General features: G+C 42.0%; 1 protein-coding gene and 1 pseudogene across 1 annotated transcript; one reads left to right on the top strand and one right to left on the bottom strand.

Moving 5' to 3' along the window:
- Nucleotides 1-14,048: 14,048 nt before the first annotated feature.
- Ezhip (EZH inhibitory protein) lies at nucleotides 14,049-28,443 on the bottom strand. Its single transcript, XM_090327092.1, has 2 exons — nucleotides 28,239-28,443; nucleotides 14,049-16,517 (listed from the first exon to the last, which is right to left on the bottom strand). The coding sequence occupies exon 2, from the start codon at nucleotides 16,446-16,448 to the stop codon at nucleotides 14,049-14,051; it is 2,400 nt and encodes a 799-aa protein (XP_090183218.1). The 5' UTR covers nucleotides 16,449-16,517; nucleotides 28,239-28,443.
- A 28,220-nt stretch (nucleotides 28,444-56,663) lies between these two features.
- Nucleotides 56,664-57,145, top strand: LOC150040757 (coiled-coil-helix-coiled-coil-helix domain-containing protein 2 pseudogene; annotated as a pseudogene).
- The last annotated feature ends 14,944 nt before the right edge of the window (nucleotides 57,146-72,089 follow it).

Below are 72,089 nucleotides of genomic sequence, written 5' to 3'. Positions count from 1 at the left end.
GTACTCAAGGCTCATACTAGCTATCCAGATAGGCAGGAGACCAAGATAAGAAACATCAATCTGGACAGTAAAGTCACACAGAGTATATATCTTAAATAATAAGTAAAAAGCCAAGTTGGAAGCATAGATCAAGATCACATAGTGTTAGCTCAGTGAGCAAGTAAGTAAGAATGGGCACTTAAGGTCAGATATCATTACACTGGAAAATGTTCAAAAGAAATGATTAGGGGCCGGGAGTTTGGCCTAGTGGTAGAGTGCTTGCCTAGCATGCACGAAGGCCCAGGTTGATTCCTCGGTACCACATACATAGAAAAACGCTGGAAGTGGTGCTGAAGCTCAAGTGGTAGAGCTCTAGCCTTGAGAAAGTCCAAGGACAGTGCTCCAGCCCTGAGCCCAACCCCAGGACTGGCAAAAAAAAAAGAAAAGAAATGATTAAAACAGAAGCAACACTGACACAGAAGTGATAGCCCAAATATGTGAAAAGAGATTTGCTGGGGATTTGAGGGCATGCTGGCCTACGTTGCAAGGCACACTCTCAGAAAACAATATATAAATGCATTATATTAAGTAGATATATACATTTGAATACATATGTTGAAAACAAACCTATAAATAAAAGATAAAAGCCACAGTGGAACTGCCACCACTAGCTGATAATTGAAATTTTCACTGGTAGTCAGGAAAATCATATGTACTCCTTGGGTCCTGAAAGGAAATTCCAGGACACTTCTCATCCAACGATGAGGAACCAGCAAAAAGCAAATGTGAAGTCTTGCCATAAGTAGTAGAGTGCCAGTTGAGTGAACAAGGCAAGAGAGCAGGACAATTTTTCTGTGACTTTGAGTTAAAGGCTGGTGGGTAGAACACTTCCACCTTCGAAATCAAAACTAGAAAATCAAATCACCAGTAAATAGTTGGCCAAGTATGCATATTGGCAAGTGAGGCCACACTAAGCACTAAGTGTTATTCACACCTAGGGAAATGCAAATGCTAAACCACAGGAAGCCTGGAGTGGAGGGCCAGATCTGTAACCCAGGTACTGGAGAGGTAAAGGGAAGAAGATGGAGGGTTCCTGTGTAGGTGTCACAGGCTCAGGCCTATAATCCTTGCCACTCAGGAAACTGAGATCTGAGGATTGCAGGTGAAAGCCAGCCTGGGTAGGAAATTCCATGAGATTCTTGTCTTCAACAAACTTCCAAAATCTGGGAAACGAACTGTCTCTAAGTGGGAGAGCCCTAGTCTTGAGCAAAAAACCTCTGGGACAGCATCCAGGCTCTGAGTTCAAGCCCCAGGAATAACACTCCCACACACCCACAAACAAACCAAAGACAAAACACATATGTAACTAATAAATACATAAACATATACATAAAAAACAATAGATGATAAATGGATAGATGGTCAGATAGACAAATAGAAATAACTTAATAATTAATATATAAAGAAATATAAATAAATAATGAATGATTAACTGAATATATGTGGTAAATGAAGTCATAAGTAAAAGACAAACTTAAAATTAATATATTGGGGCCGGGAGTTTGGCCTAGTGGTAGAGTGCTTGCCTAGCAGGCACGAAGACCTGGGTTCAATTCCTTGGTAGCACATACATAGAAAAAAGCCGGACGTGGTGCTGTGACTCAAGTGGTAGAGCTCCAGCCTTGAGAAAGTCCAAGGACGGTGCTCAGGCCCTGAGCTCAAGCCCGGACTGGCAAAAAAATCAAACATATATATATATATATATATATATATATATATATATATATATACACACACATATATATATATATATATATATGGAGAGAGACAGAGAGACAGAGACCAACAATATAATCCACAGTAAAACAGGACATCGTGGACTCTCAGCAGTTAGACAAGCACTCTTGAAGGCTGTGATCAGGTGAATGAACCTGGGCAACCAAGGGCACGACACTCCTTGACAAAAACCACATGAAGGGGGCGGGAGTTTGGCCTAGTGGTAGAGTGCTTGCCTAGCATGCACAAAGACAAGGGTTCGATTCCTTGATACCACATTTATAGAAAAAAAAAGCCGGAAGTGGTGCTGTGGCTCAAGTGGTACAGTTCTAGCCTTGAGAAAGCCCAAGGACAGTGCTCAGGCCCTGTGTTCAAGGCCCAGGACTGGCAAAACAAAAAAAATTGCACAAAAGAAGAAAAATCAAGCTTGGAAGAAGCTTGATTCAAGTCCCAGAGTGCCAGCTGAGGCAGCGAGCACACAAGTTTGAGCCCTTGAGATCAATTCACAGACAAAAAATATAAATGATTACCAGAAAAACACAACAGTATGACAGACATGGAAAACCACATATGTAATCCAGCTACTGGCAGGCAGATTGGGAAATCTGGAGATATGAAGGCATCCCTGACCTAGGTTGTCTTACCTGACTTAGAAAAAAATATACATATGTATTTATATATGCATAAAAATGTTTATATATGTATACATATATAAATATATAAAATATATGTGCATATATAAATTATATGTGTATATATAAAATATATGTATGTGCACATGTATTTATAAAATATATGTGTATATAAATATATGTGTATGAATATATAAATATGTTTATATACTATACATAAATCAGTAAACAAAAAGACTAGTAAGTAAATATATTTATTTTAATAGATGACGAGAATATATATAATAAAAATTAAAGCCATAATCAGTGTGGGTACCACATTCACCTTTAATCACACAGAAACTCAAGAGAAAGGTATGCAAAGTGTTCTTGCAGAAACTATGAGTCTCCTTCTCCAAATAAACAGCAAAAAGGGTAAGATGAATGCCTGACCATCTAATGTTAGCTGAACAGGAAACTCAGAGAGAAAAGAAATCACTGTAACCTGGAATTAAAGGAAGACTTTAGGGTCGGGAGTTTGGCCTAGTAGTAGAGTGCTTGCCTAGCATGCAGGAAGACCACTCGGTACAACATACATAGAAAAAAGCCAGAAGTTGAGAAATATAACTCTCAAACTATAATCCTTAAAATTAAAAAAAGAATGGAAAATAAGATTTCACTAAAATTGAGATACTCTCCTTTTCAAAACATCAGGATCACAAGCACAATACAAACAAAAAATAAATAAAAAGTTTTAAACCACATACCTGGTAAACTTGTTCCTCATGTCTTAATAGCAGATTGTATTCCATGCCAGAAAGAAAATCAGTAGTAAATAGTTGCTGAAGTATGAAAAAAACATCGAATGAGACAACACTGAATATTATTTTCTTGTTGGGAAATTCATAAGATAAACCATAGTGAGCAGCTAGGATGTAGCTCAGTGGCAAAATGCTTGCCTAGCAAGTGCAACATCCTTGGTTCAACCCCCAGTACCAAAAAAGAAAAGACAAAAAAAGACATAGAGAGCCTGGAGTGCGGGGACCAACATCAGTAATCCAGGTGTGGAAGAGCTGGATGGACGCTTACAGGTCAGCCTGTGTTAAGGCATGCAACTCTGCCTCTGAAGAAAAGATAAAATAGAGTCAGGCGCGGTGGATAGCTACTCACGAGGCTGAGAACTGAGGATCACGGTTCAAAGCCAGCCCAGAGCACAAAAGGACCTGAGACTCTTATCTCCAATTAACCTCCAGAAAATGGAAAGTGGGGTTTGGCTCAAGGGTAGGGCGGTAGCCTTGAGCTGAAGAGCTCAGGGACAGCACCCAGGCTCAGAGTTCAAGCCTCATGACCCACAAAAAAAAGATAAAAGTTATGTAAGTAATAAATACATTAAAAATCTAAGTGAATAAATAGGCAATAAACTTAAAAATAACCATATATGTGAAAGTAATATAAAAATTAACATTATAGCCCCAATTAAACCAGAAACCTGAATCACAGCTGTCCAAGTGGTCAAGAGAGTATGGTCAGAGCACCCTGGGCAGGATACTCAGAAGACTCCATGTCTAAAATAGCAAGAAAACAAAAAAGCGTAGAAGCATGGATTAAGTCCAACAATACCAGCTTTGTGAGTAAGCAAGCAAGCTTGAGTCCTAGAGATTTACTAAAAATGAAACATCAGCTGGGTTTTGGCAGCTCATGCCCTTCATCCTAGCTACTCAGGAAGCGGAAATCTGAGGATCACAGCTCAAAGCCAGCCTGGGCAGGAAATTTTGTGAGATTCTTTGTGGGGGTTTTTTTTGTGGGTCATGGGGCTTGAACTCTGGGCCTGGGCACTGTCCCTGAGCTCTTCAGCTCAAGGCTACCAACGTACCCTTGAGCCAAACCCCACTTCCCATTTTCTGGAGGTTAATTGGAAATAAGATTCTCAGGTCCAGGCTGGCTTTGAACCTTGTTCCTCAGATTTCAGCCTCCTGAGTAGGTAGGATTACAGGCAAGAGCCAATGCACCCCCCCCCCCCGTGAGATTATCTCCAATTAACTACCTAAAAATAAGAAACGCAGCTGTGCTTCTAAATGATACAACAGTGCTCAGGCCCTGAGTCCAAGCCCCTTAACTGACTGGAGTGGGAAAAATACACCACAGTTATCCCCCGATTACAGACAGATGCCTACAATGTAGATATAAAAACCATATGGAATAAGCTCTGTGAGATGAATTCTAGCCTGTGGAATTTAGCAAAACTGACTCAGAAAACAACCATTAAATAAATAAATAAATAATCAAAAAATAATGAAAGATGGGCAGTTTAGACGGATAGACTAATTGATGATTTGTGGAAACAAAGAAAATATAAAAACAATAAACCTGGGCCACAGTAGCTCATACTGTAATCCTGGCACATTCCTCAGAATCATGGTCAGAATAACCATCCCTTACTTTATGTCAGGTAGTGTTGATTGGAAGTAACTAATCTGACTGTTTCAATCCTTATACTTACCAATGTGGAAGGCATGTACTCCTACTATTCTGTTTAATTATTAAATGAGGGCACATGTTATCTCAGATTAAAGAACATGTCTAGAAACATGTATTGGAGCAATATGAAAACGTAATTCAAACTGATAAGATTTTGAAACTCACCACATTGCCGTAAGCTTTCCTTTCCATATTTGTAAAATAGAGGACCTCTGGAATGAGGATGTTGTAAAATTTTATTGAAATTGTGTTTTTCTTGAGGTGGGTTTATGATGCAATCATATGGTGGTTTGCTTGCCTACCATGTTTCCTAGATTTGAGTCCCAGCAACAAATACACACACACACACACACACACACACACACACACGCACGCACGCACGCACGCACGCACGCACGCACACACAAATCACGATACACATATATACATAAGTAACTAAATAGTCTTGATTTTAGACTTGGGATATTTGTAGAATCATTTAATAATAAATATGACAGTGGGCAATTTTTGTGATGGTATACTGGGGTTTGAACTCACAACTTCACACTTACTTCATAGGCTCTCTATCAATTAGGACACAGCTCCAAGCCCTTTTTGCCCTGTTTATTTTTAAGTTAGGGTCTTGCTCTTTGCCTAGTTGCCTGGATGGCAAGCCTTCTAATTACACTTCCAGCTGTAGGTAGGATGACAGGTATTTGTCATTACACCTCGCATTTTCTGTTGAATTGCAGGTTCTGTGAATTTTTGGCCAGGGATGAGCTGAAATTTCAGGTTTCTAATCTCAGCCTCCTGAGCTGGGAGTCACCAGCTTGTAGTTAACAGTAAGAACATTTTTTGTTTTTCAGTCCTGGGGCTTGAATTCAGGGCCTGAGTACTGTCCTTGGGCTTTTTCCTGAAAGCTAGCACTCTGCCACTTGAGCCACTCCCAGCTCACAAACTTTATTGCCTGGGCTGAGTGTGAACTGTGAGCCTCAGATCTCATCCTTCTGAGAAGTTAGGATTACAGGCATGAGCCTCCAATGCCCAGCTTACATTTTTTTCTATTTTATACCAGAAGTGCAAATGACACATCCCCCTGTGTTCTTCGCAGAGTGATGAATGGTCTGACTGAAATATATCCTAATTATTCTCAGATATTGGGAAGCTATTTAAGAAGAGGTGGAGCATGCATGATGCTATTTCAAGATACCTAGGCTATGACAAAGGTATCATCTTAGGCATAGAACAAAGTAGTCCAGTGAGCCCTCTCTAGCTGTGGGTTCTACATTCACAATAGTGTACACCCACAGATTTAACTAACCACAGGTTAAAAATGGTCAGAAAAGTCAACTGCCAGTGGCTTTTGCCTATAAGCCTAGCTAATCAGTTGGCTGAGATTTGACAATCAAATTTCAGTGCTCGCCTGAGCAGGTAAATTCAGGACACTCCTATCTCCAATTGACTGGGGGAAAAAAAAACCCTGAAAATGGGAAGTGGTGCTGTGGCTCAAAGGGTGGGGCGGTAGCCTTGAACTGAAGAGCTCAGGGACAGTGACCAGGCCCAGAGTTCAAGTCCCACAGCAGACAAGAAAAAAGAAAAAAAACCTGAAAGTAGATTTGCAGCTCAATTGATATAACACCAGCCATGACAAAAAAAGAGTTTGAAGCCTTGAGTTCAAGTCCCAGTACTAAGCTCCTCAAAAATATTTTTTCCTCAGGAAAAATTGCATTATTACTGAATACATACTAGTATTTTTTTCTTTCTTGTCATTATTTCCTAAACAACATAGCAGCTATTTAGCACTTACATTGAATAGGATATTAAGGTATGTGGGGGAAATGTATAGAAGTTTATAAGCAATTACCTCCATCCGTTTCAGATACAGTCTTGCTCTGTTCCTCTTAAGCCTCCTGAACTACTGAGAATAAGAGGTCTGGCTACCCCCTTGTTTTATATGAGGAACTAAAGTACCTGCAGATTTAGATCTAGACACTGTGTTCCAAGAACCCTGTGGGTGATTATGACTCAATGCCTAGCTAGGTAACAGTAGAACCATAAAGTAGCCAAGTCCCTGGAAAAACCCACTTTATAAAATATGGCAAATTTACCCCTTCCAATTCCAGGCAAGAACCATTCAATGGGGCCAGAGGCTAGCCTAGTGGTTGAGTACTCATCTAGCATGCATGAAGCCTTGCTTTCAATTCCTCAGTACCACATACACAAAAAAGCCAGAAGTGAGGGCTGGGAGTTTGGCCTAGTGGTAGAGTTTGGTTTGCCTAGCATGCACAAAGACCCAGGTTCGATTCCTTAGTACCACATACATAGAAAAAGCCAGAAGTGGTGTTATGGCACAAGTGGTAGAGCTTAAGCCTTGAGGAAAGCCCAAGGACTGTGCTCAGGCCCTGAGTTCAAGCGCCAGGACTGGCAAAAAAAAATTAAAAAGAAAAAGAAAAGAAAAAGCCAGAAGTGGTGTCATGGCTCAAGTGGTAGAGCACTATCCTTGAGCAAAACATGTCCAAGGACAGAGCCCAGGCCCCGAGTTCAAGTTCCAGGACTGTCAAAGAAAAGAACCCCTAAAAGTTCTGAAGCAGCATAGCCCATATGAACTCACAAAATTGACCTTTCAGGGATCCTGTCATAGGACAGGAGATACAACTGGTAGAGAGAGAATCACAACTCAAGAAGTAAAGCTGGACACGGTGGCTCACCCCTGTAATCCTAGCTACTCAGGAGGATGGGATCTGAGGATCAACGTTCAAAGCCAGCCTGGGCACTAAAGAATCTGAGACTCTTATCTCCAATTAATCACTAGAAAATTGGAAGTGGGGCTGTGGCCCAGCGGTAGGGCAGTAGCCTTGGGCTGAAGAGCTCAGGGACAGTACCCAGGCCCAGAGTTCAAGACACATTACTCACTATGAGGAGGAGGAGGATGAGGAGGAGGAGGATGAGGAGGAGGAGAAGGAGGAGGAGGATGAGGAGGAGGAGAAGGAGGAGGAGGAAGAGGATGAGGATGAGGAGGAGGAGGAGAAGGAAGAGGAGGAGGAGGAGGAAGAAGAAGAAGAGGTGAGAAATTCAAGAGTAGCATGACCCAGGCCACGAGTTTGTCCTAGTGGTAGAGTGCTTGCCTAGCATACACAAAGACCTGGGTTTGATTCCTTGTTACCACATACACAGAAAAAGCTAGAAGTGGTGCTTTAGCTCATTTGGTAGAGCCCTAGCCTTGAGAAATACCAGGATGGTGCACAGGCCCTAAGTTCAAGTCCCAGGACTGACAAAAAAATAGGATGTCCTAAGCCTGTGTTGTCCCCATGTGATCCTGAATGCTTGAAATACTGAGAGGCAGCAAAAGCATGCTCTAAGTATAAAAAGATACACTAGATTTTGAAGACTTAGTAGAAAAATACATGTCATTCATAATTTCAAGTGATTACATGTTAAAATGATACATAAATAGGGCGAAAGTAATTTAAAAATAATTATAGCTGGTTGCTGGTAATTCACACGTGTAATCCTAGCTGAGATCTGAGGATCATGTTTCAAAGCCAACCTGGTCATGAAAGTCTGTGACACTCTTGCCTCCAATTAACTACCATGATAGCAGGAAGTAGAGCTGTGGCTCAAGTCGTAAAGCTAGCCCTGAGCAAAAGAAGCTCAGGAACAATACCCAAATCTAGAGTTCACTAGGCCCTAATAGTGCACTCGTGTACACACACACACACACACACACACACACACACACACACACACTTGAGAAGTATTGGTTCAAAGATAATGTAGTGGAAGTGAATTTGATCAGTATATGTTATATGCATGTTTAAAAATATCACAATGAGGGCCGGGAGTTTGGCCTAGTGGTAGAGTGCTTGCCTAGCATACACAAAGATTCAAGTTTGATTCCTCAGTACCACATACGTAGAAAAAATCCGGAAGTGGTGCTGAGGCTCAAGTGGTAGAGCTTTAGCCTTGAGAAAGTCCAAGGACAGTGCTCAGGCCCTGAGCTCAAGCTCAGGACTAGCAAAAAAAAATCACACCGAAACCTTTATATAATCAATTTATACAAAAAAAAATGAAAAACAGGGCCGGGAGTGTGGCCTAGTAATAGAGTGCTTGCCTAGCATGCACATAGACTCAGGTTCGATTCCTCCTTATCATATACATAGAAAAAGCTGGAAGTGTTGTGGCTCAAGTGGCAGAGCTCTAGCCTGGGGAAAACCCAAGGACAGTACTCAGGCCCTGAGTTCAAGCCCCAGGACTGGCAAAAAAAGTGAAACACAAAAATTCTATAAATTGTACTTATGGCTAGCAGTACTTTTGTTAGTGTTCCTCATTCCCAAAATAGGAAATGAGTTTTAGACATCTTAAGTGGAGATCACTTAGGTAGTTGGATATACATGACTGCAGTACGAGGAAACAGAGAGTACATATACAACAGTTTGAGTAACCAGATTTTAAAGATACTTACGTGGATACTTAGATGGGATTTGAGGAGGGGAAGTATTTTCAGAAAGAAAGGGGAAAATTGAGAGAGTGAATAAGGATGAATATATTGTAGTTTGCAAGTATAAAAATAGCAGCCTGGCACGGATGTCTCACACCTATAATCCTACTTACTCAGGAGACTGGGATCATCAAGATTATAATTCAAAGCCAGTCCAGAGAGGAAAGTCCTGGAGATTCATATTAAATACCAAAAAAGCTCAAGTAGAAGAGCACCAACACTGAGTGGAAAAATAAAAGGACAGAGCCCAAGCCCTGAGTTCAAGCCCCAGTACCAGCACACGCACACACACACACACACACACACACACACACACACACACACACACACACACACACACACACAGAAAAGGAAAAGAGGGCCAGGAGTGCAGCCTAGTGGTAGAGTTCTTGCCTAGCGTGCAAGAAGACCCGGATTCCACTCCTCAGTATCACATACAGAGAAAAAGCCCGAAGTGGTACTGTGGCTCAAGTGGTAGAGCCGTAGCCTTGAGAAAGCTCAAGGACAGTGCCCAGGCCCAAGTTCAAGCTCCATGACTTTCACAAAAAAGTAAAAACAAACCAGCACAGTGAAATCTGTTGGACTTGTTTTAAAAGTGGGGAAGAGAAGAGGGACAGAGGGGGTAAGGGGTGAGGTTGATGGAGGTCTCCTTAAGTATGTATGCCTGGCAATGCCACAATGAATTGGATGCTCACAGAAAGGAGAGACAGATAGCCTTGTTTATGTTTGTCTTCATCAGGTCAGCAGGCTCAGAAAACAAAGTTCCCACCATTTGCTAGAGAAACAACACAGGGAATTAGATGAGGGTAATGGTGCCCTGTGCTTTTCTACACTAACTGAAGAGCCCCAAAACTAGCTGGGTAAGTGCCCAGAGAGACCCTCAAAGAACTGTTGGAAAAGTTCCGTATTCAGCATAAACAATGGTGGAAATACTCAGACCATAAAAAATACGACCAGAGGCTGGGGTCCTAGTAAGGACACACCAGGCCAATAAGTTAAGCCTAGGAGCATCCCAGGCTCCTAGCAGTGTGAACATCTGCCCTGATCAAGAGTCTGCAATCTGTCCAGGTGTGTTTCCCAGTCATATACTGAGCAACTTAGCCCAGAGCATGAGAAGCAAGATCAGTTGTAAAGCAGAATAGTGCCGAACTGCACATCCTGTCTTCTCAAGGCTCCGCACTGCCTCTGCACTGATATGGCTCAACCCTCAGATTACATCAGCTCTTTCCTCCTTTCCAGTGCCAAGACCCCAAGGCCCACCATCATAGGGGTTTATGTGAGGCACTAGGAGCTACTGCAAACCTTGTGCCTTTCTATATTTCAGCTTTTCTGCTTTTATTGAATGTTTTACTTTGCTAGGCAAGAAGAAAAATTTTTAAGCCAGGTGATGGTTGCTCATACCAGCAAGTCTAGTTATTTAGAGAGCAAAGATCTGAAGATCAAAGTTTCTGCCCAGGCAAGAAAGTCCATGAGACTTTCTCCCAATTAACCCCCAAAAAGCCAGAAGTGGAGCTATGGATCAGTTGTAGAACACTAACTTTGAACAGACAAGGCTAAGCAAGAGCATGGGGCCCTGAGTTGAAGCCTGACTACCATCTCTCTCTCTCTCTCTCACACACACACACACACACACACACAGACCCTGAAGCATGGAAGAATTGTGTGATCAGAACTATTTTTAGAAACAAGGTATGGCTTCCCAAATTTATGTACTTGGATGTCTCTAAACCTCTGGGACTGGGGCTAGGCACCAAACTTCTGCATCTGATACAAAAGCACAAAAATTACTCCCGATAGGCTATGTCCTCCATGTCCTCTGCCAGTTTTGTCCTATACTACAAGGTGTCTCTCACCTCATCCTAAGAAGCCTGTATATTGAACTTTTGATGACTCTTTGCTGCCACAAACAACTGGCATTTGGTTCTCCTTCTGAATCTTAGTGTATAAGATACTCTCGGATTTCTCTTCCTTAGGAAAGACCATGCAAACAGGACTGTGCAGGACCTAGACTGAGCCTTAGGGGAGTGGATCTGAAATACTGTGTACAAAAGGAATGTGGTAAGGGGAGCCAGTGGGCCCACCCCCTTGTCCTGGTGGATTCTGCTCTAGGGTATAAAAACAGAAGGAACAGTGCTTATGTAGTGGCTTCTAAAATGTGAGGCCCAAGACTAGAATAAAAATGTAATGCCATCCGTGACTAGACACATACCAGAAAAGCTGAAAGAAGCAATAGAAGAGAAAATTTCTTTTACTGGCCTTCTTGGTGTGTGTATTATATCCCCCCACCCCAGCCCCCAGCTGTAGCACTTTACATCATAGTTACCTGCCATGTTTGTTGCTTGTTTTTTATTTAATTTTGTTTTTGTGTCCATTCTGGGGCTTGAACTCTGGGCACTGTCCCTGAGCTTTTTTGCTTCAGGCTAGCACTCTACCACTTGAGCCACAGTTGTACTTCTGGTGGGTTTTTTTCTTTTTTAGGTAGTTTATTAGAGATAATAGTTTCACAGACTTTGCTACCCATCTTGGCTTCAAACCATAATCCTCAGATTTCAGCTGGCTGAATAGCTAAAAGTATACCAGTGCCCAACTATCCTGCTAAGTTTTTTGAAAACCAGCTAAGCTTCATTACAGAAGTAGCTACATCCTTAAAGTGGAAAGGGTAGAACATAGAAGGCTATACATTATCAATTATTATTTTCTTAATCTATAAATGTAGCTTGGTAGGTGGCTCATGACTGTAATCCTAGCTACTCTGGAAGCTGAGTTCAGAGTATCATGGTTTAAAGTTAGCCTGGGCAGCAAAATCTGTGAGATCCTTATTTTTCACCTAACCACAAAACAGCTGGAAATGATTTCATGGCTTGAAGTGATTAATCTTGAGCACAAAAATTCAGGGACTCCAGGACCTCAACCCCCTCCAAAAAAATCTATGGGTATACACACATACCCCCTTTGTTCAAGCTTCTTTTGTGTGGTTGTAGTGGGTCTTGAACTGATGGCCTACACTTGCTGGGTCCACCACAGAGAAGATCATCAGCCCTTTGTCCTCTTTGCTTCTTTTCAAGGTCCCTGCTCTTTTGCTGTTGGCATTTATTTTCTTACAAATAGCCCAACCTCGGTCCCTACCACCTGAGTAAATTTGATTTCAGGCCCCCCTGCAGGGCTTTTTTTCATGCATTTCTCCCCAACATGTCCTTTCTTTTCTTTTCCCTGCCAGCATCACATATTTGCTCTTGCTCTCAATTAAATTTTTTTTTGCCAGTCCTGCAGCTTGAACTCAGAGCCTGAGCACTGTCATTGGGCTTTTTCCTCAAGGCTAGCACAGGACCACTTCTATGTATGTGGTACTGAGGAATAGAACCGCCGTCTTTGTGCATGTTAGGTAAGCACTCTACCACTAGGCCAAACTCCTGGCCCAATCAAAATTTTTTTGCAATGAGATTTTTTATAAACAATTTCTCATTTTTTGCACCATCTTCCTACTAGATAAAGTTTAAATCATCCTCCTAAATCCTCCCCTCACCTCAGACTTCAGAAACTTTTTGCATACATTTCCTTCCAATAGAAATTGAGCCCTCTGATCTCAGACTCTTGACTCTGGCTGTTCCTTCTGTGTCTGCCTCCAGGCCTCCCTACTCCCCCTAGTTCCCTTTGTCTCCTTTAGGTTTGCCTCTAGATCACCCTTCTCCCCTTTGTTCCCTTTATTTCACCCCTCCCTCTGCCTCCAGAAACCCCTAACCCCCCCTGCCCTTTATCCCATTCCCTGGGTCTGCCTCCAGGCTTCCCTCCTCCCTCTAGGCCCCCCCTTCCTTTATCCTCTGCCTAGGTCTGCCTCCAGGCTTTACTAATCTCCATGGGCTTTTATCCCTTTATCCCCTCCCCCAGTTGATCATACCCTAACTTTTCTTGTCAGTCCTGGAGCTTGAACTCAGGGCCTGAGCACCGTCCATGGACTTTCTCAAAGCTAGAGCTCCACCACTTGAGCCTCAGCACCACTTCTGAGTTTTTGTAAGCATATGTTACAGAGGAATCGAACCCGGGTCTTCTTGCCTAGAGTGCTAGGCTACCACTAGTCCAATCTCCCCAACCCACCCTAACTTCTTATACTTGGTAGCTCCCCTGCTCCTTTTTTGGAGCCACTGGTGGGTTCATTTCTGCCTCCTTTTATTTTCCCAAGTTGCAAATCACCTGTACTGAGGGCATAATATACAAATCCATTAACTTTCTGGGCTCTAGTCCAGTTCAGATAGTGGAAATAAATGACTACTGGACAGTATTTTATTCTTCTCCCTATCAAAGCATTACCTAGTATGCTAAAACCTTTCTTTAATCCTTATGAAATAAGTTTTGGTGATCACAATAAGAAAACACTTTTTGTAGATGCATGCAACATTTTTATTAGGATTTTTAACTGCGTAAAAGTAACTTGGAAAACAGAACTCTCAACTGAGGGGCAAAGGTACTCTCTTTTGAGAGGGGAGAGAGAAGGGCAGGGGCGGGGCAGGGGTGGAGGCAGGGGCAGTGGCAGGGGCAGGGGCAGGGGCAGGGGCAGACAGTATGCAAACCAAAGCCAGCAGCAGGTTAAGTGCTAGTGGTAGCATTAGGGAAATATAGGGGCTCAAAACTTTTTAGCATATAACTGCATATAACCGGGAAGCAAGCATAGAGTAACTATAAAACGCAGGGGAGGGGTGCAGATTTATTCTGGGAAGATCTCAGGAAAAGGGTTACAGCACAGGTGGTGTAGGAGAACGAGACGCAGCCTCCATTTCTTCCTGCTTTACTGGATGGAGAAATTCTAGGACGTCAAGTTCAGGCAGAAAGGCACGCCTAAGACTTCTAGGACTAGGAGTGGGGATAGACCTCAGGCCCTGAAATGGTGGAGGACTCCCACCATCAGCAACGTTATTGGGAGAAGAGGAAGGGCTGTGGTTAAGAGGATTAGTGGACGAGGAGGAAGAGGAGGAAGAAGAGGAGGAGGACCACGAACCCTCTTCCCGCAGCATAGAACGGAATCTGCCCGGCGAGGGGGAGGAAGCACGCATACGAACTGCATGCCAAACAGGCTTTGGAGATTCGCTTTCTGCATCATCATCTGAAGAGCTGGAGCTGTCCTGAAATGCACGACCTCCACGGGCGGCATTAGGGGCAGGACTTCCGCCAGCTGGCCCAGGCAGAGGGGGGCTGTGAGAAGCCAACCTTCCCTGGGTGGAGCGGCTCCCGGAAACAAAGCCTGGCATCATGGCGCTGCTGCGAGCGGTAGGGCGGGCCCCAGCTGTAGAGCTACGTGGGTTGGTGCGGCTTCGGCGGGTACTGCCTGAAGCAGATGCATGACTGCGTTGGCTCGAGCCTGCCCTGGTGGTGCTGCTGAGGCTGCGGCGAACCGGGCCACCCTGGGTGGCACGGCTGCGGCGATCGGGGCCAGCCCGGGTGGCAGAGCCGCGGCGGCAGCCATGTGAACCAACCCTGGAGATGGGGCTGCGACTGCGGCCACCCGGGCCAGCCCGGTTGGTGGAACTGCGGCTGCGACCCCGGTCAGCCCGGGTGGCGGAACTGCGACTGCGACCCCGATCCGCGCGGGTGGCAGGGGTGCGGCGGCGGCGGCGACCCCGGTCAGCTCCAGTGGCGGGGCTGCGGTGGCGGCGGCGACCACGTTCAGCTCCAGTGGTGGGGCTACGGCTGCGGCTCTCTCTGCCCTGCCCGGTGCTGCGGCTGCGGCTGCGGCGATCTCGGCCAGCCTCGGCGGGGTCACTACGGATATGGACATCAGAGCCCAAGTTGGTTGTGGGACTGAGATAAGGGAAAGACCGCGTGGCAAAGCGCTGGCGATCAGAGCCATACCTGAACACAGTGGTGCGGAGAGCACGGCCTGGAGAAATGTCCTGTCCCTGCAGATCAGGGGCGGACCTGGAAACTCTTCTGCGGAGAAATGGGCCTGGCGGACTGACCTGGTTCTGAAGATCTGTCTCGGCTCCAGAAGCACAGCTGCGGAGAACCTGGTGAGACGAACTACCTAGGCCACCGAGTTCGGTGTCCGACCCAGGTGAGGTGTCCTGGGGAGCCAGGCCCGGCACACTGGACCTACCGCTGACATCGCTTTCGGACCTGAACACGGTGCCGCTTCGGAGAGCCAGCTTTATTGGTGAAAGGAAGCTGCCGAGATCTTGGTTTGCCTCAGTGGGGCTGCAGCGCCACAGAGGGCTGAAATCGAAAGAGCTGCTGCAGAAAACTGGACAGGGCTCTGAAGGCGGGCTATGGAGCTCCAGACCAGGTTCAGACGTGCAGCGTCGGCGGACTGGACTGCAATCTGGACGTGGCGCGTTTGCGCGAATTTCTAGTGGAAGAACAGGCTCGGAGGCGTGACGTCGGCGAACGCAACCCGGAGGGGCCGGAACGCCAAGAAACGACGCAAGATGGCGGAGGTTACTCGGCAGAAAAATCAGCGAAGATGGCGGCAGAGGAGCAAACACTCCAGGAACCAGAAAATCCTTTACTGGTTTTGCAGCCTGGCCACTATCACGCTGCTCCCCCAAATCAGTGTTTTCGGGGCTACCTCTCTGTTCCTGGTACTTGATAGGCGAGCTACTTGCAACCGGAAGTAGCCCTACGTATCTAAGGTCTGCGTGGTGTCCCGGGCTGCTCTGACCGACACCGACGCTAGTGTCTGGGCCACCTTCCCACGCTCGGGGACATGGGCCCGGAAGTGGATGTGAGCTGCCTTCCCTTGGACGTGGACGCCGCGGGCTGCCTTCCTGAGGAAGTAGCCACGGAGGCCGGGTGCGTTCCCGGGGACGTGGACGCCCGCTGCCTTCTCTGGTATGCTGACCCGGGCTACTTTGATCCGTGTCCGAAGTCCACTTCCCACGCTCACAAGTCACAGAGCACAGTGTCAGGTCTTTAAAAGCCACAGAAGTGGCAGCTAAGTCCCCAGTACCAGTGACACTGCTTCCCAGTGCGCTGCCCAAGAGAGAAGCCTCGCTTGAGGCAGCAGGGACCAAGGCAACAGAACGTTGGTTGCTGGTCCCACAGGCATCAGCTAGGGTGACAGATGCCTCGACTGGCAGCCCTCCTGGTACTTCACCCAGGCAGACTTTCCGCCTCTTCTCCTGAGGTGACTCACTAGCCATAACAGCAAACTCTTCAAAGCTGCCGAACTCTGCCAATGCTGGCTCCAACCCGGCTCGCTAGCCAAGTGCCTGGGGGGGGGGGAATTATTGGATAAAAAATCGAACGTGAGAAGGAGGTGGATGGGTAAATCTACCCTAGAGACCCCTTTGATTGGTGAGATGGAGATCACATGACAGTTGCCAAGACTCCCCAGAAAGTTACGATGCTTCACCCTCTAGCTGGCTCCCTGTCTCTCAAACAGTAACCCCTCCCCCCATACCTGGATACAACTGACCTAGTCTGCATTTGTCTAGCTAACTCCACCAGTCTAGGTTCTCAGGCCTAAACAAATGTGAGCAAACTGTATCCTTCAGCCTTGCCCAAGACAGTAATTCAGAGGAAAGTTTTGGGGTGTAGAAACCTGTGTGAACAAATTAAGGCACCCCTAAATGGCTTCTCCAGTGTCACTCTAGTGCCTCAGACTCAAGCAATAGATCTGTTACTTCAAAGGTATATGAACACAATAAATATGCTATAAGGCTAACTGATTCACAGCTCATTTGAAAGTGTACCCCAACTCCTAAGTATCTAGGTTACTCCACATGGTGCCTGGTAGTTTTAGGGATGGGCACAAGGGACAGAATGCCCACTGTCTTGAATGTCAACCACAGGAGGAGCTGTCTCCCTCAAATCCCACCCCATAGACTAAACAGAATCTTCAGCAAAAATTTCTCCCTGCTATCCCTGAGGCAAAGGTGGATTACTCAACATTAGGGTTAGCCTGGGCTTCCTCGGCTCATCAGCTTTTCTGGAGGCTGCATAGAAAAGCACTCATCAATGTATGTTCTTTTTTTCTCTCTATATATGGTACTGAGGAATCTAACCTGGGCCTTTGTGAATGCTAGGCAAGCACTTCACCTCTAGGCCAAACTCCCAGCCCCTGTATGTTACTTTATTTGTATGAGTCTCTGCTAACTGCTGGGAGACACATTTGATGTTTAATATTTATATGTATTTTTAATTATAATTTTACAAAAAGATTACCTTTACCAGTACCCAATATGGAGAAGCAAGCAAGAAATCCTGCTCCAAATTCTTACTTTTATGAAAAAAGAATCATTTATGCATAGTTTTTAACTTCTCTGAGTGGATCAGAAAATATATTTTCTGTGTCAATAAACTTCCATGAAGCCATTTTGCAACTAAAAACATTGCCTTCAAGGAGGAAGTTTGTATTTTCAGACATCGCTGTATTAACCAACAGCTACTATATATGCTTTCCAACTTTTTACACCAATATAGTAGAAGCTTCCTACTAAAACTTATTTATATCCTCAGGAGTGTCCTTGGGAATACAATCTGTGAAGAAAAAAATTGACACAAGGCTGTGTACATTTGTAGCTCTCAGGTTAATGTATCCACGAACTATTCTCCTGAAAGTTGCTGCTATAAAAATGTTAGCAGAAATGAATGGAATATTCACTGAAATAGAAGAGCAACTAGACTGAAAGACAGCTTAAAATAAAATAGAATGTTATTTGGATTGTTATTGTGGAATGGAAAATGGATTTCAAGTGGCATGCAGGATAAAAAAGACTATGAGCAAATGAAGGAAATATAATCTTGGAACAAGTTATGGAGTGAAAAACTGAATAGGCTTCACACTAAGCAGAGGATAAGACAACAGAGTAAAAGTGAAGATGGAAGTAAATAATTTATATGGATTAAAATGAAGCATTTATAAAAGGAATGGAATATAGTATTGTATCAAATGAAACAATTTGGAACAGAATTACAATAGCCTGTAAACAATAAACTTTGAAATATGCACTTTCGATTTTTTAAACACTTTACATATGCACATACATAGACACATATATTACACATTCTTCTCCCATTTATCTGATGAGCACAGATGAGACTTCAATCCAGGTCTTGTTCTCTCAACTAGCTTCAGGCCTTGTTCTCACAAAAAGCTGTTTTCACTCAAAGCTGATGCTCTATCTCTTGAGTCACACCTCCACTTTCAGCTTTTTCCTCCTTAACTGGAGTTAGTTTCCAGAATTTGGCTAACAGCACTACCTTTGAATCCAGATCCTCAAATCTCAGGTCCTGAGTACCTAGGATTTTTGGCCTACGTGAGTAGAACTGACTCTAATACTAGCCATTGTAAAAAGAATGAAAATGTGTCTCATCCTAGTTGTTTTTTAAATTTCTGTTGCTCTGATTAGTAGTTTAGGACATTCTAGCCATATGCATGTCTTCTTTACATAAATGTGTAATCCATATCAGAATATCAAAGATAATTCATATAGAAAAAAATACTAAACATCAGATGGAACCAAAAAGGAATATGAACTAACCAATCACATTCTAAGTAAAAAAGACCATAAGCTAGAGACATTTTTATAGCCTGATTTAATAATGTGCTTCCTATAAAGTCATAGTAACCAAACTAGCCTGCCACCCACATTAAAATGGATTTACAAACTAAAAGAACTGAGTAGAAGATCCAGAAAAAAATGTTGTGTTTACATCCAACTGACTTTAAACAAATGTATCAAGACCCTGTGTTCGAAAAAAAGGACAGTATTTTTCAAGAAATGGTTCTGGAAACTCACACCAAGTGAAATTAGATCCTATCTCATGATACTAAGAGCAGAAAACTGCCTGTCTAGGCGACCTGAACAAAAGCTCCCCATTCTAGTTGTTCTTTCTTGTTTTTCAGGTTTTTTTTCTTGGAATCCTATAATAGGGCTTGAAAACTCTTGGCTTGGGCACTGCTCTACCACTTAAGCTAACACTATAATTCTTGCTTTTTGGTGGTTAATTGGAGATAAAAATCTTACAGACTCTCCAACCAGAGTTGGCTTTAGACTGTAATCCTCAAATCTCACCTGCTGAATAGCTAGGATTACAGGACCGAGGTCATAGAAATTCTCATGCTGACCTTGAGCAGAGCAGTTTATGGGTCTCTAGGATTCACATCACCATGACCTTGAGGATTTGCAATCCTGGGCATCAAGTCACAGCCCTTTGCTGTTTGAAGATCTGCACATAAACAACAGTGAATAATGAGCAAACTGGACTACAGAAGTGGAGGCACAAATAGGCATCCAGTCAGGAGGTTAAAGGATGTAAAGAGAATTCAAGCAAGCTGGAGCCTCTGGTTGGATCTGAGGAAGTGTTATGGACTCATGTAATTCTCTTAGAGACAGCTTTTTAATAATCCTTCCACGATGAGCCCAAGGTGGTTCTATCCCTTAAGATTCCTCTGTCTAGCAGGAGTTCTGTTTGTCTTTCTCTTCAATAAATCTTTGTCATTTTGCTTCTCCCTCTGAGTCAGTGGATGCATTCTTTGAGACCATAGACATGAAAAAATGACCTAGGTGTGGCAGTTTTTCAGTATCAATATGAAAATTATTTCCAAAGGAATTGAACACTCAAATGTGAAGTCCCGTAAATATGAAATACAAAGAAGATGCTTTATCCGATCGGGCAAATATTTTGGGGTCTGCTAAAGCTAAGGTAACAGACAAATCTAGAAAAAGGAAATCCTAAACCAAATACCACTGGCTGTCACACCAGTAATCTTAATAACTCAGGAGGCTGAGATCTGAGGATCATGTTTCGAAGCTAGCCCAGGCAGGAAAAATGATTGTCAATAAACTATTTAGGAAAAGCCAGAAGTGAGAGTACAGCTCAAGTGGTAGAGTCTAGCCTTGAGCAAAAGAAACTCAGGGATAGTGCCCAGAGGCAGAATTCAAGATCCATGACTGGAAAATAAATCAAAGGTTTCCTACCAAAAAAAAAAAGAAAGAAATGATCAACAGAGTTCAGATATAAACTATGGAATAAAAGAAACCATTTACAAAATATACATCCAACCAGAAATAAAAATCCAAGCTATACTAAACAATCAATAGCATAAATGAAAATTAAAAAATGAAACAATCCAATCCAAATTATCTTGTTAAAAAATATGCAAAAGTGACCAAGAGTTTTGCCTAGTAGTTAGAGTGCTTGCCTAGCATGCATGAAGACCTGGGTTCAATTCCACATACATAAAAAAGCTGGCAGTAGTGCTGTGGCTCAAGTGGTAGAGCTCTAGCCTTGAGAAAGTCCAACGACAGTGGTCAGGCCCTGAGTTCAAGCCTTTATTTTTTTTTCCAAAAAAATTACGAAAAATCTCTGTATAGCTTTATTTATTTACTTATTTATTTTGTGCAGGTACTAGAGCTTGAAGTCAGACACTGGCCACCATCCCTTAGCATTTTTTGCTGAAAACTGTCACTCTCCCACTTGAGCCAAAGACACACTTCCAGCTTTTTGGTGGTTAATTGTAGATAAGAGTCTCTCAGACTGAGAGACTGGGTTGTCTTCAAACTGCAATCCTTAATCTCAGCCTTCTGAGTAGTTAGGATTACAGGTGAGAAACCCCTAGTACCCCGTCCATGAATGCATATATATATATGCATATACGTATTATTTTTTTGTTTTGTACCAGTCCTCGGGCTTGAACTCAAAGCCTGAGCACTATCCCTGAGCTTTTTGTGCTTAAGGCTCATGATCTACCTCTTGAACGACTGCTCTACATCCGGCTTTTTACTGATAACTGAAAACAAGAGTCTCACGTATTTTCATGCCTGGACTGACTTCAAACCATGATCCTTAGAACTCAGCCTCCAGAGTAGCCAGGATTTCAGGCATGAAGTATTGTCACCTAGTCCATTTGTTTTTAATGCTGTAACACAGCTTCCATTTCCAATAGGATACTGATGCCAATAGATTCAACTTACATAGCTTTTCAAGGAGGCATGCAAAAAAACCTTCTTTGCCATGGACAAATGGTATGGATATTATACCAAACTCCTCATATTATCTGTATCTACCAATCAATTCTGATATCCATGTACATTTCCACATAAAAGGAAATTTCATCCATTCTAGGACAGCTGCTCTCAATAAGGGGCATTTTTCAAAAGTAAACAATTAATGTAGACGGTGCTGACTGGGGGAATGGAGGAGTAGCAGTGGTTTTTAGTGTGTAGCCATAGGTTCTCAGAACTCTCACATACTTCAATGCACACAAGAACTACCAATGATAGAGTCCTCTAGCCAAGAGGCTCACCACTCGGCTTAATGGTTTGTCACTTGTCCAGCCAGCCCAAGGACCTGAGTTAAAACTCCAGCACTACTAAAAAAGGGGGGAAACTAGCCTACTGTCATCTAGTCCCAAATGCCAATAATTTTATGTATGAGAAATCTATTTTTGCATGTAGATAATACAGAAAATAATAATATATATTAACATATTAAGCCAAGAGCTGGTGGCTCCCACCTATAATCCTAGCACTATTCAGGAGGCAGAGATCTGAGGTTAACAGTTCAAAGCCACCCCAGCCAGGGCAGGAAAGTCTATGAGACTCCTCTCCAATTAACCACCAAAAACCAGAAATGGTACTGTGGCTCATGAAAATTTGAGTTCATTTATATGTATTAGTTTTTCTGTTATCATTTTATATTTTATTTTCAGAAAAAAATAAATGAAACAATTCATATTTCTTGGTGCTAAAGCACAACAGTAAAGCTTTGAATATACTAACTAAGGGGTCTATGACCGAGCTAATTCACCCAACCATATATGGTTCATGTAGGTAATTTTTTCTCAAGATAAACAAGTGTTGGGCAGGGAGCATGGCCTAGTGGTAGAGGGTTTGCCTAGCATGCACAAAGACCCAGGCATGATTCTTCAGTACCATATACACAGAAAAAGCCAGAAGTGGTGCTGTGGCTCAAAAGTAGAGTGCTAGCTTTGAGAAAGCACAAGGACAGTGCCCAGGACCGGCAAAAAAAAATAAAGTAGGGTTTTTCACTACTTAAGATGGTGTGAAATTTATGAATCGCTGTGCTGGGGCCAGGAGTGTGGCCTAGTGTTATAGTGCTTGCCTAGCATGCATGAAGCCCTGGGTTCCATTCCTTGGTACCACATACAAAGAAAAGCCAGGAGTGGTGCTGTGGTTCAAGTGGTAGAGTGTTAGTCTTGAGGAAGCTCAAGGACAGTTTCCAGGCCCTCAGTTCAAGTTCTACGACTGGGGGAAAAAACAAAAACAAAAACATGTTGCTACCTTTAGTGGAATATGTGTGAAAAATTGAATGATATAAAGAAAAACTAGCATGAGCCAAGCAAGGTGGCTCACGCCTGTAAATCCTAGCTACTCAGGAGGCTGAGATAGGAAGATCAAGCTTCAAAGCCAGCCCAGGCACAAAAGAACCTGAGATTCTTATCCTCAATTAACCTCTAGAAAACGGGAAGTGGGGCTTGGCTCAAGGGTAGGGCGATAGCCTTGAGCTGAATAGCCCAGGGACAGCACCCAGGATGAGTTCAAGCCCCATGACCCACAAAAAAGAAAAATAAAAGAAAACTAGCATTGTCTTTGCTCAAGTATGATATACAAATTTAGGAAGAATTCTATACTTTTTTCTTTGTTATTGTTGCCAGTACTAGAACTGAAACTTGTGGCCTGGGTGCTGTACATTACTTAGATTTTTCACTAAAAACTGGAAAGCTGGCACTTAAGCCTCAGCTCCACTTCTGGCTTTTTAATGCTGATTGAAGATAGGAGTCTTACAGACTTTCCTGCCCAGGGTTACTTTGAAGCACAACCCTCAAATCTCAGCATCCTGATTAGCTATGAGCAACTAGCTTCTTTACATCAGAGAAAACAATCTCCAAAATAAAGTGACAACTTACAGAACCAGAGAAAATCTCTTTAAGTACTCACTCTACAAAGTATTAGCATCTAGAACTCCAAATAACTCCAAAACTCAAGTGCCAGAAGAATAAACAAATTACTAAAAGAGCAAACAAATTAAACAGATCTAAGACATACAAATGGTTAAAGATATACATGAAACACTATTGGAAGTCTTTAGGCATCAAAGAGATAGATTTTTCAAAATCACACAAAAGTTCCATCAGTTCCCATTCAGAATGGCTGTGGTGTTACCATCATGAAACAAAAACCCAAGTGCTGATAGCTCTCATCTATAATCCTAGCTACTGGAGGATCAAGTTCTAAAGCCAGTCTGGACATAAAAGTCCAGAGACTCTTCTGATTATCCAACAAAGAGCAGCTGAACTGGGAACACTGTTAAGACGTAAAGATCAGCCAAGTCAGCAAGCCCAAGGCTCTGCGTTAGTGTCTTATACCAGAAAATAAATCTAATTAAAAAAATCCTTACAAGGGACCAGGAGCATGCCTAGTGATAGTGTGCTTGCCTAACATGCATGAAGCACCAGGTTCGATTCCTCGGTACCACGTACATAGAAAAAGCTAGAAGTGGTGTTGTGGCCCAAGGGGTAGAGTGCTAGCCCTGAGTTCAAGATCTAGGACTGGTAAAAAAAAAAACGTCTGTAAGGTTCTTATCTTCAATTATCCGCTTTTCTTTCTTTTTTATTTCTTTCTTTCTTCTATTTTTTTTTGTTCAGTCATGGGACTTGAACTACGGGCCTAAGCTCCATATCTGAGCTCTTTAGCTCAAGGTTAGTGTTCTATCACTAGAGCCATAGCGCCACTTTTGGTTTTCTGGTACTTAACTGGAGATGACTCTCTCAGACTTTTGTGCCTGGGCTGGCTTTGAACTGTGATCCTCAGATCTCAGCCTTCTGAGTAGCTAGGATTATGTGTGTGACCCACCAGCACCAGGCCATTATCCAGTTTTAATAAAAAAAAGCCATAAGTAGGGCCGGGAGTTTGGCCTAGTGGTAGTGTACTTGCCTAGCATGCATGAAGAGCCGGGTTCGGCTCCTCAGTACCACATACATAGAAGAAAGCCAGAAGTGCTGCTGAAGCTCAAGTGGTAGAGCTCTAGGCTTGAGAAAGTCCAAGGACAGTGCTCAGGCCCTGAGCTCAAGCCCAGGACTGGCAAAAAAAAAAAACCTAAGTAATAAGTGCATCCATGTGGAGGGACAAAGGATGAAGAAATGCAGCAGTGGTAGTCACTAGACTCCAAGTGGAAAATAAAATATGGGAAAGTAAGCTGTATGGGAAAAGGGGGGAGAGAGTTGGAGAAAGGCCAACTTTGTTAAGAAAAGAAATGTACTGGGCTGGGAGTTTGGCCTAGTGGTAGAGTGTTTGCCTAGCATGCACGAAGACCCGGGTTCAATTCCATGGTACCACATAGAAAAAGCCAGAAGTGGTGCTGAGTCTCAAGTGGTAGAGTTCTAACCTTGAGAAAAATCCAAGGACAGTGCTCAGGCCCTGAGCCTAAGCCCAGGACTGGCAAAAAAAAAAGAAATGTACTCATTTGCCTGACTTATATTACTGAATTCTCCTGTACATCACCTTTATAATAACAACTAAAAATTAAAAATATAAAGCCAGCCGGGAGTTTGGCCTAGTGGTAGAGTGCTTACCCAGCATCCACAAAGACCTAGGTTCCATTCCTCAGTACCACATACATAGAAAAAGCCGCAAATGGTGCTGAGGCTCGAGTGGTAGTCTTGAGAAAGCCCAAGAACGGTGCTCAGGCCCTAAGTTCAAGCCCTGGGACTGGCAAAAAAAATTAAGCCAAAAGAGGAGCTGGGAGTTAAAGCTTCTAGAAAATACTGTGTAAGTATGTTTCAGTTCCCTTGTAATACATGACATCAGAAAAAGGACAGTGACACACTAATGAAAAAGGAAAACTTCAAAGACACATGCATGGTGTACACATGAACACATACACACACAGAGGAAACAATCAGGAAAAAAATCTAGCAGGCACATCACAAAATTGGAATTTTTTTTTCTTTACAAAATTGGATCTTTAACTGACCAATTAAAAAGAAATTCTGCTCAAGGGCCCGTTGCGTGGCCTAGTGGTAGAATGCTTGCCTAGTATGAACAAAGCCCTGGGTTCGATTCCTTGATACCACATACACAGAAAAGTCCAAGAGAGGTCCTGTAGTTCAAGTGGTAGAGTGCTAACCTTGAGAAAGCCGAAGGAAATTCTCAGGCCCTGAGTTCAAGCCCCAGGACTAGCAAAAAAAAATCTGCTCAAATTCAGTCATCATTTGCTACAAATTAAAAATCACAGGGATATAGCAGCATTCCTATGTGAAGATAGCCAGAAGACCTCCATGTCAGAAAAGATGATGACGTAAAGAATGACACCGAGAATGAATTGTAATCACTGCTTGGGGAAGTGTGTGGCCACATCCCTTAAAGATAAATATATGTGTTATTTACAATTCAACAATCACAGCTCAATAATAAATTCCAACCACCTGTGTATGGTATCCACTCCTGTGTAACAGACTACCACAAACTCAGGGACTTCAGGCAGCTCCAAGTTTAGGAGGGCTCTTAGGGCTTTACTTGTTGAGGTTAAATTGTAAGCTCCTTGTTCAAAGAAAAGGAAAAGAAAAAGATGAGCAACATGTATATAAGTATCAGAGAAGTATCTCTGTACAGTTAAATTATGCTAATGATCTTTTTAAACTTTTTATAACAGTACTGGAACTTGAACTCAGAGCCTAGACATAGTCCCCTTTCCTTTATCTGCTCAAGAATGGTGCTCTGGGCTGGGAGTGTGGCATAGTGGGAGAGTGCTGGCCTAGCATGCACAAAGCCTTGGGTTCAATTTCTCAGTACCACATACACAGAAATAGCCAGAAGTGGCCCAGGAGTTTGGCCTAGTGGTTAAAGTTCTTGCCTAGCATGCATGAAGACCCGGGTTCAATTCCTCTGCACCACATACATAGAAAAAAGCCGGAAGTGGTGCTGAGGCTCAAGTGGTAGAGCTCTAGCCTTGAGAAAGTCCAAGGACAGTGCTCAGGCCCTGGGTTCAAGCCCTAGGACTGGCAAAAAAAAGAAATAGCCGAAAGTGATGCTGCGGCTCAAGTGTCCTTGAGAAAGCCCAAAGACAGTGCTCAGGCCCTGGGTTCAAGCCCTAGGACTGGCAAAAAAAAGAGTTGCACAGACTTTCTGTCCCACAATGTGTTTAAACAAGGATCTTCCAATCTCAGCCTCCCTAGTAGTTAGGATTACAGGTGTGAGCTACTAGTACCTGGCTGAAAATGTTTTAGAATATCAAAAAATTAGTAAAAATCTATGAGTGAGCAAGAAGTTGTACACACTTATTTGAAAGCCACCAATGTCCACTCATTTTTATGTCACTCTAAGTCAGAGCACAGTTTGGCCACCTGTCTCCCTAGCAACACAGGTGATGGGAGGGGTAATTTTAGTTTGGTCCTTGTCAGCAGATTCTGGGAAAGATAGTCTTCCAGATTCATCTAAGTCATCAGCCCATTTCTTCCTGCAGCTGGAGGATTGAGGCCCCCATTCTATTCCTGCCTGTAAACTGAGGCATCAGTCCTCTCCTACATACAGCTTTCATTTCCTTGCCATCAGGCTCTCATAAGATTCTCTTAAAATGCTAATCTTTCTTTCCTCTGGGACCTAAGAGTTCAGCTGTTCAGGTTTGGACTGCTGTAACTACAATGTCTTCCCTAAAAGTAAACTATGATTAGTGTGAAAGTAGCAGTTTCCCAGGAGAGACATCTTATACAATTCATAGGGTCCAAGTCTCTTCCATCAGAGGCAATAATACAAAGACAAGGCTCACAAGGGACCATTACAGAATTGTGCCTAGAACTCAATCAGGCATTCAAGTATCCTGAAGGACATGAAAAAGGATGTTTAAAGTGGAGTGGTGTTACAGGGGAAAAAGTCACAAAGGAGAACAGTCTCAAATGCAAATAAAGGATTGAATGAATAACTTAGTACACTTCCCACTGAACAGAGCTCAGAATCATTGATATCAAGCAAAAACAGTCATAAGAATGTACATGAGGTATATGAGTTGTAAATGTTTGTGTGAAGTTTCAGAAATGGGCAAAAGAAATCAGGGGCCTGTGACTCATGTTTATAATCTTAGCTAAGTTAGCACTGCTCCAGCCCCCTTAGAAAAGTTTATGAGACTGGTATGTCCAACTAGACATCAAAAAGAAGGAAGTGGAGATGTGGCTGAAGTGGCAAAGTGACAACCTCAACCACATTAAAAAATGAAAGCTAAGCAAGAACCTGAAGATCTGAGTTCAAGCTCCAGTAACTTGTACCACAAAGAAGGAAAAAACAAACAGACCAACAAACCAAAGGCATCACTCAACATTTTTTATCAGAACAACATACCTGGATCTTACATTTTAAACAGTAACACTGACCTTCAACAAAACATAAAATACAACACTTGCTTCTAAATCCACATCTAGTAAGCAATCTAGGCAAATTTCTCCAAATTTTTGCTGTCTTTCTCAAGATGTATCATGCTCTTTGAAAATCACAGGCTCAATATGGCTGGTGACTTGCTTCAAAACCAGCCATAAGTTGGGAAATGACCCACACAGAAATACACACTTGGCTTCCTTTCAAAACTAATCAACAAAAGCCGTGACAATGTTAAAACCATGATCCTCTGAGGCTGGAGGCGCATCACTGCTCTGTCAGATGAGTCCAGGCGCCTCTCCATCTGCTTCCTTGGAGTCCTAACGGTACCCCTCATTTTAGAACCAGGGCCCACCAGAACACCGGAAAGATCAACTCCTGGAATGGCCTGAGGCTCAATTAATGAAGAGTAAACAAAGAAGGCATAAACCCCCACCCCCACCTTACTCTTCAAGCCTCCACCCGATTGCCACCTCCCCTTGGACTTTATCAAATATTTTGGAACACCAGTGAGTCACAGACACCTGCGGCAGAGACTGCACAGTGAGGTGGGAAACCCGTGGGTTAATTGGTGATGCTGCTCTCCCCAGGCGTACATACCTCAAAGTCGAACCAAGTCCCAGTTGCAGGCACCGTTGAAGTCCATGGAAGTTTTGGAGTTGGAGCTGGCTTGCACACTGGCAGCTCAAGTGTAACCTGCAGCTCCGGCTATGGTGGGAGCCCAGGCCCAGCTCAGTAGTGACCCATCTCTCACACTCCAAGGTGACACTTTGGAGTAGCTAGGCTTGATGGCCAGGAGCAAGAGGAGCAGAGATGTGAAGGCGCAAGGCTGCAAAAGGCTGGACAGTAATCCAAACGCGGCGCTGCCAGCCGGACTAGTGGTGATGGGGGGGCGTGGTTGAAGGGTGTGGCAGTGGTCTGGGTGGAGTTCCAGCTCTGAGATCTTAGAGGGCAGGCCATTTCCTTGCTCAATCAAGATTGGTTCTTTGCTGTTAGACTGCACTCAGTTGCTTGAGCCACACCTCCAGCCACTGGTTACTTGTTGAAATAAGGTAGATACTCCCTCCTCTCTTCGCTCTTACAATGAAAACGTTACTGATGTAACTTATTCCTGCACAGCGTCTTCTGCACCTGCCCCTAATGTATACATCTGGGCTCTCTCCCTCCTGCTCGTGTTTCCCCCACAAACCTGCAGGTTGAGTGCGCTCTCTGCAAACTCTGTTACAAACTTGCAGTTTGACCTTGAAAAACATCTCTGCGTACTTTAGTTCTCAGAAAAAAAAAAAACCAAAAGCAGAACAATCCGTAGCATTGCAAATATAGCAGGAAAAAAAATGCAATCGCACATTTGAGCAAAAGGCTCAGACTTTATTATATCTATTATTTCTAGACTAATTTTACCATAATTGGATAGGCTCAATGTAAGTTTTGGGGACATATTTTACTCCTATGCCAGAATTCAGGGAATGTTATGGATGCTGGCTGGCTGGGAAGTAGCCAACAAGATATGAAAATTTTTCTTCTCATAATCTGTCCAGAGTGGTAGATAAACGACATATATAAAAGTATTCAAAGTGAACCATCACAAGCTATTCAGAGAATTGTAAAGGGGACTGGGCTGCCATGGCCAAAGTACAAACAGGAAACCTGAGAGAGTCAGCATGTCTTTGCTAGTGTGGAATTCAACAGTTCTACTGCTCACTGGCTCCAATTTTTGTTTTCTTCAGTATAACCCCCAAAACCATCTATGGTTCATGGCTTTGACTTCTAATTTTTCAGTAGCATAAAAATCTCAAGTGACCTGAACTGATCTTTCCCTCCCTCCCTCCATCTGTGTCTGTGTGTCTGTCTCTCAATCTATGTGTCTGTCTCTCTCTGTCTCTGCCCCTCCCCCCCTCCCATTTCAGAGAAAACCAGATTTCCAAAGTGTTAGTTTCAATCAGATCTAACAAAGAAACAAAAAAAATACATACATTGAGGAATTAACTTCCAAGCTCCAGGTTTTTTTAAATTTATTTTTCTTTTTTAAACTGGAGACAATTTGAACTCAGCAGCTGAGGGGAACCAGTTCTATCTTTCCGCTATCCACCATCAACTAGCTGTGAATGGCTAGTGCCTAAAGGGCACATTTTCTTTTGGCTGGCTCCCCTAAGCTAAAACTGGCTTTCTGGACACCTGACCCAAAGTCTAGGAGTCCCACTTAAGGACAGTCATTCAACCCCCAAGTGGCAAATAAACAGACCTGTTGAAAGACAGAGAAAGATTTCCTACAAGGCTGCCATGGGAATATAACACTTCAGTACATCTTCATCCATCCTCCAGGACACAGACATCCCCCTCAGGGGAAATAGAGAAATTTGAAAGGGAAGGAGTAAGTAAATTATACATTGTTAAAACAGTTCCAATGGCTAGGAGGTTGGCCCAGTGGTAGAGTGCTTGACTAGCATGCAGGAAGACCCTGGTTTGATTCCTTGGTAGCATATACATAGAAAAAGCCAGAAATGGTGCTATGACTCAAGTGGTAGAGCTCTAGCCTTGAGAAAGCCCAAGGACAGTGCTCAGGCCCAGAGCTCAAGGCCAAGGACTGGCAAAAAAAATAAAGGAGTTCCAACTATTATACCAAGATTGACCATTAGCTCAGTGTTTGTCTCTGGAAGCTTGTATGAGTAGTCAGTAACTCTTGGTTATTCCCTTCAAGATGGTAAACACATGGCATTGCCTATTTGAGGGGACATGCTCCCTTTTGTCACAAGATGCTTATTGGTGAACTGTATCTTTCATTGAGCATAAGATAGCTGTAAAAGAGTCTGTAGCAGGAATGATTCCAATCAAAGAACACAGGTATAAAGAGGGAGGAATTTCAAGATGTCAACTTTTAATTAATTCACAAGCCCAAGAAAGTATCTTTTAATTTGCCTCCTTTTTATGTAAGAACATATTTTATTAATCCTTTTCCATTAAAAATAAACACTAAATGATATCAATGCAAAATATAATTCTCTTGGAAAATATCTATCTGCAACTTTCCAAAATTTAAAAAATCATCTGCTCAGGATGGGAGTGGCCTATGGTGGAGGGCTTACCTAGCATGCACGAAGTCCTGGGTTCAATTCCTCTGTATCAAATACACAGAAAAAGCTAGAAAGTGGTGTTGTGGCTCAAGTGGTAGAGTGCTCGCCTTGAGAATGCTCAAAGACAGTTCCCAGGCCCTGAGTTCAGGCCCCAGGACTGGCATAAACACAAACAAAAACTATCTGCTTCCTGATTTTGATCACACAGATGATTCCAAAACTAATAATAGTTCTCCATATTCCTACTTCCTATACTTTCCTCATTTACTGATTTGTAGTTTTATTCCATTGTGACCTGATAGGACACAAGAAAATACTTTTAAAAATGTTGTACTAAGTCTTGTTTTACAGTCTGAAATTGTGCCTTTTACATATAGAGAAGAAGAACAGGGTATGCTGGAAATAGGTAGAGTGCTGGATGGAAAAGCAAGACTAATCTCCCAGGCATGGACAATGTTATGAAGGAAATAATTGTGGAAATATTATGAAGGAATATTAGGGACACAATCCCATTCACAAAGCCTCAAAATATAATTTTTAAAAATATTCACAAATGAACGAAGCTGAAGAGGTTGAAGACCTCTATGAAGAAAATGATAAGCCGGACACTGGTGCCTCATGCCTGTAATTATAGCTACTCAGGAAGCTGAGATCTGAGGATTATGGTTCAAAGCCAGCCCAGGCTCAAAAAAACATGAGACTCAATGCCCAGGCCCAGAGTTCAAACCTGGCCACCGACAAAAAAAAAGAAGGAAGGAAGGAAAGAGGGAAGAAACCGGTGAAACATGGAAGAAAGATATTGAACAAATCACCAGAAGGAAGATAAACATCTCATGGTCATATACTTACTGATCAATATTGTCAAAATGGCCATATTACTGAAAGTGATCTACAAATTCTATGCAATCGCCTTCAAAAATCAAGTGGATATATTTCACAGAAATAGAAAAAAATCTTAAAATTCATATACAAGAACAAAAGGCCCCTAAAGCCAAAGAAGTCCTCAACTAAAAGAAAAAAGCCCAGTCAGTGAGAGGCAATGTGTGAGTTAACAACATATCCTTTTTCAAATCACATTTAAAAGGAAGTTAGTTAAAGAAGCCAAGGCTTCCCCCAGAGAAAATATCTTGTTCTAGCAGGCTGAAACCAGATAGGAAAGAGACATTGGAAAGAGACAATGTTACAAGACATTATTTCAGAACATCTTGCCTCTTCCCCTCCCTAGAACCTTTCAGTTTCATTGTTTCCCCCCCCCCCCAACACCCCCAGGATGTTGGGAGATCTTTTGTGTGACAGAGGGGCCTGATCTAACCAAAAAAGAGTTGTTTCCTTCTAAAGCTCTTAATTATAATAGGGGCAAGTAGCTGGGACCCAGCCGTTCAAACCTGTAATTCTACTACCCAGGAGGTTAAGATCTAAGGATCCTTGTCCAAAGGCATCCTGGGAAGGAAACTTGGGTGATTCTTATCTCCAGCTATCAAAGACTGCAAGTAGAGTTGTAGCTGAAGTGGTAGAGGGCCAGCCTTGAGCATAAAAAGCCTGGCAAAGAGCATGTCTTCAGCTGTTTTCCACAGTACAAATACTGGTTTCAGATTAAATAGGGATAAATAAGGGTAAGGTGTGTGTAAGAAATAGATAAGCATAATTAAAGCAGTCTCAAAAGGAAGGTATGGCCTGTTTGACTATTGGCTCTTATTTTTTGGTTTCTGGAAGAGCTCCAAAGAAGCTGTACTTAGTTTGGCTAAAACAGAATAGGAACAAGGTGGTCGAGTTTGGGGCTATTCATTTATTCAAGGAGCAGTTTTTGAGTTCCAGACATTTTTTAGTTGTGAGTATGGTCTTTCTTGGAGCCCATGATAATTGCAAAATTGACTGCAGCAGAGAATAGCTCAGTTCAAAAAGCACAGATTCAAAGTTGAGGGATTTTTAGTTCATTCACAAGAGCTGCTAAATTTGCCTTTTGTTGTTGTTGTTGGTATTAGGGCTTGAACTCGGGTCACTATCCATGAGCTCTTTTTGCTCAAGGCTAGCACGCCACCACTGGAGCCACTGTTCCACTTCTAGTTTTGTTTTTTTTTGGGGGGTGTTGGCACTTAATTGGAGGTAAGTGTGCTAAGGACATTCCTGCCTGGGCTGGATTTCAAGCCATGACCCTCAGATCTCAGCCTCCTGTAGCTAGGAATACAAGAGCAGCAAGCAGAAAACTATGCATGAGTACTGTGCAGCTGTAGTAACAAAAATAGTGTGGTCTTGCACATAACCATGTATGCACAACAATGGAATAGAAAAGGGTATAAAAAAACTACACAGTGCAGTGTCTCTTTAAAAAAAATACTGCTGGGAAAATCATATAAACATACACGTAGCATCCTGCAACCAATCTGTACCTTGTACAAAAATCAACTCCAAATACACCAGAGATTTTTTTTCGGGGTGGGGGGTGTTCATATGTGTTAGTTTTACAAAGGGATTTTCTTGTGATATTTAAATAACTGGTCATAATATACCTTGTTCATATTCATCTCTCATTTTTCTGACCACAGACCTTAATGTGAGACTTGAAGCTTTGAAGCGAAAGTGGAAAACAGGGAGATTTAGATATAGACAGTGCCTTTTTGACTAATTCTGCAGTAGCTCAGGATATAATAGCATTTATTTCTTAATGAGATTGTAAGAAATCAAAACCTTTTTACCCTGGAGCAAAGGAAATTATTACAAAAGTAAATAGACAGTCTGCAAAATGGGAGAAAATCTTTGCCAGCTCTACACCTTACATGATTGATACCCAGAATCTATAAGAAACTCAGAAAATGTAAAGAGTAATCTGATAGATAAATGGGCAAATTAACTGAGCACATAATGTTCAAAAGAATTATGAGGAAGGTGATTGCTGGTGGCTCACGTCTGCAGTCCTACCTACTCAGGAAACTTAGATCTGAGGATTGCAGTTTAAAGCCAGCCCAGGCAGGATAGTCTGTGAGAATCTTATCTCCAATTTACTACCAGAAATCTGGAAGTGGTGCAGGACCTCGAAGTGGTAGAATGCTAGCTTTAACAAAAGAAAATCTTGGAAGGGGGTGGGGGGAAGGAAATGGGGACAAAAACATGAGAAGGAGTATCGATGTGTGTGAAGTAATGCACCTTCTATATGGCGAATATAACTGTAACCCTTCTATTAATTTCACAAAAAAAGGAAAAATAAGAAGAAAAAGGAAATCTCAGGGACAGTGCCCAGGCCCTGAATTCAAACCTCACAACCAACCCATACCCTCTTCATCTCCCCCCTCAAAAAAAGAAAAGAAAAAGCCAAGATGACTGAATTTAATATCCAGTACCAGAAAACACATGTGTGCACTGTCATAAGCATGTAGATATGCGCACATGTGCACGCGTGTACATGCACACACACACATACACATAGAAAATGCACCACAGGTGGCTATGGCTCAGGTCTGTAATCTTAGCTACTCATGAGTTTGTGGTCAAAGAATAAAAGTTTGAAGCCAATCCAGGGAGAAAAATCTGAGAGATTCTCATCTCTAATGAACCAGAAAAGAAAAAAATATGCCAGAAGTGGAGGCATGGCTCAAGTGGTAGGGAGTCAGCCTTAAACAAAACTGCTGAGGAGGAGGGGGAGAAGAGGGGCACACTGATTTCAAGCCCTAATACCAGCACAAAGACGAAAACCAACTAAAAATACCAATAATACAAGTCAACATCTATAACCATTGTCAAAATGGCAATCTTAAGGAAAGTAAACAACAGATTCAACCCTTCTAATGTGCTGGTGGAAATGTAAATCAGTGCAGGCACACTAGAAATCAGTGCGGATGTAACTCAAAGAAAATTAGAACTACCACGTGATCTTCCTATGCTACCACAGGGAAATATACGGGCTCATGCTTTTTTATTCACAACAGCCAAGCTGTGGAGGAATCAGCCTAAATGTCCTATAGACGATGTAATCATAAACACACACACACACACACACACACACACACACACACACACACACACACACACTAAGGTATTTTGTTTGTTTTATTGTGTCTTGATAGAAAAATTATTTCAATTTTTTATGAGTATGTGTTCTTAGCTTCTTCACTCAAAGCTGATACTGTACATCTTGAATCACACATCCACTTCCAGCCTTCTGCTGGTTAATTTGGAGATAAGTGTCTTTTAGACTTGACTTCCAAGGCTAGCTATGAGCCATGATGTTCTTATCTCCATTTCCTGAATAGTTAGGATTAGAGGCATGAGTCACTAGCACTTGGCTTTCAATTTTTTTTGTATGTATTAAGACCTCCGCAACTGAAATTGTTCCTTCTATACATTAAATGAAGAGGAAGAATAAGGGATGCTGGGAACACAGGTAACCCTTCAGCTACAGAGAGAGAGCTGGGTGGAAAGGTGACATGCTCTCAGTCAAGTAGCTGACTTTGGGGTGTAATGTAAGTTGGTTATCAGCAAAAGAGAGAGCAAGCTCATGGACAACTAGGCTACCACCCCTGGTCTGTATACTCCATGGACCAGATGGCCTACTGACCAGATGGTCTGATGACTGCACCAAAAGTCCACAAACCCCCTTCCTGGATCCCTAGTAACACACTCATAGCTAATGACTCAACCCTAAAGTATTCCAGAATGGTTTGGACATGCTAATGAGCTAGCCCTAATATGGACCACCTGATATGCTAATAAGCCAACTGGAAGATTACTAGCAGTGGGCTTCACCTAAACAAGCTCATCCTAGAGTGGCCTGGATAAGTCACTGAGAATAGGCCTTAAGAATTCAAGCTGAAAATGCACAAATCAGAGCACCTCATGAGATTATAACTATCTCATTCCATCCTTGAACTGAAGCCTCAAGGGAACTTTTCCTGCCTTTCCAAAGTTTGCATCTTCCATCAGCTTTCCTAACCACCAAAATGTGCTCCTTTCTGTAGGTGCAAGTGAACTGACTTGTTACCGGCTTCTTGCTAGCTGATTCTTGTACCTTTGCTATAGGCTGTGTATGCCTGAATGAGATGAAAAGGTTATTACTTGTTGAAATGTTATTTTCAGTTGTTATATTATTGAAAAATGTCTTGCATTTAAGTTTCCATTGAATAACTTCCCAGCCACCATCATTTCACATTTCAATGTATAGAGAAACAAGGGGCCAGAATACTCTCCTTTCCATGGAAATAATTATGAGGGAAAAAATATCAGAAAGATCATATCATTCACAGGAGCCACTAAACATAATAAAATACCCCCAAAATAAATCAAAATGAAGAGGAAAATGGTGAAATATTGAAGAACAAAATTGAAGATGGCTTCGGAAGACAGATCTCTCAAGCTCATGGACCATCAGTAAATATTATAAAAATGGCCATAGTACTAAAAATCATCTACAGATTCAGTGGCATCACCCTTAAAAGTCCAAAAATAGAAAAGCAAAACAATCCTGCCATATATATGCACAAAAGTCTCCCCAAAGCCAAACCAATTCTTAGCAAAAAGAGCAATGTGGGAATCATCACAATATCCATTTTCAAATCATATTCCATGATGAAGTTGTTTAAAAACCAATTCTCATTGGGAGAGTGAGAGGGGAGGGAAACAGGGACAAAAACATGAGAAGGGATATCAATGTGTGAGAAGTAATGACCCACTACCTGATGATTATAACTGTAACCCCTCTATACATTACCACGACAATAATTTTTAAAATCTGCATGGCGACCGGGACTTTGGCCTAGTGCCTAGCATGCACGAAGACCCAGATTCGATTCCTTGGTACTACATATATAGAAAAAGTCGGAAGTGGTGCTGTGGCTGAAGTGCTAGAGCTCTAGCCTTGAGAAAGCCCAAGGACAGTGCTCAGGTACTGAGTTCAAGCCAGGACTGGCAAAAAAAAATCTGCATGGCTACCATTGCCTGCTCTACTGGAAGCAATAAAGTACTTTATCTTTGAAAAATAAAGATAATAAATCTGCAAAAAAATAAAAGCAAATCTCTCCCTCCCCAATAAAAAGAAGCTCCTTCTGCAGACCAAAATCAAATAGAAACATTCTTGCAAGACACTGTTTCAGAACATCTTGCCTCATTCCCTCCCCAGTAGCTTTGTTTCATTATCCCTCTCCTCCACACATGCCCCAGGGTGTTCCGGACAGAGTTTTCAAGGTGGGCTTGATCCTGCCAAAAAGTGTTACATTTCAAAGCACGTAATTAGAATAGGGGCAAGTAGCTTGAGCCAAGGGGTCTAAATTTGTAATCATAGCTACTGATGTGGCTGAGATATATTAGGATCCTGGTTCAAATGTGCCTCTCCAAGAAATACTGTGAAATGCTCTTCTCCAGTTAAATGCCAAAGTAAAGCTGTAGCTCAATCGGTAGAGTGGAAAAGAGTTAGCACCACTTCAAGCTTTAGTACTGGCCAATAAATAAATAAAATACAGAAGAAGAAAGAATAGAGACAACTGATGAGACCACAAGGCAGATTACAGGAAAGGATAGACTCAGAGCCACTGAGGGAGTTCAGAAACCCAGAAACAGTCATCTAAAGAACAGGCTGGGAGTTTGGCCTAGTGGTAGAGTGCTTGCAAGAAGCCCTGGGTTTGATTCCTTGGTACCACATAAATAGAAAAAGCCAGAAGTGGTGCTGTGTCTCAAGTGGTAGAACTCTAGTCTTGAGAAAGCCCAAGGACAGTGCTTAGGCCCTGAGTTTAAAGCCAGGACTGGCAAAATAAAAGAACAGATGTCAGACCACTAGTAGTATCTTGGTAGAAGCCTTTGAGCTTTGTGTGTGCAAGTCCTAAGGCTTGAACTCAGGGCCCAGTCACTGCCCTTGAGCATTTTCTGCTCAAGACCATTTGAACCACAGCTCTATTGGTGGCTTTTCAGTACTTAATTGAAGAGTCTCACAGACTTTACTACCAAGATGGCTTCCAACCATGATCACCAGATCTCAGCCTCCTGAGTATCCAGAAATACAAATCTGATCCACTTGTACTGGCCTTCCATACTTCTAAGTAAACATTTTACTTAGAAGTAAATATTGTCCTAGGTTTATTTGTTAACTCCAGGGGCATGACCCTAAGGAAAATATAGCATTGCAAGCCATAGTATTGTAACACTGGCAAACATGGTCTATCCTGTGCTGCTATTTAAAATATCAAGCAGGCATTGCTTATTATGGCATTGCAGCCCTATTGCTCTCTGTGGTTGTGGAGCCATCAGGCGGTAGGAATTCTGCCCATGTAGAACAGCTACAAAAAGTTTGTATCAATAACACAGAGATATAGTTATATGGTACTGGTCGTCCAAGGTTGGAAACCAATGGAACAGAATAGAGAAATAGAAAAATTCCACGCAGCCTGATAGCCATTAACAAATGGTGCTGGGCAAACCAGATAACTACATGTAGCATGCTGCAACAAGTCCATTACTCTTCATCATGTACAAAAATCAATTCGATTGCAGATCTTTGGAAAGAAGCATATGTTAATTTTATGAGGGATTTACTTATGATAAAGTCATTTGTGAATATTATACAACTTGACCATATTCACTCCCTTTTTTATTAGTCTTCTTACTCTTTATTTATCTGATCTTTTTTGCTTTAATGTCAGCTCCATACTTTGAAACTTAGAGAAGAAAACACAGGAGATTTACAAGTAGGCAATTGATTTCAGAACAACTCTCCAATAGCTCACAACAAAATAATATTGACAACTGGACTTATTCAACATATTCAACATATTCAAAATCATTTATTCCAGCAAAGGAATAAGTTATTATAGTAAAGAAACAATGTACAGAAAGGGTGCATATCAAAAAATTTTTTTTAAAAAAAGAAAGGGTGCATATCTTTGCCAGCTGTACTTCTGACATAGAATTGATATTTAGAATATAAGAAGAATCTCATAAAAATAGGTAGCAAAGATTCTGACCAATAAATGGGCAAATGAAATGAACAGACAATGCCTAAAAGAATTAAAAAGAAGTGTAGGTGTGGTTTTAGTGGCACAGTGACAGCCAAAAGTTAAAAAAAGCCAAGATAGAGATGGAGAATATATATATATATATATATATATATATATATATATATATTCGGAAAGCCTTTAGTTCAAGCACTAGAAGCAGTATATACCCACACTCTCACTCATAGCCTGGTTCTAACGATCCTATCTACTTAGGAGGTTGAAGTCTAAATATCAAGGCCAGCCTAGGCAGACAGATTTGTGAGACTCCATTTAACAAGAAAAAAAAATGACCAGAAGTAGAAGCTTAGCTTAAGTGGTAGAGAGTCAGCTTAGGTGGGAGAAAAAAATCTAAGCAAGAACCACAGATGTTGTGTTTGAGGCTGAGTACTGGCGTGTGTGCATACATGTGTGCCCGCAAACTACAAATACCCCCCCAAAATTACAAATATCTTTAGCCTCAAGCCCCATGACTGACAAAAAAAAATCTGTAGCAGTAACAAAACTACAAACTAAAACTATACTGAAATTTCATTTCACCCTAGTCAGAAAGGAAGTATGAAGAAAACAAGTAAATGCTGGCTGACACATGAAGGAATACGGGTCCTTTTAATCTACAAATGGAAATATAAGTTAGTATAGCCACCCTAGAAATCAGTGTGACACTAACTTAAAGAAAACTAGAACTACCAAATAATCTTCTATACCACCATACAGAAATTTGAAGGCCCTATTTTTGAGACATTATGCACCAAAGTCAAGCTATGGAATCAGCCTAAGTGAATATGTGTGAATATGTGTGAATATGTAGAGAAACATTGGTACATTTAACTACAGTGGGGTATTCATGATTCTTAAGAAAATAGGAGGTCATGCTCTCTGCAGGAAAATGGAGGGAACTGGAGATTAGTTTTAAGTGAGATAAGCCAGAAAGATAAGTATCACATTTTCTGTCATACACATAATCAAAATTTTAGAAAAAAAATATAAAAACCAGGTAAATGTACTTGTATAGATTTTTTTTAAATGAGGGGACAGACTAATTGAGATAAGGAAGGGGGTCAGGAGAGATTCAAAGGTAATACGTGTTAGATCCACCTAGGAGAAAAGGCCCCTTCCCTTTGTTCTCTCCCTCTGTACCCTAGAAGGCCCCAAGCACCTATAACCTAGGCAGCTGACATGCCTGAGGGCAGTGGGAGGGGAGGTCCCTCAAGACTCTGAGGTCACCGTGAACCCTTTCATGTATATAGTTCATTTACCACACCAGAAAAATAAGGGGAAAAGTTTCATCTTGTTTGTTCTTCCTTATCCAGACAGCATCCAGAATATCTCTTGAATTTTGACCTAGGAAAAGAAAAAGTCCCCAAAGTTAAAAAAATCATATACAATTATTATAAAATTACTCTAGAAATAATAGGTATATCCTGATCCTTTCTGCTGTATTAGATAGCTCAATCATGTTCTTGAATTGCTTTTACCTTGCTATATTTGAAATCCAACACATTGGTCGGATTTGTTCATCAGTATGTACTAAAAACTAGAGAACTCAGGATCATTTCCAAGGGGAAATGACAAGTCTATAACAGAGTAAACAAATTAAATGAAACAGTTTTTAAACCCACAGGCACAAAGTCTAGGAGTCTCAGGTTAAGTCTGGCCTCTTGTCCCCATATGGTAAATAAAGAGACATAATGAAAGGCAGAGAAAGAAAATTAAAAAAAATGTTTTAAAGAAAAAAAGACAGGAAATTTATCACATGGCAGCCATGAGGAGATAGCACTTCACTATATCCTCAGACATTGGCTTTAGGTTGAGTAGGGACAATTGAGGACAGGGGATGAGAAACATATGGGTAGTTCAAACAGTCCCAAGTCACAGGAGTAGTTCAATTGACCATCAGATCAATCTTTGTCTGTGGAGGCCTGGTGAGTGGATGGTCAGTAGGTTTTTGGCTGTTCTCTTCAAGATGATAAGAGGTAAGATGGCATTACCAGTTTGAGGGGGCACTTTGCCTTTTGTCAGAGATGTTTATTGGTGAGTCTTGATTTTCCTGAGCATAAGATAGTTGTAAATGACTTAGATCAAAATACATAGCTACAAGCTGGGATAGTTGCTCATGCCTATAATCCAGGAGAGTAGAAAAAGTCACAAAGAACAATCTACATACTAATGGGGGATTGAATAAATAACTTGTGTATAAAATATCCTCACCTGGGCCAGGAGTTTGGCCTAGTGGTAGTTTTGTGCCCAGCATGCATGAAAACCTGAATTTGATTCCTTGGTACCACATACATAGAAAAAGCCAGAAGTGGTGCTGTGACTCAAATGGTAGAGCTCTAGCCTTGAGAAAGCCCAAGGACAGGCCTGAGTTCAAGCACCAGGACTGGTAAAAAATATCCCCACCAAACAGACCTTAGAAAGATTGGTATTGAGTTAGGCCAGGCGCCATTGACTCACCCTTTTAATCCTAGCTATGCAGAAGGCTAAGATCTGAGGATCATGGTTCAAAGCCAGCCAAGGCAGGAAAGTCTGTGAAACACTTATGGCCAATTAATCACCAGAAAACTGGAAGTTGTGCTGCCGCTCCAAAGTGATAGAGCCTTGAGCTTTGAGCAAAGGAGTTCAGTGACAGCACCAAGGCCACACAACTGACGGGAAAAAAAAAATATAGATATAAAGGAGAGAGACTGAGTACTTAGCTATTAGTTAATTCCAAGCTTAGCAAAAGCATCTTTACTGGTACTTGGTGCTTACATTTCATATGATTCTAGGCATTTTTAAAATAACCCACTCAGCAAATATAAAAGAATTGATCAGAATCCATATGTTTTTATATTTTCTTTTTTTGCCAGTCCTGGGCCTTGAACTCAGGGTCTGGGCACTGTCCTTGGGCTTTTTCAAGACTAGAGCTGTGCCACTTGAGCCACCGCAGCATTTCTGGCTTTTATCTATGTATGTGGTACTGAGAAATCGAACCCAGGTCTTTGTGCATACTAGGCAACCACTCTACCACTAGGCTAAACTCCCAGCTCTGTTCTTATAGTTTCTATACTTTTATTTGTTCCATCATGTCCTGATAGGATACAAAAAAGTACTTCGAAAATATTTTTTAAATTCTAGTACTTTGACTTGAACTCAGGTCCTGACTATCCTCCTTAGCTTTTTTCACTGAAGGTTAACATTCTACAACTTGAACCACTAATCCACTTCTAGCTTTTTGGTTAATTGGAGATAAGTGTTTCTCAGTTTAGACTACCAAGCTGTATACTAACCATGGTCCTCATATTTTAAGAAAATTGTAGTTCAAAGCCAGCACATGCAAAAAAAAGTCTGTGAAACCAGAATGTCCAATTAACCACCAAAAAGCAAGAATTGTAGCTATGGCTCAAGTGGTAGAGTCACAGATGTAAGCAAAAAGACTAAGGGACAACACCCAGGCCCTGAGTCCAAGTCCCATGACCACCAACCACCTCCCACAACAACCAAAAAAAATTTAACAGAAGTAGAGGTTTTGTTCAGTTGTAGAGTCAGACTTGAATGGTGGGAAAATCTAGGCAAGAGCTATAGGCCTGTGTTTGAAGCCTGAGTATTTACACAAACAAGAGCAGCAACAACAACAACAAAAGAATTACAAATACCAAAATGCAAATAAACGTCTGTAGCCATCATAAAACTGCAAATTGAAACTACAGTTGGTACTGACAGTCTGAATGGCAGCATCAAGAAAATAAACAAGCCAAATTTGAGTAGCTCACCCCTGTAATCCTATCTCCTCAGGAAGCTAAGATCTAAGGATCAAGGTTCAAAGCCAGCCCAAGCAGGAAAGTCCATGAGACCCTTATCTCCAATTCATCACCAGAAAACCATAGGTGAAACTGTGGCCTAAAATAATAGAGCACTAGCCTTGAGCTGAAAAGCTCAGGAACAGTGATAGGCCTTGTGTTCAAGCCCCCAAACCAATCATAAAAGAGAGAGGGAAGGAGGAAAAAAAGAAAGAACGAAAGAACGAAAGAAAGAAAAGGAAAAGATGCTGGCTGAGATTTGAGAGAAAAAGGAATCCTTTACTCTTGTAGTGGTCCTGAGGCTCAAACTCAGCTCTACCACTTGAGCCACAGCTCTACTTTTGTCTTTTTGGTTGTTAATTGTAGATAAGAGACTAATGAAGTTTGCTGCCTGGCCCATCTTTGAACTATGATCCTCTAATCTCAGCCTTCTTAGTTGCTAGGATTACAGGCTTGAGCCACAGGGATGCTTCTAATGTTCTGGTAGAAATATAAATTAGTACAGTCATACTGGAAATAGGTTGGGAAGAAACTCAAGGAAAACCAGAACTACCATGCAAATCCTGCTACACAGAAACGTGTAGCCTCGTGTTTTTGTGGCATTATTCACAACAGCCATCTATGGAATCAACCTAAGTACCCATCATCATATAAATAAAGAGAGAAAATGTGGTATTAGTGGTCCTTAAGGATGAAGGGGAGCATGTTCTCTGTAGGAAAATGGAGGGAACGGGAAATCATCATTTTAAGTGAGAAAAGCCAGAAAACAAGTATCACATGCTTTTTTTCCCCTCCCAGATAAAAATCTAGATTTGAAAAAGCAGATAAATGTAAATTTTTTAGAATGAGAGGAGAAAATAGTTTAGAAGAACATCAGGGAAGAGGAGAGGATAACATCAATGTGAATATGATTACAATATGTTATTCATGTATGAAAGTGTCGAACGAAAACTTGTAATTTGGTACATACAATTAATGAAAACTTAGAAGAAAAATGGAAGTAGAATTGTGGTTCAAGTGACGGAGTACTAGCCTTGAGCAAAAATGTCAAGTGAGGGCAGAAGGCTCTGATCTCAAACTTCTGTAATATCATAAACATTGTAAAAGATAGAAGCAAAAGAGTCATATGTACAGTGAAAAAAATCTAAAATGTGATCCCAAAGAACAGTGGAAGCGTTGGACTGAGATGGATTCAACACTAGCAGAGAGATGCTGGTTAGATTCCTGAACCCCAATCCATCCCCAATCCTCTAAAAAACCTTGTGATTGTTCACTCTGAACCCTTTCAAATATATAGTTTGTCTAAAAATTATATGTATATAAATTTCATGTCCTCTTTGTCCATTCCCAGCCAGCCAGCATCTAGAACAATCCCAAAATTTTGGCATAGGAAGGAAGAAATGATATATAAGTTCAAAAACTAAGAAATCACTTATCCATTTATTATAAAAATTAGTCTAGAAATAATCGATAAAAATAAATCCTAGGGCCGGGAGTTTGGCCTAGTGGTTAAAGTGCTTGCCTAGCATGCATGAAGACCCGGGTTCGATTCCTCGGTACCAGATACATAGAAAAAAGCCGGAAGTGGTACTGAGGCTCAAGTGGTAGAGCTCTAGCCTTGAGAAAATCCAAGGACAGTGCTCAGGCCCTGAGCTCAAGCCCAGGACTGGCCAAAAAAAAATTAAATAAATAAATAAATCCTAATCCTTTTGCTGTATTAGATATTCAAATATATTCTTGAATTTTCACCCTGCTCCATTGAAAATACAACACATTTTTTTCTAATTTAATCAGTATTGACTGAGAACTCTACGATTCCAAAGCCTAAACCAGGCACTGGTAGCTCATGCCTGTAAGCCTAGCTACTCAGGAAGCTGAGATCTGAGGATTGCGGTTCGAAGCCAGCCCAGGCAGAAAAGTCCATTAGGCTCCTACCTCCAATAAACCACTCAGAAAAAGGCAGAAGTGGCCATGTGGCTTAAGTGGTAAAGTGCTAACCTTGAGCACAAAGAGACTCAGGGTCAATGCCAAGCCCTGAGTTCAAGCCCCAGGACCAGCCAAAGGAAAAAAAAAAATCCGAGTCCCTTTTCAAAGACAAGGGACAAGTTTGTAATACAGTTAATGGAGTAAGTTAAACCAGGTTTTAGATCCTAGGCCCAAATCTAGAAGTCTCAAGTTAGGTCCATCCACTCACCCGCACATGCCAAACAAATAGACATGGTGGAGGGTACAGAAAGATTTATTACAAAGCAGTCTTGGGAACACAACACGTCAATACATCTTTAGTCATCTTCAGCTATACAGACACTGCCCTCAGGTTACATGGGAATAATTGGGATCAGAGGGTGGCCAAGGTAGGCATGAACAGTCCCAAGTCTCAGATGGGTCTTTGGCTTTACCAGAGAATTGTTAATGTATTTCTCTAACAGAAAAGAAAGAAAATGGTCATCTGGGTTGCATTGCCTGTTTCAGGGGCAGTTTGCCTTCCACACAAGATGGTTATCAAGGAATTTTTCTCTTGCCTGGGGACCCAACTGATTGCAAAATGACTACAGCAGAAAAATAGCTGAGATCAAAGGCCAAAGATCCATAGTTGGGGACTTTTGGTTAATTCACAAAGCTCAACCAACCCCTCTTTTAGGATGTCTCTTACATGAATGCACACAAAAAGATCTTCAGATGTAGAAAAAAATACCTTAGGAACCAGGACATAGTGGCTCATGCCTGTATTTCTAGCTTCTCAGGAAGCCCAGATCTGACAATTGCAGTTTGAAGCCAACCTGGGCAAAACCCCAGAAGTAGAGCTGTGGCTCAAGTGGTTGAGCATCATCCTTGTGTGAAAAGCTAAAAAAGAAAAAAAGAGCAGCTTCTAGACCCTGAATTCAAGATCCCCCCACCAGAACCAGTACACATGCACACACACACACACACACGTGCGCAAAGTTAACAGTAGGAACAGCTCATACAAGCAAGGCAGGAACATATTATATCATCAGTAAAGTTTGCCCTCTAAGAGCAAGGAAGAGGAGTCTCAACCTAATTTTTAGTAAATAACTAGTGTCTGGAGACGTGGTTTAAGGAGCAGTATACCAGCCTTGCGTCAAGAAAATTGAACCCCAGCCAATCCTTTGCTACTCCATCAGTTCTCCATTAGCTCTCCTTACTTTCCACCCTCACCCACAGACATTTGGGTTACTGGCTCCTGGAGGGCTATCAAGTCCAAGGCAAGTCAGGAGACTCTTGGCTGTCAAGAGCAATGCAGAAAGGAATGTGGCTGGCTAGCAAGGCCAGCCCCAAAGATGCCTTAAGCACTGCCCTGAGGTCATGCTGGCTGCTGGGGCCTGCTCAGCCCTGGGCTGGCCCTAGGTCGAAGCTCCTCAGGGTAGAGCTAGCTGGGGGAGGGAAAGACGGGGGCTGTGAAGTCAGCCAGACTGGGCTGCTAGATACCCACATCACACTATATACATTCCAGGACCCAAGACCTCCAGCCGGGATTGACACTGTGGCAGGGTTTAATTTCGAGATCAACTTCTTAACAGCCACAAGACACATAGATTATAGTTGCCTAGATTCTGTCCCTTTGCTTTTCACTCAGGGCTAGCACTCTATCACATGAGCCATAGCTCCATATCTGGCTTTTGGGTTTTGGTAGTTAATTGGAGATATGATTCTTACAGATTTTTCTATCTGGACTCTCAGCTTCCTGAGTAACTAGGATTCTAGTCATGGGTGACAGGCATGTGGCTTATTTTGCTGGTTTTGAACTCTGGGCCTGGGAGTTGTTCCTAAGCTCTTCAGCTCAAGGCTACCATTCTATCACTTTGAGCAACAGTGCCACTTTTGATTTTCTGGTGGTTAATTGGAGATAAGAGTCTCACCGACTTGGAAGTGACATTGTGGCTCAAGGGTGGTAGCCTTTTGCTGAAGAGCTCAGGGAAAGCACTCAGGCCCAGTGTTCAAGCCCCACGCCTGACAAAAGTGTCATCCACTTTTGTGGGCAGTCTGTCTTTGAACCACAATCCTCACTCTCAGCCTCCTGAGTAGCTAGTATTATAAACTTGAGCCACTGGTGCCTGGCCTAACTCATGTTTCTTGTACTCAATACCAATGTTTCTGAGGTCTGTTTGGTTGGAATATTTTATACACAAATTATTCATTCAATCCTCTATTGGTATGTAGATTGTTCTTTGTGACTTTTTCTACTGTCCTGGGAAAATGCTACTTTCACAACCATCGTGACTTTGCAGATATACTTAGGCCACAGTTCGAAGGCCCTTAAGGCAGAACTCATAGTTGGGGTGGGACAGACCTTAACCATCTGAGCTCCTAGCAGGGCCAAGGTCCCAGCTGAAACATGGGATCCCAAGCCAAGGTAGGGAAACACAAGTGGTCTGTGAGAAAGGAAGGTTGCCCCAGTTTACAGCCAGGAAGAGAATGGAGTTCCCAGTCATCCAGCTTCAGGGCAGTGAAATGAGCTAAAGGCATCTGGAGCAGATTTGTGTGTGTGTGTGTGTGTGTGTGTGTGTGTGTGTGTGTGTGCACATACTGATACTGGAGTTTAAACTCAGGGCTTTCTCTATTTGCTCTATTTGTTAGGTTTTTTGTTGTTGTTGTTGTTGTTCAAGGTTAGAGCTGGCTCTCCACCTTTACACAATGTCTACTTCCAGCCTTGTGCTGCTTTATTGAAGATAATTGGAAATAAGATCAAAAGCTAAACAGGGCTGGCACATACCTGAAAATCCGAGCCACTCTGATGGCTGAGATCTAAAGTCAGCCAAGACAGGTAAATGCACAAAACTCTTAACTCCCATTAACCAGCAAAAAGCCAGAAGTAGATCTGTGGTTCAAGTAAAGTTTTAACCTTGAGCTAAGAAGTGAAGAGACAATGGTCACACCTTGAATTCAAGTCCCAATATGGAAACAAATACAAAAACATTAAAAATTTTTATGGACTTTTCTATCTAGGCTAGTTTTAAATCTCAATCTTTATATCTCAGCCTCCTGTATATGTTCTGTAGGTATGAGCCACTAGGGTCTGGCTTTCGAATGTATTCCCTAGTGTCTCCAGACAGCTAGTCCAACCCATTCCCACCTCATGTGTTGTTAGGCAGGGAAGGCAAACAAGCCATGTACCTACTTCTGATCTTCAGGACTATTAATCAACAAATGAGGGTATGTTTCTGCCTTGGTGCTTGCTTGCTGTACTTGTTCTACATTCCCTAGAGATCCGGGTAGATTTTATTTTATTTTACTTTGTCGGTTATGGGGCTAGAATTCTGGGCCGGGGCTCTGTCCCTGAGCTCTTCAGCTCTAACACTGGAGCCACAGCGCCACTCCTGGTTTTCTGGTGGTTAATTGGAGATAAGAGTGTCATGGTCTTTAGTGACTGGGCTGGGTTTGAACCGAGATCCCCAGATCTCAAGCATAAGCCACCGGAGCTAGCTAGATTTTATTTCTTTAAAAATGTTTTTCATGGCTCAAGTAGTACAGAGTACCTTCCCAGAAAGCACAAGGCCAGACCTTGAATTCAAAGAACTTTCATACTAATTTCTCTAGTGGCTAGACTAATATGCAATCTCAACAGCAGAATAAAAATGTTCCTTTTAAAAACCCACACCCTCGCTTGCTTATATTCTCTGTCTCTGTTTCTTTGTGTCTCTGTCTCTGTCTCTGTCTCTGTCTCTCTCCCTCTCCCTCCCTCCCTCCCTCCCCCCCCTCTCTCCCCCCCCCCAACTCTACGTCTGGTTTCCTGGTAGCTCACTGGAGATGAGAGTCTTATGGACTTTCTGTCCAGCCTGGCTTTGAATCATAAGCCTCAGATCTCATCCTCCTGAGTAGCTAGGATTTCAGGTGTGAGCCACCAGCACCTGGTTCAGAAAGACTTTTATAGATAGAAAATCAGAGTTAGTTAGGAGCAATATGATTTTATTCTTTAACACAGTAAGGTAACTATAGTTAAAATAATTTCCTGTTAACATCCAAATGACTAAAAGATGATTTTAATATGCCAAGCATAAAGTAGTGATAAACATATGAGGTATAAGATATGGTAATTAACCTGTTTTGATCAGTGCAGAGTTTATGTATTAATCAAAACGCAATTTTTCCTCCATGCCCAGCCTGCAATTCTTTAGTATTTAATTTTCACATTCTATATGTTTGTGTGTGTGTGTGTGTGTGTGTGTGTGTGTGTGTCTGTCTGTCTGTCTGTCTGTCTGTGTACACAGGGGCTTGAACTCAGGGTCTGGATACTGTCCCTTAGCTTATTTGCTCAAAGCTAGCCACAGATTCACTGATTAAATTGGAGATAACAGTATTAGATATTCCTGTTCATGCTTGTTCCAAACTTTGATCCTCAGATCTTAGCCTCCTGAGTAGCTAGGATTACAGGTGTGAGCCACCTCCATCTGGCCTCAGATTCTTTTCTAATTCCACTCCTTTTCTGTTTCATGAACCTGCATCCTACATTTCATTTCAAATTTCATTCCATTCTTTTCAGGTATTTTAGTTATTTGTTTTTATCAGTGACACCTGGGTTTGAACTCAGAGCCTCAGTTGAGCCAGAGCCACACCTCAAAACCTCAACCCTTTTCTAGTGTTTAAAAAAATCTGTAATGCATATTTTAAAGTCCATTGTTTGCATGCCTTTGCAATCCCATTCCAACCTGTATTCTTTCCTACTTTGATTTCTATTTTGTATAACATTTAATTTGATATAATACTGTATTTCATTCCTTTTTCACATGCCTCATTTAATTCATGTACTATTATTTTTTTCATATATTTATTATCATCTACTATTATTTGAGCAGGGGGCAGTCTGGGGGATTAAATTCAGCGTCTTGGAACTGTCCTTCAGTTATTTTACTCAAGACTGGTGCTCTACTACTTGGGCCACACTTCTGGCTTTTTGATGGTTAATTGAAGATGAGTCTTGAGTACTTTCTGGCAAAGGCTGACTTCAAACTGTGATCCTCAGCTACTGGTACCTAGCTATTATTTACTTCTATTTTTTGTTTTGCTCCATTGTCTCATTATCCTCTGTTCAGTGTGAAACCTGTTCAGCTTTCATTCCATATCCTATTCAAGTTTGTATTCCATTCCTTATTACATTCCAATTTGCTCTTAACTTTCATCCCATTCTGCATTCCAGTTCAAATCCACTTTCCATTTCACATTATTTAACAGTCCAAATACCATTCTGTTCTATTTTAAGCTGTCTTTCAGTCTAGTTGCTCTTCCATTCCACTGAATATCCCATTCATTTCTGCTAAAAAGATTTTATAGCAGCAACTTTCATGAGAACAGTTTATAGGTACCTTCATCAGAGTATTGCAGCTGTGAATAGATTTGTGCCAACAGTTTCTCTTTTCAGAATTTATCCCCAAGTATACTTTTAAGGATAAAACAACTTAGCGTCTTACATTGGTGTAAAAAGGGGTCGGGTGCCGTCAATATACAAATGTCTGAAAATAATGAGCTTCCTCCTTAAAGGAAATGTTTCTAGATGTAAAATGGCCTCATGGAAGTTTATTTATTGAGAGAGGAAGTACATTTTATGAACCCACTCAAAGAGATTACAAACCGCTTATATACATAAATGATTTTTTCACAAAACTAATCAATGCATATGAATAGTTGTTCTTCCAAAATGTACCATAATAAAAATAGTATTTGCCTGTAGCTGAGTAGGAAAGAGCTGGTTTTTTTGCTTGCTTCTCCATTTTGGGTACTGAAAAGGGTGATTCATTTGTAATCATAATTAAAAGTATGTATAAATACTAAAAATCAACTCTGTGTCCCCCAGCAGTTAATAGAGACTCAGGAAAATAAAGAAATACACATTGAAGTGTGCTTTCCTAGCAGCCTCTAGAAATGCTGATGAACTGAGAAAGCCCAGCTTAACCCTGAAGTTGAGCAACTGGCCTTTGCCTCAGGGGAAGAGGGTGGGATTAGGCAGTGAGAAGCTGTTGCTTGAAGATTCTCAGTTTAGTCTGTGGGGTGGGACTTGAGAAGGCAATTCTCATGGTCAACATTCAAAACAGTGGGGATCCTGTCCTGTGTGTCCATCCCTAAAACTACCAGGCACCATGTGAAATTACCTACAGGGGTTGGGTGCAGTCTCAAATGGACTGAATCAGCCTAATAGCCTGCTTCCACTGTTGTTTCCTTCCTTGCTCCCTTCTTTCCCTTGCTTTCTCCCTTTTTGTTCTGCCAGTACTAAGGCTTGAACTCAGGGCTAGTGTACTGTCCATTAGCTTTTTCACTCAAGGCTGGTGCTCTACTGAAGTAAGGTGACTGAGCCTAAGTAAGGAAACTGAGTCACAGCCATGCCAGCACCAGCCCAGATGCTGGGTTTGGGGGCTTCTCAGCCATCCTGGCACCTCTGGCTGGGGGAGGGAATTCTCCACCTAGTGCTGGAAAGCATAGTGGTGAAAAGAGGCTATTCACTAAATGCAGATGCCTAGCCTCAAGGTGAGCTGGGAGGGCTGTGCTTGTGAGAAAACAAAGCCTGACATATTGAGATTCATGGTCAGGCTCTTGTCCTCTGGTGGGGAAGGTGAACCCCCTCTTCAAGATGATGGATGTTGCCTACATCCCTGGAGACAGGGGTGGGCACTTGGCTGATAGGTTACTAGGTCTGTCCGTCCAGTACATGGGACTGGGAGCTTCCTGTGACCCTGCCTCCTGCCCTGAGTCTATTTAAGTCTGAACCAGCTTAGGTGCCTGGACTATACCATGCGTCTCCATGTTTGGGCCCTGGGTCAGGTCTCTTGGCTGTTTTCTCATCACGATGGCGTCCCAATTCAGCCGTCCATCACAGCTGAATTGGCTTGTTGGTATTGTATCCCTTGTTTCTGTCATCTCTGGCCTGTTCCCTGACTGCACTGAGAGTGTTTTCTGGCTGCTAGCCTTTGATGTGCAAGTCTGATTATGCAAACACTGGCCTTTTAATAAAGACTCCAAGATTCGAATTGGCAGAGTGGCTTCTGCATATTCTGTAAATTCTCACCTTGTTTGTCTGTCGTGGGACTTAAACTCTGGGTTTGGGCGCTGTCCCTGAGCTCTTCAGCTCAAGGCTACTGTGCCCTACTCCTTGAGCCATAGCACCACTTCCAAATTCTTGCCTATTACACTGCCACTTGAGCAGCTCTTTGGTAGTTAATTGGAGATAAGAGCTTTACAGACTTTCTTGCTCAGGCTGGTTTTGAACCTCAGTGTTCAGATCTAAGCCTTCTGAATTGCTAGGATTATAGGCTTGAGCCATCGGCACCTGACCCCACCAGATGTCTTTGAAGCAACTGAATAGATTGTTCTGAGTCTGAGGCACTAAAGCAGTACTGAAGAAGCAAGTCAAGGGTGCCTCAAAAATTTCACACAGGTGTATGCATCCCCAAACCTTCTTCTGAAATACTTTCTGGGGCAAAGCTTAGGAGGGATAAGGTTGCCTGCATTATTGCAGTTTGGGTGGTGTCAGAAACCACACCGACTGCAACTCTAGAATTCTACCACTAGAGGGCAAAAGAAGCTTACTTTAGGAAAATTAGACAGTATCATGTGACAAACATACTGTAGCAGGAGCAGAAGAGCCACCAGTTTGAGGTACCTGTGGGCCTGCTAAACCAGGCCATCTTTCAGGTGCCCTTGAGGGGTTACAGTTGCATAAGTCAAATAATGAATATATTTCCTTTTGAATCATGTCACCCACTCCCACATTCTCTCCCTGTTTTTCCCCTCCCAACACACATTTGCCTTGAGAAAGCTGTTTCTGCTGGGCAGTGTAATGGCAAGGAGCTCAGCACAATGGGGCCTTACATGCCATTTCCACAGCTTTTGAAGACCCTGCACTGTTCTGTACCTGGAAAGCAGTGTTTTGGCTCTGTCAGGACATCCAGGCGCCAGGCTGACCTTAGGTATGTGTGGGGCCAGAGACAGGAAGAACACTTGTACTTGCTCATTTTAGTCTCTGATTTCTTCTGTTTGATGGGCAGTACTGGGGTTTGAACTCAGGACCTCATGCTTGCTAGACAGGTGCTTTGTCACATGAGCCATGGCCCATGTCTGGCTTTCCTTAGTTTGTTTTCTTTTGTAAGGGATGGGGGAGATAGGGTCTTTCATTTTATACCTAAGGCATGTTTCTAACTGGCATTCTCTTATGGGCCTCCAAAGTAGTCGGGATAGCTCTAAATATAGATGTGCTTAGCGAGTGAGGTTTGAAATCAGGACCTTGGGCTTGCTGGGCAACTACTGCACATGCTCCTAGTCCCTTTTGCCTTTAATGGAAGCATTATAGATATTCCCTTTCTGTACCCCAAGCATTTTAAGTATCTTTGGTTTTCATTTTAATTTGTCTCAAGATGTTTTTCCCATCCCTCCCTCCCTCCCTCTCTTCCTTCTTTCTATCCTCCCATCCTTCCATCTTGAGCCAGTATTGTTTGAACTCAGGGCTGTGACACCATCCCTTTGCTTATAAGAGTCTCTGGAACTTTACTTCCCAGGCTTTGAACTGCAAACCACATATTTTAGCCTTCTGTGAGACACCAGCATCCAGCTCAAGATATTTTCTAATTTCCTCTGTGATCTTCTGGACTCTTTGATTGCTCGAGAGTTTTTTGTTGTTGTTGTTGTTTTTGCCAGTCCTGGGCTTGAGCTCAGGGCCTGAGCACTGTCCTTGGACTTTCTCAAGGTTAGAGCTCTACCACTTGAGCTGCAGCACCACTTCTAGCTTTTCTCTATGTATGTGGTACTGAGGAACTCGGGCCTCAGTGCATGCTAGGCAAGCACTCTACCAGTAGGCCAAACTCTCAGCCCTTGAGAGATTTTGAGTCATTGTAGATTTTCCAGTTTCTTTTTTTTTTTTTGCCAGTCCTGGGCTTGGGCTCAGGGCTTGAGCACTGTCCTTGGACTTTCTCAAGGCTAGCAAGCACTCTATCACTTGAGCCTCAGCACCACTTCCAGCTTTTTGCTGTGTATGTGGGGTACTGAGGAATCGAACCTGGGTCTTCGTGCATGCTAGGCAAGCACTCTACCAGTAGGCCAAACTCCCGGCCCCCTTTCCAGTTTCTTTCTGCATTTTATTTCTACTTTTATTCCATTATGATCCTAGAAGATAATTTGTATGATTTTTAACTTTTTTGTGTGTGTATGTGGGTCACTGGGCTTGAAATCTGGGCCTAAGCGCTGTCCCTGAGCTCTTCAGCTCAATCTACCACCCTACTGCTGAGGCACAGCCCTACTTCCTGTTTTTTAGTGATTAACTGGAGATAAGAGTCTCACAGACTTTAGTGCCTGGGCTGGCTTTGAACTGTGATCCTTAGATCTCAGCCTCCTGAGTAGCTAGGATGACAGGCGTGAGCCACAGTGCTCTGCGTGATTTCTAACTTCTTACCTTTTTTTTGCCAGTCCTGGGGCTTGAACTCAGGGCATGGGCACTGTCCCTGAGCTTCTTTTGCTCAAGGCTACTGCTCTACCACTTGAGCCACAGTGCTACTTTCAGCTATTTCTGTTTATGTGATACTGAGGAATCAAACCCAGAGCTTCATGTATACTAGGCAAGCACTCTATAACTAAGCCACATTCCCAGGCCTGTTAAACTTTTGTGTGTGCTGATAATGAGGTTTGAATTCAAGGATTTTTGCTCAAGGCTAGCATTCTACCATTTGAACTACAGCTCCACTACTGGCTTTTGACTGGTTAATTCTGGGCTGGCTTTAAACCATGATCATTACATTTCATTCTCCTGAGTAGCTAGGATTGCAGGCATGATCCATGGGTGTCTGGTTTTATCATACTATGTATGTATGCATGTATGTATGTATGTATGTATGTATGTATGTATGTATGTATGTGTGTGTGTATTTTTTAACAGCCCTTGGACTGAAATTCAGGACTAGGCACTGTCCTTAAGCTTCTTTGGCTCAAGTGTAAAGCTCGACCACTTGAGGCACTTCTGGATTTTTCTGAGTAGTTTGTTGGAGATATGCGTATCATAGACTTTTCTGCCTGGGCTGGCTTTAGACCACAATCCTCAAATCTCAGCCTCTTGAGAAGCTAGGATTATAGTCATGAGCCACTGGCACCAAACTCGTTTTTTTTTGCCAGTCCTGGCCTTGAACTCAGGGCCTGAGCACTGTCCTTGGACTTTCTCAAAGCTAGAGCTCTACCACTTGAGCCACAGCACTACTTCCAGCTTTTTTCTATGTATATGGTACCGAGGAATTGAACTTGGGTCTTTGTGCATGCTAGACAAGCACTCTACCACTAGGCCAAACTCCCGCACTCTTACTTTTTAATGATTCACTTTGAAGTGCTATATGTGGTTTAGCCTGAAGAATATTTCATGTGTCCTTGAGAAGCTTTTGCTGTTTTGCAGCGTGTTTTGTTAATGTCTGTTATGTCCAGTGGAGCGAGTGTTTACTGTGTTTACTAAGTCTTATGACCCTCTGATTGGTTGTTCAATTCATTGATAGTAAAATTGCGCTGGGTATTGGTGGCTTATACTCATAATCCTAGCTATTCAGGAAGTTGAGATCAGATGTTTGAGGTTCAAAGCTAGACCAGGGAAGGAAATTTCATGAGCCTCTTAACCACCAAAAAGGCAGATATGGAGCTGTGGTTTAAATAGCAGAGTGCTAACCTTGAGCATAAAGCTCAGGGAATTTGCCCAGGTCTTGAGTTCAAGCCCCAGGACTGGCACATTTTTAAAGTAGGGTTGCTTTAAACACTTGTATTTCTCCCTTTAGTTCTATTCATGATTGCTTTATAGATTCAGGAGCTGTGATATTTGATGGACATTTATAATCATTTAATATTCTCTTTGATTTGACGTTTTTGTCGCAAAGTAAGCCACAGTCTGGCTTTTTTGGTGGCTAATTAAAGTCTTTGCACTTTTCTGCCTGATCTAGTTTCAATCCACCATCCTTAGACTAAAGTTTACTCAGTAATTCGGATTACCGGCATGAGGTTCCAACTGGCTATATATACATATATACATATAGTCTTTGTGTTTCATATTGGCTATTAATAGAGTGGCATCTGATTTCTTTTGATTAAGGTTTGCAAGGAATATCAGTTTCTGTTCTTTCATATCCAGTCATGTGTATCCTTAGACTGAAAGTCAGTCAGCCTCTTCTGAGTAAAGCATTTTGTGTATTCAGATTGGGGGATGTAATCCATTTATATGGAAAGAAGTAAATGATAATGAAGGATTTTCCATTGACATTTTGGAATTGTTTTCCATGTCTTTTAGCTTTTTGATCTTTCCTTCCCTTCCTTAATGCCTTCCTGTGTGCTTAAATATTTTTATAACAGCATACTTTTATTAGCTTCTGGTGTCCTTTTGAACATATTCTGTATTTGCATATATATTTATATAATGTGTACATTTGTGGTTACAGTGATGATTACATAAAACAATCTATTTGACACTAAAACCTCAATTTCATATAATAATTGTTAAGAAGGTTAGAATTATACAGTTGTTGTTGGCAGTAGTCCTTGTGTTTGAACTCAGGACCTAGGTACAGTCTCTTGAGTTTCTTTTGTTCCAGGCTAGCACTCTATCACTTGAGCCACAGCTCTAACCACTATTTTTTGATAGTTTATTGATGATAAGGTGTCCAGGATTTTCCTGTTTGGGTTAGCTTTGAACCTCAATCCTCAGATCTCAGCCTTTTGAGTGGCTAGGATAACAGGCATTAGACCCCACTGCTCAGCCTTCCCCAACTTTATATTAGTGACTGACACCACAAATATGAAAGAAGTATGAAAGTTGTCAGAATCAAATTACAGGCTAATGCCTCTAATTATGCCAACTCAGGAAACAGATTAGGGAGAATTAAAGCTTGAGAATCCTCATCTCCACAAGTAACCTCAGCAAGGTGGTACACAGCTGTAGTCCTACTTATGAGGTAGACAGATCACACTCCAAGGCTAGCTCTCAGACAAAAATGAGGAAGCCTATTTGGGCACTGGTGGCTCATGCCGGTAATCCTATCTATTTAGGAGCCTGAGATCTAAGGATCGTGATTCAAAGCCAGCTCAGGCAGGACATTCTGAGTCTCTTATCTTTAATTAACTACCAAAAATAAACCAGAAGTAGAGTTGTGGCTCAAAGTGGTAGACCACTAGCCTTGAACAAAAATAAAAAAAAATCAGGTAGGTCTCCTCCTTTCTGGATGTGGTTCATTGTCAGGGTCCAGGATGCCTCATGGAAGCCAGAGCCGCACCTCCTGTGTGGCCAGCCGCGCCCTTCAGATGAGAGCTGCACCCAGGCCAGCTCCTGCAGCTCAGGCACCAATGGCAGCCCCAGCATCCGCTGTGGGATCTCTGATGGCTGCACCCGGGCACAGAAGTTTTAGCCTTCTTTTTACCAGCTGGGGCTGAAGGCCCAGATGGTGTCCACTGCTGCTGGCGTGGCTGTGGGATCTGCCGTAGGGCACACACTGGGCCATGCCATCACTGGAGACTTCAGTGGAGCTGCTAACGCAGAGCCTGCCAGGCCAGACATCCCTTATCAGGAGCCCCAGGGAGTCCAGCTGGCACAGCAGCAGCAGCTTAGTGGCCCATGTTCCTATGAAATAAAACAGTTTTTGGAGTGTGCCCAGAACCAGGGTGACTTCAAGCTGGGTGAGGACTTCAATGAGGTGCTGAAGCAGTGCTGAATTGCAAATGGACTAGTTTAACCGTGAAGTTCTAGATGAAAAAATGGAAAATCACCTCTGAGGACCAAGTTAATTGAACATGGAAATATAATTGGTGGTGACACTATAGAGAGTGTAAAACTATAAGTTAACTTCTTGTTATTAATCATTTCGTTGCCTCAGGGTGGCCATGGAAGAGGGTGTTGTGACTCTTCATAGCGGTTCGGCTGAGATAATGGGTGTTTGTATGGTCTCCAGCTGTTCTGTTATTCAGTTACTTAGAATGAAGTGATTTCTTCCAAAAAAAATCAAGTCAGGGACAGTGTCCAGGCCCTGAGTTCAAACCTGACAAAAAGTAAATGTTTTGGGTTTGGGGGTTTAGTTCGGTGGAAGAGTACTTGCCTGGCAAGTGCAAGTCCCTGAGTTTGGTCCTCAGCTCTGGAAAAACAAACAAATAAAAGTTTTGAGTTCAAACCCCAGTACAGCCAATAAATAAGCCCATCAGATTATGAAGGTCTTTTGTGCACAGTTACTTCATAAATAACTATCATAAAAGAATTATAGGAGCTGGGGCCATTGTCTTATGGCTTTAATCCTATCGACTTTTGAGAGGATGAAAATGGGAGGATCACATTTTGAGACCAACTTGGGCAGAAAAGTTCCCAAGCCTCCTTCTGAACTGATAGGTGGGTGTAATGACACACACCTGCTATCCTAATCTACATAGGAGGGTAAATGAGAGGATCTCAATTAAAGACCGGCTTAGCCAGAAATGTCCGCAAGATAAACTCAGCTTGTGTTTGTCTATCATTCCAGCTAGAATAGAAAGTCTGTGTTCTGGAGCACAGTTTAGCAAGAAGTGAAACCATGTATGACAAATAGCGCAAAAAAGACTGGAGGCAAGGGGCCGAGACTATGGCCTAGTGGTAGAGTGCTTGCCTAGCATGCACAAAACCCTGGCTGCAATTCCTCAGTAACACGTACACAGAAAAAGCGGGAAATGGTGCTGTGGCTCAAGTGATAGAGTACTAGGCTTGAGAAAGCCCAAAGACAGTGCCCAGACCCTGAGTTCAAGCCCCAGTTCTGGCAAAAAATGACTGGAGGCATGGCTCAGCAGTAGAGCAGCTTCCTAGCAAAAGTGAGGCCCTAAATTGGAACTCCAGTATCAACCCCTGCACTTCGAAGACTCTGCCAGAACTACAAGCTGATGCTGGCCATTGCAATGCTATATAAAAGGGAAAAAATGATGTCTAAATGATATCTTACAGGGAACTTTTCCCAGGAACTATGTGTGGTCATTAATTCCTGTGACCAAGGTTTAATGTTCCAAAATATCTCATATAATCTTCATTTTGTCTTTAAATATATCCACGCTCTTGCCTTAAGTTTATTGAAAGAGTCCATAATATACTGAAGCATGCACATTGCCATAAATTTAGTGTTTTCTTGTCCACAAATAGTATTCTTTGTGGATGCTTTAATTTTTTTAGGTTGTCACAAGTTACATTTTTATGTTGTACATCCATACATTATATTCTTTATCTTCTAAAACGTGCAAATTAATTAAAAGTAGAATCAGTAACCAGATTATACAACACAGATTTTTCTGCATAGTTCATTTTATCTGAGAATTTTTAGCTTTTCATATGCCTTTGAGATTTTATTCATAGTCTTTGCTTTGTTTTGACTTAAAGGACATCGTCTTATTTTGTTAGGCAATAGAATTATAATACCTCCAGCATATTTTAGCCTTTGTTTTAACTTTCCTTCACCATTATTTTTAAAGAAGAGTCATTCCAGATACAGTATTTTTTTTGCCAGTCTTGGGCTTGAGCTCAGGCTCTGAGCACTGTCCTTGGATTTTCATAAGGCTAGAGCTCTACCACTTGAGCCTCAGCACCACTTCTGGCTTTTTCTATGTATGTGGTACGGAGGAATTGAACTGTGTCTTGGTGCATACTAGGCAAGCACTCTAACACTAGGCCAAACTCCCGGCCCTAGATACAGTATTTTTTTTTTTGCCAGTCCTGGGCTTGAGCTCAGGGCCTGAGCACTGTCCTTGGACTTTCTCAAGGCTAGAGCTCTACCACTTGAGCCTCAGCACCACTTCCAGCTTTTTCCTATGTATGTGGTACCAAGGAATCGAACCCGGGTCTTCGTGCATGCTAGGCAAGCACTTTAACCACTAGGCCAAACTCCCGGCCCCTAGATACAGTATTTTTTTGCTTGATTTTTCTTTGGCTATCTTGATTATATCATCCTACTGCAATCTATCCTGCAACATTGTGCAGAGAAATCTGTTGGCCATCCTATAGCAGGTTCTTTTGTGTGATGAGTCACTGTTCTCTTACTGTTCTCAAGGCTGCCTTTTACTTTTCACAATTTGATGATTCTATTTCCTTTTTTTATGTATGTGCCAGTCCTGGGGCTTGAGCTCAAGGCTTTGTGAAGTGGCTTGGCTTTTTCATTCTAGGCTGGCACTCTACCACTTAAGCTGCTTCTGGCCTTTTGCTTATTAATGAGAGATAAGAGTCTCATAGAGGGCCGGGATTATGGCCTAGTGGTAGAGTACTTGCCTCGCATGCATGAAGCCCTGGGTTCACTTCCTCGGTACCACATGCACAGAAAAAGCTGAAAGTGGCACTATGGCTCAAGTGTTAGAGTGATAGCCTTGAGAAAGTGCTCAGGCCCTAAGTTCGAGCCCCAGGACTGGCAAAAGTAAAAGAATCTCATAGAGTTTTCTGTCTGGGCTAGCTTCCAAACATGATCCTCAGATCTCATCTACCAACTAGGGTTATATGTGTCTACATGTGTCAACACATAGTGCCCCCAGCTTGATTATTAGATTTCTTAGTGTGAACCTCTTTTGATATTACATTTCCCAGATTTTGTTGAGCTTCTTGAAAGTTATCTGTCTATCTTACATTTGGAAAGTTTTCAATCTTTGAAACAGCTGTGTGTCCCTTTCATCCCTTTTAAGCACAGGATGGTTTCTGGATTCTGGCACATGATTCCACCAAGACAGATGTCTATCCTCAGAATAAGTTTGCTTTCTTAAACATGTTTTGTGCCAAGAGGAGTCATTTTTTCCCAGGATAAATTTCTTTAAGATCTCCTTGTTTTGTTCCCAGAACACAATAATTATAATTATTTGGGCAAGCAGGCAGGGTCAGAGGAAGTAGGCTATTTTTTATACTTTTATTTTAGCTGAACACTGCAGCAAAAATAGTGCTTATGCATTTTTACATTTGTTTTTATTTTTTTTGTGCTGGTCATGGGACTTAAACTCAGAGTCTGGATGCTGTCCCTGAGCTTTTTTAGATCAAGGATAATGATTTACCACTTGAACTAGAGCCCCACTTCTGGCTTTTTAACACTTAGTTGGAGATAAGAGTCTCAAAGGGTTTAATGCCCAGGCTGGCTTAGAACCGTGATCCTGAGATCTCAGCATCCTGAGTAGCTAGGATTGCAGTCATGAGCCATCAGCACATAGCTGCTTACATAGATTTAATAGAACTATTCATGAATACAGTGTTTGTCTCTGAATTCCTAGCGACTGTTTTCTAGGCCTCATCATCCCTGATCTATCCTGCCTTATTTTCCCCCTAAATGGCTTTAGTCCTTTAATCTTTGTTGTTGTTTTTTTGTTGTTGTTGTTGTTTTTGCCAGTCCTGGGCTTGAGGTCAGGGCCTGAGCACTGTCCTTGGATTTTCTCAAGGCTAGAGCTCTACCACTTGAGCCTCAGCACCACTCCGGCTTTTTTCTATGTATGTGGTACTGAGGAATCGAACCAGGGCCTTTATGCATGCTAGGCAAGCACTCTACCACTAGGCCAGACTCCCGGCCCTAGTCCTTTAATCTTAAGGGAAGCTAAGAAGTACAGGTCAGTCTCCCATAAAATTGCTTTGAGCTGGGATTCAGTATTGACCTTAAGGGACCAGAAATCATGTTTCATTTGATTTAGGGGCAACAGTTGTTGGACAGGTAGGGTCTGAATATACTAGGAGCCTTCCATGGTTCTTAGCTGGAAATGAAGCCAGGAAACAAAGAAAACAAGATTTTATTTAAAAATGAAGCCAGTGTAATGAATCAATAGGATATCTACTTTCCCATATATAAATAATAGAAGCATATGTAACATCTGTGTGTGTGTGCCCGCACGTGCATGCGTGTTAATAGTGGGGCTTGAAATCAGTGCCTGGGTACTGTCTCTGACTTTTGTGCTCAAACCACTGGAGTTGTAGCTCCATTTATGGCTTTTTGCTGGTTAATTGGAGATAAGAGTATCACAGACTTTCCTGCTCAGGCTGGCTGTGAACTATGATGATCAGATTGCAACCTTCTGAATATCTAAGATTGCAGTCATGAGCCACCCACATATGGCACATTGATTTTTGTTTAGCAACTTCATTGTTATGCATTTTACCTGTGTTTTCTTCTGCCCCAGTCTTGGGGCTTGAAAGCTTTCTTTTTTTTTTTTGCCAGTCCTGGGCTTGAGCTCAGGGCCTGAGCACTGTCCTTGGACTTTCTCAAGGCTAGAGCTCTACCACCTGAGCCTCAGCACGACTTCTGGCTTTTTTCTGTGTATGTGGTACCGAGGAATCGAACCCGGGTCTTCAAGCATGCTAGGCAAGCACTTTAACCACTAGGCCACACTCCCGGCCCTTGAAAGCTTTCTTATTCCTCTCCCTCTTGCCCTCTTCTTTTACAGATTTTATTTGGTTTCATTATACTATTTTTCAAGTACTCTATCTAGCTAACCACTATAATCCTAGCTACTTGGGAGACTGAGACCAGAAGAATTGCAGTTTCAGGCCAGCTTGGGAAAATAAGTTTGCAAGACCTCACCTCAAACAATGAAAGGCTAGGTGTTGCAATATACACGACAATCTAGCAACTGAAGAAACCTAAGTTGGTTTCCATCCAGGTGGATGGGAAAAAATATGATCCTAAAGCAAAAGAGGTTAAAGGCATGGGTTAGAGTGCCTGCCTAGCAAGTGCAAGGCCCAGGACAGGCAAAAAAAATCCTTCCTTACTACCTTTCTTTCCTTCTTTTTTACTATGACCTTCATGTATGTATATGAGGAAGGGAGGGGATGCCTTGTGAGTTGGAAGGGTGTACTGGATAAGTGTGAACCCAACATATATATATATATGTACATATATATACATATATTTAATATACATGTGTGTAATATACATATACATATAAATTTAATGTACATATATATGTAAAGAAGGGGCCATATTCAATTTTCGGTACATGAAACTGACAAGCACAATTTCTACTAGTTTCCTTGTTTTACTTCTCTTTTACTATTTTTAACTTTTCTCCAAGAGCTCCTTAAATGTGTCTCTCTCAGTCTTCTTATTTGTAATCTATTGTTTTAATCTGAAGCCCTATTAGTATGGTATTAAGATGTTTATAGGGGGTATGGCTGTCTTGATACTTTTAAATTTGCAAAAGTTTTATATTCTAGAATATGAACTGCCTTCAATGAATATTCCATGAAAATTTGAAAAGTATGTATATTCTGATGATTCAAGTATTTTATAAATTTAAGTTTGAAGCTGGGTGCTCTGGCTCACGCTTGTAATGCTAGCTACTCAGGAGGCTGAGATCTGAGGATAACGGTTCAACAGCCCTGGCTTTAAAGTCCATGAGACTTCTATCTCCAGTTAACCACTAGAAAACTGAAAGTGACATGGCTCAAGGGTAGAGTGGTAGCTTTGAGCGGAAGAGCTCAGGATCAGCGCCCAGGCTCAGAGTTCAAGCCCATGACAGAAAAAAAAATTAAGTTTGATGCTATTGGTTCAACTGTATTGCTTTATTGGTTTTCTTTCTAATAATTCTGTCCATGAATGAGAAATACTATTGAGGTTTCTCAACTATGAATTGGCACTCTGCCAATTGAGCTACACCTTCATTTCTGGTTTTTGTTGTTGTGGGTTTTTTTTTTGTAATTCATTGGAGATAAATGATCATTGGCTTTCCTGCCCAGAATGGTTTTGAACCTGGATCTTCAGGATCTGCCTCCTGAGTATCTAGGATTACTGGCATGAGCCACCAGTACCTGCCTGCTTCATGCATTTTGGAGTTACCTGTTTTGTGCATATACATTTACGGTCCATTTTCTTTCCTCACTCATTATGTACTATCCTTCTATGTCTTTTGTAATTTTTATATTAAGCTTAATTTATCTAATGTTACCATAAGCATTCCTTCCATCTCTTGGTTAATACTTGAGTTGTATAATGTTTTGCAAATTGTTATTTTTAACCTACCTTGCCCATTATAATTCAAGTGGGTTTCTTATAAACAATATCTTATGCAATCACTTGAAATCAGTTTTTCCTGCTCTTTCCAGTAGTTGATATAGTCATAACATTTCTATTTAAAGAAATGATGATGCTGAGTATGGGTGGCTCATGACTAATCCTAGATACTCAGGAGGCTGAGATCTGAAGAACATGGTTCAGAGTCAGCCTGAGCAGGACAGTCTGTGAGATTCTTATCTCTAATTAACCACCAGAAAACCAGAAGTGGCAGTAGAGAAGTAGCCTTAAGCAAAAGATCTTAGGGACAACACTCAGGCCCTGAGTTCAAGCCTTATGACTGATAAGAAAGAAAGAAGGGGAAAAAGAAAGGAAGGGAAGAAAGAAGGGAGGAAAGAGAGAAACAATGAAAAAGAAGGAAGGAAGGAAGGAAGGAAGGAAGGAAGGAAAGAAAGAAAGAAAGAAAGAAAGAAAGAAAGAAAGAAAGAAAAAAAGAAAGAAAGAAAGAAATGATGAGCCATTGTCTCTCGCCTATAATCGTACCTACTTGGAGGCTGAGATCTGAGGATCAAGGTTCAAAGCCAACTAGACAGACAAACTTGACAGAACTTTAATTGACCACTAAAAAACTAGAAGTGGAGCTGGGAGTGTGGCCTAGTGGTAGAGTGCTTACCTAGCATGCACAAAACCCTGGGTTTGATTTCTATGTACCACATACACAGAAAAGGCTGGAAGTGGTGCTTTGGCCAGCACTAGGCTTGGGAAAGCTCGAGGACAGTGTCTAGGCCCCGAGTTCAAGCCCTAGGACTGGAAAAAAAAAACTTAGAAGTAAAGCTGTGGCTCAAGTAATAGAGTACCAATCGAGCAGAAAAAAGTAATAGTATCAAGTGCTAGTATTATCATAGAAATAAAGAAAAAAGAAAGAAGAAAAAGAAAGAAAGAAAGAAAGAAAGAAAGAAAGAAAGAAAGAAAGAAAGAAAGGAGGGAGGGAGAGAGAAAGGGAAGGGAAAGAAAGTAAATTATGAAATGTGACATGGATTGAATTATTTTCTTCCAATTCACATGTTGATTGTTGGAGGGCTAACCCTAATACAGAGGCTGTCTCTGAGCTTTCTTGCTCAATGCTGGTGCTCTAATACTTGAGATACATCTGGACTTCTGGATTTTTATGGTTAATTAGAGATAAGTGTCTCATATAGTTTCCTGCCTGAGTTCACTTCAAACCATGATCCACACATCTCAGACTCTTGAGTAGCTAGGATTATGTGACCAACAGCACCCAGCCTTGACTTATTGCATGTATTTATGGGGTACAAAGCAATCTGTCCTTGCATGTGTAGAATGTGAAATGATCAAATCAGTATGGTTAGCATTTTTGTCTCCTTAAGACATTGACAAAATTTTTGTCTGTGTTATTAGGGATAGAACTCCAGGCCTTCTACATGCTAGTAACAAATTCTATCACTGAGCAATGTGCTACTAATGTCTACACAGGTTTTAAATTTACTTTATTTATTTATTTATTTATTGCTGGTACTTGGGTTCAAACTTAGAACTTCAGACTTGCTCAGCTTACTGTTCAGCTGGTACTGCACAATTGAGCTGTATCTCTACTTCTGGCTTTTTGCTGGTATGTTGGAGATAACAGTTCTAATTTACCCAGACTGGCTTAGGGCTACGATCCTTGGGTCTCAGCCTCTGAGTAGCTAGGATTATAAGCATGAGCTGCTAGTGCCTAACATTGTTTTTGCCAGTCCCGGGGCTTGAACTCAGGGCCTGAGCATGGTCCTTGGGCTTTTTCAAGGCTAGAGCTCTACCACTTGAGCCACAGTACCACTTCTGGCTTTTTCTATGTATGTGGTAGCCAGGAATCAAACCCAGGTCTTGGTGCATGCTAGGCAAGCACTCTACCACTAGGCCAAACTCCTGGCCCCGTGCCTAACATTTTTTAAGAAACATATTTCAGGTGGTTCTGTGGTTTGAACTCAGGGCCTCACACTCTTGCTTGGCTTATTTCATTCAAAATTGGCATTCTAACATTTGAGCCACAGCTCCACTTGTGGTTTTTAGCTGGTTAATTGAAGATAAGAGTCTCATGGACATTTCTGCTTGGACTAGATTGGAACTGTAATTCTCAGATCTCACCCTTTTGGGAAGATAGGATTATATGCATGAGACACTGGCACCTGGCTCTGAATTTTATTTTTAAGAAACAACAGTTATACATATCTATGATGTGCAGTGTGATATTCAGTATATGTATACTAGTGTGCAACAATTGCATCAGAGTTATTGTTTCAATCTCTTTATCATCAAAGGAACCTTGGCAGTCCTTTCTTATTAATAAAATGCAGGACAGATGCAGTGCTCACTCGGCAGTAGAACAGTAGCATGTACTATTTAACCTATGTCTCTACCCTGTCCACCCACGCCTTGTAGCCTCAATAATCACTAGTGTACATTCAGATTCACTGGGCTTTTTTTCAGTATTGAGGTTTAAATTCAGGGCCTTGCACTTGATAGGCAAGCACTTTGCCACAGGAGCTTTCATTGACTGTGTGCTGGTCCTGGAGCTTCAACTTAGTCCCTGGCTGCTGTCCCTGAGCTCTGTTGCTCAGGGCTAACACACTACCACTTGAGCCACTGCTCTATTTTTACTTTTTTGGTGGTTAATTGGAAATGAGTCTCATAGCCTGGCGGGGTGGCTCACGCCTGTAATCCTAGCTACACAGGAGTCTGAGATCTGAGGATTGAGATTCAAAGCCAGACTGGGCACTAAAGTCCAGGAGACTCTTATTTCCAATTAACCATTAGAAACCCGGAAGTGGTGCTGTGGCTCAAGGGGTAGAGCAATAGTCTTGAGCTGAAGAGCTCAGGGACAATGCCCAGGCCCAGAGTTCAAGCCCCACGACCAACTTTCCCCCTCAGGCTAGCTTTGAACTTGGATCCTCAGAACTAAGCTTCCTAATTATCTAGGATTACAGGTATGAGCCACTAGAGAGCAGATGATAGTGACTTAAAAAAATATCCGGGCTGGGCACAGTGGCTCACGCCTCTAATGCTAGCTACTCAGGAGGCTGAGATCTGAGGATCAAGGTTCAAAGCCAGGCCAAAAACAAAAGGACCTGAGACTTTTATCTCCAACTAACCTCTAGAAAATAGGAAGCTGGGCTTGGCTCAAGAGTAGCCTTGAGCTGAAGAGCTCAGGGATAACACCCAGGCCAGACTCCATAACCCACGAAAAAAAAATCTACATATGGGATAAAGCATACAGAATTAATGTTTATATTTTTTACTTACATCAATTAATGTGATATCTTTTGTCCCATCCATCAATTGGTTCGTTTTCTTCCTCATCCTTTTGTTTTTCTTGCCTTCTTGTGTTCTGTCTGCATTTGTTAAATTCCCCTTCTCTTTATAGAGATGGTGAGTATATGTCTTGATGTCTGTTTGTAGGATGGTGGTAATAGGTACTGCATTATACGTAACTTGTATTTATTACCAACATCAACATTTCCCCAGTTTGCAAAAAGTTAAGAATCCTGACATACATGAAAGGTCACTTGCACACTTACATTTCAAGATGTTGAAATGTGTCCCGAATATACATTAAGATTCATATCCATTACAACCGGGCATTATGGAGCATTTCTATAATTTCAGTTCTGGGGAGGCTGGGACATGAGAATGGGGAACTTGAGGTGTCATCCTGGGCTTCATATTGTGATCCTGTCTTCAAATACAATTGTACTTCAGTGATCTCTGACATAAACTTATGAAGATAAGAATATTCTATTCAGGCTGGGAGTTTGGCCTAGTGGTAGAGTGCTTGCCTAGCATGTGTGAAGACCTGGGTTTGATTCCTCAGTATCACATACATAGAAAAAACCCGGAAATGGTGCTTTGGCTCAAGTGGTAGAGCACTAGCCTTGAGAAAGCCCAAGAACAGTGCTCAGGCCCTGAGTTCTAGCACCAGGACTAGCAAAAAAAAATCTGTTAAAGCCTCTGGGGCTAGAAGCTTGGCCTAGTGATAGAGTGCTTGCCTAGCATACACAAAGACCCAGGTTCGATTCCTCAGTACCACATACATAGAAAAATGCCAGAAATGGTTCTGTGGCTCAAGTGGCAGAGTGCTAGCCTTGAGGAAAAAGCCTAAAGACAGTGCTCAGGCCCGGAGTTCAAGCCCCAGGACTGGCAAAAACAAAAAAAGAGAGAAAAAAAAGAATATTAATTCGTCTCAAGGATCTCCACTATCCCTTTTTACATTCCAGATATTTTCTCTGAATTTTTGCTTTGTTACTTATTTTTTCTATTGAAGGACTTATCTTAGATTTAATGTTAGGATAGGCTTGCTAGCCACAATTTAGCTTGATTTCATCAGAAAATGGTTGGATTTTCCTTTATTGCTATAGATAATTTTGCTGTGCACAACATTGCAGGTTGACACTTTTTCCCTTGGCACTAAAAATGTGTCATTTCTTCTGTATTTTTTTCTTTGTCTTCCTTTCTTCCTCTTTTTCTTGCTCAGGAGACCTGCCTCAGAGCTTTGTGGTGAACGAGTGCACAACACCTCAAGCCCACCACTCTTTCTCTTAGTAGTTTTTGATAAGAAATCTACTACCTTTGGAGTGACTTTTTTCTTTTCTTTTCTTTTTTCTTTTTTGCCAGTGTGGGGCCTGACCTCAGGGACTGAGCACTGTCTTTGGGCTTTCTCAAGGCTAGAAATCTACCACTTGAGACACAGCACCACTTCTGGGTTTTTCTATGTATGTGGTAACAAGGTATCAAACTTGGGTCTTCGTGCATGCTAGGCAAGCACTCTACCACTAGGCCAAAGTCCCAGCCGATTTTTTTTTCTTTATAAATAAAGGAACATATTAGTTGCTTTCTCATTTACCTCTAGTTACATTCAAGCTCTTTTCCTTGTGTTTTAATTGCTGACAGTTGATTATAATGTGTGAAAAAGAATAAGGAATAGGGATTGGGAATTTGGCCTAGTGATAGAGTGCTTGCTTAGCATGCACGAAGACCTGGGTTCGATTACTTGGTACCATGTACAGACAAAAAAGCCGAAGGTGATGCTGTGCCTCAAGTGGTAGAACACTAACCTTGGGGAAAGCCCAAGGATAGTTATCAGGCCCTGAGTTCACGTCCCAGGACTGGCACAAAAAAAGAAATATAAAATGACATAATTTAACTAACATGGCATAATATGCCAGTTTTAAGTTTTTCTGTTTAGCTTCTGAATTTGGGAAGTGGTTTGGAAAAGTATCTGTGGTATGTGTCTATAGATGATCTGCATTTTGAAGTCATAAATACCTCACTTTTGGAAGTGGAGGTATGGCTCAAGTGGTAACATGACAGCCTTGAGTGAAAAAAGCTAAGCAAGAGTGCAAGACCCTAAGTTCAAGAACTAGTACTGGGCTGGGTGCAGTAGCTCACGCCTGTAATCTTAACTACTCAGGAGGCTGAGATCTGAGGATCATGGCTCAAAGCCAGATAAAGTCTGTGGGAGTCTTACCTCCAATTAACCTCCAGTAAACCGGAAGTTGCACGGTGCCTCAAGGGGTAGGGCGGAATCCTTGAACTGAATAGCTCAGGGACAGCACCCAGCCCCATGACCAACAACAAAAAGATCTAAAAGATCTAGTATCTGCACACACATACACACACACACACACACACACTTGCTCTCTGTCTCTCTCTCTTTCTGTTTCTGTCTGTTTCTCTTTTTCATATCTCTCAAGATAATAAAGGAAAAGCCTTCATTATCATAATAATGTTTTATCCTTAAGCTTCCTTTACTGTCATAAATCTGTCCTTGTCTCATTAATTCTAGGTCTTTTTTTGGCCAGTCCTGGGACTTGATCTCAAGGCCTGAGCACTGTCCTTGGGCTTTCCTCAAGGCTTGAGCCACAGCACTATTTTCTGCTTTCTCTCTGTATGTGGTACTGAGGAATTGAACCTGGATCTTCGTGCATGCTAGGCAAGCAGTCTACCAGTAGGCCAAACTCCCGGCCCATGCTAGGCCTTTAAAGACTGTTTTGTCTTAGAACTTAGAAAAAGAATCCTGAATTTTTCTTTCTTTTGATACAAACTGTTAGCATCACTGCTGTATTTTTTTTGTACTGGGGTTTGAACTCAGGGCCTCTTGCTTGCTAGGCAGTTACTCTACCACTTGGGTCATGTCTTCAGCTCTTTTCACTTTTAGGGTATTTTTTGTTCGTTTTGAATTTTGTTTTTAGGTAAGGTCTCATGCTATTTGCCTAGACTTGGCTTTAGACTACAATCTTCCTAACTATGCCTCCCACATCGCTGTAATTACAGGCTCAAATTAACACATTTAACTTGCTTGTTGAGATGGTGGTTCACTAACTTTTGGTCTGAGCTGGCTTCGAACCATGATAGTTCTGATCTCTACCTCCCAGAGAGCTGGTATTAGAAGTGCAAGCCAATGTACACAGTCTCTGTTGTTAACTGTGAGGCCCCAATTGAGCTATTTCTCTGGGGAAGGTATATGGGAGAGGAGAGGTTTTGTGCAGACATCTTTTTAATAAGAGCAGCTATAAGAGTGATCTCTACTGAGACCTTAGAAGCAGGCTGAATATGTGCACTTTCAAGTAAAACTAGCTAAGGTGAGCTCATGGTTTCTTTCCTTCTCACTTACTTCATCATGCTCAGAAAAAAAAAGTGTGTTTGTGTGTGTGTGTGTGTGCGTGTGTGTGTCCACTGGGGCATGAACTTGAGGCCTGCTCACTGTCCCTTAGGGTTTTTTTTTTTTTTGCTGAAGGCTGGTGCTCTACAATTTAAGTCCCATTTGAGTCACAGCTCTACTTCTGCCTTTTTTGTTGTTGGTAATGGGAGTGGTCATCATGGGGCCTGAACTCAGGCCCTGGGCACTGACCCTGAGTTCTTTTTGCTCAAGATTAATGCTCTATCACTTTGAGCCACAGCATCACTTCTGGTTTTCTGGTGGTTAAATGGAGAGAAGAGTCTCACAGACTTTCCTGCCTGGTCTGCCTTCAAATCATAATCCTCAAATCTAGTAGCTAGATTTCAGATTATAGGTGTGAGCCAGAACACAGCTTACTTCTGTTTTTTTTTTTTTTGGTGATTAAAATAAGAGTTTCACAGACTTTCTTATTCTGGCTGGCTCCAAACTGTGACATTCAGATCTATGTTATGATTACAGGCATGAGCCTAACTATTCTTCAGTGATCAGATTGTAGCTCTTTCCCTTTCTCTAGTTCCACAAACACTTCTTCCTTAGTTCTCTGGAGAATCTAGATTAGACGCCTTTTGTCCCTGAATGGGATGGGCCGATCAGGTGTACAAGCCCCTGGAACTAATGCGTAGCTGAATCCAGGAGGCCCCATATTGTTAGAGAATATTTCCTGTGAGACATTTCTCAGTCTGGGAGTAGCTGTGAATACATTAACATTTCAGTTTTATTTTCATTTCATAATATTATTCAATTCCAAAGGATTTATTTTTAGAATTAACTTTTTTTTTCTTTTTTGTACCGGTCACAAAGTTTGAACTCAAGGTCTTGGCACTTTCTCTGAGCTTCTTTTGCTCAAGGCTAGTGCTCTACTACTTGAGCCATAGTTCCACTTCCAGCTTTTTTGAGGGGTAAATTACTGGAGATGAGAGTCTCATGGACTTTCCTTCCTGGGCTGGTTTTGAACTACGATTCTCAGATCTTTTATATATTTTTATTTTTATTTTTGCCATCCTTGGTCTTGAACTCAGGAGGCCTGTGCACTGTCTTTGGGTTTTTTCTCAAGGCTAGTGCTGTACCACTTGAGCCGTAGCGTCACTTCTGGCTTTTTTCTGTGTATGTGGTACTGAGGAATCAAATGCAGGGCTTTGTACATGCTAGGCAAGCACTCTACCACTAGGCCACACTCCCGACACACTCCTCAGACCTTAACCTCCATGAGCCACTGACTTGTAGCTTTAGAATTCTCTTTTTAAACATTCAGTTCAGATTGTGTGTAGAACAAAGCTAAAGATAATGTAAATTACTAGAAATACTGATTAACCTTATGCTAATTACGACCTAATTTCGTTGAGAATAGACAAAAAATTATCCAACTTCTACTTTTCAAATACCTCTAAGTGGCCTACTAGAATCTACACAGCATTTGATACACTAAAGCAAAAACCACCACACACAAATGAGGAAGAAATACCTACTGGCTGGGTGCCAGTTGTTCATGACTGTAATCCTAACTACTAGAGAGTCTAAGATCTGAGGAGTATGTGTGGTTCAAAGCTAGCCCAGGGAGAACAATTCACGATACTCATTTCTAGTGAAACAGCAAACCAGTGGAGTGGTGGCTCACGTGGTAGAGCCTTAGGCTCAAGCTAAAAACTTTGTGGATAGTGCCCAGGCCCTAAGTTCAAGCCCCAGGACTGGAAGAAAAAAATCCACTGTATTAATTCCACAAGGGAAGAGACTTTTCCTGTCAATATCAATACCAAGATTGAATTTTTTATGTTGGTACTAGGAATTGAATACAGGGCCTGGGAACTGTCTCTTCGTTTTTGTTTGTTTGTTTTCCTCAATGCTGGTACTCTACCACTTGACCACAGTCCCACTGCTGGCATTTGGGTGATTAAGAATCTCCCACATGTGGCTCATGCCTGTAATCCTAATTATCAGGAAGCTGAGATCTGAGGATCAAGGTTCAAAGCCAGTCCTGGC

The sequence above is a fragment of the Megascapheus bottae genome, chromosome X, assembly GCF_031878675.1.
Source record: "Megascapheus bottae isolate mThoBot1 chromosome X, mThoBot2.hap1, whole genome shotgun sequence".
NCBI classification, from domain to species: Eukaryota; Metazoa; Chordata; class Mammalia; order Rodentia; family Geomyidae; genus Megascapheus; species Megascapheus bottae.
Note: the sequence above shows the minus strand (reverse complement) of the source record. Positions and strands in the feature narration are given on the sequence as shown.

Excerpts from the sequence above, each read along its gene's own strand:
- Ezhip (XM_090327092.1), bottom strand. The coding sequence starts at position 16,448 with ATGGCTAGTGAGTCACCTCAGGAGAAGAGGCGGAAAGTCTGCCTGGGT.